Source organism: Thamnophis sirtalis, unplaced genomic scaffold, assembly GCF_051295495.1.
Source record: "Thamnophis sirtalis isolate CommonGarterSnake01/CBP01778 unplaced genomic scaffold, rThaSir2_p1.2 scaffold_5, whole genome shotgun sequence".
NCBI lineage: Eukaryota > Metazoa > Chordata > Lepidosauria > Squamata > Natricidae > Thamnophis > Thamnophis sirtalis.
The window spans coordinates 51,725,081-51,789,539 of record NW_028261385.1 but is presented as its reverse complement, the minus strand read 5'-3'; the positions used below and the strand labels follow the sequence as shown (position 1 = coordinate 51,789,539).

Below are 64,459 nucleotides of genomic sequence, written 5' to 3'. Positions count from 1 at the left end.
CCATAGACAATGTTTTCCTAGATCAGTTGATCTCAAAATATGGTCTGGGGATCCTTGAGATTAGGTTTAGGGAGAACCCTTCAGGGGGTCCATGAAGTAACTTTTTTTTTTTTAATTTCTGAGTTAAAATTTCTGATATTGACAATGACCTACACAGACAGTGACCTACTGGCACATAATGTCCATAAAACAAACATCTCTGAGGATTCTTGCTCATTTTTTAAGAATGCAAAGAGGACTTCAGAGAAAAATGTTTGAGAATTATTGCCCTAGATAAAGGTTGTTACTGTCATTTTTTGTCCTTTCTGGTATACTTTAGAAAAATGGCTTCAAATGCCCATGGCTGCATTCGGTTGAACTTTTTTAAAAATATTTTTATTATTTGTCCCAAATCTCTCATGGAACTCCAAATTGTCATGCTATATGGAAATAACTTTTGAAGGCAGGAGGAAGAACTGCAGTTTAGGCAGCCATCATGCAAAATGATAACTAAACTCACAGAAGGAAAAGAGTCTTGGAATTCTCTCATTTTCTGAGAAGTAAAAGTAAAGGAGGGGAGAAATGCTTTCAGAATCATAAAACTGATGGCAGCCCTTTTCTTATGGTCCAAAGAAGAAGAAGCCACAAATACTAACATTAAGTTTCTTCTAAGGATATAGTGAAAACATCTGAGGACTATGCCCAGTTCTTGGCGGACAAAGTTGCTCGGTTTCGGTCAGACTTGGACTCTACCGCTGTAGATCCAGCCGAGACACAGGAGGGTTACTTGGCAAACCATCTCTGGGTTGAGTTTCAGGATGTTGCCTCTGGGGATGTGGACAAGGCCATTCGAGCTGTGAGTGCCTCCACCTGTATTTTGGACCCGTGTCCCTCCTGGCTGGTTGCCAACAGCAGTGAGGTGACATGTGGCTGGATCCAGGCGGTCGTGACCGCCTCTCTTCGGGAGGGGCACTTCCCCGCCGCACTTAAAACAGCGGTGGTGAGACCCCTCCTGAAGAAACCATCCTTGGATCCAGCTATCTTAAACAACTATCGTCCTGTCTCCAACCTCCCCTTTGTTGGGAAGGTTGTTGAGAAGGTGGTGGCCTTCCAGCTTCAACGGGCCTTGGAGGAAGCTAGTTATCTTGACCCCTTCCAGTCCGGCTTCAGACCTGGTTACAGCACAGAAACCGCTTTGGTCGCATTGACCGATGATCTCTGGAGGGCCAGAGATGGAGGCCATGCGTCCATCCTGGTTCTCCTTGACCTCTCAGCGGCTTTCGATACCATCGACCATGGTATCCTTCTGCGACTGCGGGAGGTGGGGGTGGGAGGCACTGTCTTACAGTGGTTCTCCTCCTACCTCTCGGACAGGTCGCAGTCGGTGTTGGTCGGGAGGCAGAGATCGTCCCTGAGGCCCCTAACATATGGGGTGCCACAGGGTTCGGTCTTATCCCCCCTACTATTTAACATATACATGAAACCGCTGGGCGAGATCATTCGGAGGCACGGGATAAAATACCATCAATATGCGGACGATACGCAATTGTATCTGTCCGCCCCGTGCCAACTCAATGAAGCGGTGGACGTGATGAACCGGGGTCTTGAGGCCGTTAAGAACTGGATGAGTGCTAACAAACTGGTACTCAACCCAGACAAGACCGAGTGGCTGCTGTGTTTCCCTCCCAACAATTTGGCTAATATTCCATCTCTCAGGCTGGGGGGTCAAATTCTATACCCCTCAGATAGGGTTCGTAACTTAGGAGTCCTCCTGGACCCACAGCTGACTTTTGACCATCATTTGTCGGCTGTGACCAGGGGGGCTTTTGCCCAGGTTCGCCTGGTCCGCCAGTTGCGACCCTACCTGGAACGGGAGGCTCTCGCAGCAGTCACTCGAGCCCTTGTGATCTCTAGGCTGGAATACTGCAATGTGCTCTACATGGGGCTGCCCCTGAAGGGCATCCGGCGACTGCAGTTAGTTCAGAATGTGGCCGCGCGAGTGATAGTGGGCGCACCGCGGTTCGCCCACATAACACCCATCCTCCGCGAGCTGCACTGGCTACCTGTTGATCTCCGGGTGCGCTTCAGGGTGTTGATGACCACCTTCAAAGCACTCCATGGTAGTGGGTCTGAGTACTTGAGAGACCGCCTCCTATCTGCGAGACCATCTTCTGCCGCATACCTCCCTCCGACCGATTAGATCGCACAGACTGGGCCTCCTCCGAATCCCATCCGCCAGTCAATGCCGACTGGCGACTACACGGAGGAGAGCCTTTTCTGTTGCAGCTCCGACCCTGTGGAATGACCTCCCCGTCGAGATACGCACCCTCACCACCGTCCAGACCTTCCGCACAGCCCTCAAGACCTGGCTATCCCAACAGGCCTGGGGATAGGTTTTGAATTTCACCCCGCCCGAGTGTTGAGTGTTGAATGCATGTTGTGTTTTTTATCAATTTATTTTGTTCACATATTGTTTATTTTTGCATTGCACCCCCTTCCCTATGATTGTAAGCCGCCCTGAGTCCCCTCAGGGAAAAGGGCGGCCTATAAATTCACCTGTTGACTGCCATACCTTCTTCCCCAGTCTCCACCTCGCAAGCATCCAAGTCGCTCCCTCAGCCTTGCTTTACCTCACCTTTAAAGAGATCAAATGTCAGCCTTCGGTTCCAATGCAGTCAATTGTTGCTCACCTGTCAAGCCATGCTGTCAGCTGATTCGGTGTGCAGCCACACGGAGGCAGGAAAGAAGGTAGGGATACAACTCTATTTTCCCTTGCGCCACCCAACCCTCAGGTTTCTGGAAGTGTAAGACCCCAACTTTCCCAAAATTCATTTCCATGGGAGTCATGTGTCCCAGCATTCTGTAGGTTAACCTTTTTAATTGATGTTACTTCAGTAACTGTTTCCCTGTATCTTTTGCTCAACTGAAGATCACAAACACAAGCTGAACTAGCTAACTCCTTCCCCTCTGCTGCCACATTTCCTCACACTAAACAACACTTATTTGAGATCTCAAGGAAAGAATGTACTGCCCCAATTTCAACTCTACACCTCACCCCTAAAAAATAGATTGGAAGCAGCAGAGGGGCCCAAATCTACCTTAGTCAGTTTCTATAACTGATTCTGGATTGGAATCTCAGATTCCCCAGGACTGATTTAATACTGGAACATTGCACAATGCTGGTTTCACAGAAACAATAATAGTTTCTAAATATATAAACTAAATGCATTCAGCGATATTCATTATTTAAAACCGATTACACCGATTCCTCATTGATGCTTATTCCTGGTGTAGTTAAGTGATACAAGAGTAAAAATAAAAATATGTCATTCTAAAGTGTAGCCTTGGGGATGGACGCTTCAATGGAAAATGATGCCTAATATTTATACATGCCACCAAATATTTAATATACATTGCTCAATAACATTGAACTAGACCATTTTCTGGTACTGAGAAGAATGCCTATATTTCATAAGGAGCATGAAAAGGAAAAGGAAAGTTATTCTGAGGCTGCATTATGCAGAAAATTTCAGCAAGGAATCTTTATTTGAAACAGATTCTGGCTATTAAATTGAAGAAATTTAAGACATATTTCCTGTTTAGTACATAGAAAATTCCAGCTGCTAGAAAAACTATTCAGTACCTTGTATACTTTTCTTTTCCTTCAAGATTATGATAGTTTCAAAAAAGCCATTTTTTCAGCCTTTAAAAGGCAGTTGAAAATGTTATATGAACCTTTTAATCTGAAACTGAGATTGTGCATTATCAGTGTTTCACAGGACAATCAATTACTGAATAGTAGATATGAAAATATTTTAAAACAATTGTTACTGAAAAGTAGCATGTGCCAAATCCAGTGTCCTCTTCTATACACCACATGAGTAATGCAGAAGGAATTTGTATATTACAAAATATGCATTACTAAGGATATTTTTTTTTCTTTTTGCCTCATGAGTTTTACAAAAAATAGACAGGAATCTCTTGGAGGAGGCATGATTAAATCCTTCCAGATGGTTTAAACTTCAACCCCCTTGCATAGATACGCTTCTTTTCATAATGTTTCCCTTTATCTTTTAGTAACCAATAAAAAGTTATGGTCTAACATCCCTACTTTTCATCACCTGATCCTATCAGATTACAATGGCACTTCAGCATGTGACTGCTTCAAAACTCATTAAATTTGGTATTCAGTGCATTTTGTTTGTTTGGTACTCAACACACTGCAATAGGAAAAGGGGGATAGCTGTGGAGAATGGACAGGAAGTTGACCATGCTGGGAAGGTTGCTGACAGTTGCCTTTCAAAAAGCACCTTTGGGACAACCATGACCTGGATGATTGAGAATCTTCATAGACAATCAGAGAATCAGGGCCAATTGCAAAATGACTTGGTATTCACAAGAAGTAACCAGAGCCCAACACCACCAAGGATTTGGTCACCTGATACCAGTGGTAAGTATTGATGGCTGGATATTGAGATCACTCTCAAACAGTATTCCCACCATTTCTGAGAGTGGCCTACCTTCTGTTTCTCACCATAACTACCCCTACCCATCACAACCTGCCTGTTCTCTTACCAATTCCCACCCCCAGGTCCTGCATTCAGGTCAGAACACTGATATCCTTTCTTAATCACCATCTGCCACACAAACGCAAAACATTTATATACCAAAACTGTAGCTTCCCAGCCTCTTCCAAGGCTCTAGCCATACCCAATGGCCTTCCTCCTTTCTAGGTGATAAGGCAATTTACATATCCAGACAAAGTGTAATCTGGGAAGATCTCCAAGCAGAGATCCCAACAGAGACATTCAGATCCCACTCCACTGAATGATAAGAGGTTTTTTTAGAGGTCTCTGAAATACAATACAGTGGCCTCCAACAGAAATGGTTGCTCACCAGCTTGGGAGACAATTTTTAAGAAATATTTGGTTGGGCAAATTAAGTACTCATTAGAACAGAAAGGTAGAATACAAATCAAATCAATAATTAAAGTTACATTTTTGATGGGACATGAGGGAAAGAATTGAGTCTCATTATCCGCTGCAGCTTCTCCTGGATATTATGAGAATCTACAGGAGGAAAAAAAACCTACCTTGAAGGATGTTCTATTTTTCAGATTTGTAGTTGCAGATTTTTTATCACACTGTAACTGGCTAAAATTAATCCTGATCTGGTCTTTAATTTATTGGAATAGACATAATGATGGCTTCATCACCAAGGATATTCAACTTTTTAAAACTCTTTAGCAAATATAAAGACTGGTAAACAACATGTTGAGATTCAATCATAAAAGAAGCCAAGAATACAACTGAAATGTCTACCAGTAAGATAAGTATGAATACAAAGGGCAGCATAACACATAGTCATGCTCAAAAGGAGTATGTTTCTGGATGAATCCTGACAAAAGCAAAGAGAGAGCATATGAAGCCAGAGAGCGTATGAAGAATCTGAAGAGACAGAGTAAAAGAGAAAAATCATTTTGGAGAGAATATGGATGTTGAAAAGAAAAACAGATATTTGAAAGTTAATCTAGATTTCTTCAACTTCTTATTCAGAAAACATTAGATCATGGAGCAGGAAGAGAATTAAGCTACACGTGGAAAAAGAAAACAGTGAAGCCACAGGCATAATAACTACCAAGATCTAGTTCTTTACTGCTCTCCATATCTAAAGCAAAATGTTATATGAAATACACACATTTATGTTGAAAGAGCTGCAATTCTGCCTGTCCCCAATGGAGAATGCTGGTGAATCTTATATAAAACTTGTACTTAGCAAAAAATATAATTTCATTTTGGTTAAGACAAAATCACACCTATTAATAATTGTTAGATTTTAAAGAAGTATTTCCAATACAGTTCATGATAATTTATTCAAAAAGCAAGAGAAAATACAACAGTTGAATGTTTTCATGCAACACATCAGACAAAGAAATATGATTAGGATTGTTGTACTAGTTACAGTAGAGATTTTAGTCTATACAAAAAGAGGTTATACAAAGAAAATAAATATTTTGAATTCTTTTCCAGAAAATTATATATTTTAGATTTGATATGCTTTAAAGGGACATTGAAGTATTATTTAGAATTCACAAAAAAACCACTTCTTTTAAATTTATTAAGCAAAACACAATTTCACAGTTTTACTACAGAAGATTTCTATGGAGTATGCTGATCTTTTATTCAATTAACAAAACATTGGTTTGGTAAACATTTGTGAGCAGCTAGTAATTTTTCATTTTTTACCTGGAGTGCACAAATTATTTAAAAGAGGGCAAGTTTGGCACTTTTATACTGATGTCACCAATATTAATATTTCTTGGGATCTCAGGAAGATTCATATTCTTTACAGCTGACACAGCCCGGGCTGGGGCTCCTGCTAAACCAGCCTGTATACAGAAGAAAAAAATACCACTAAGATGGCAATCATTACAATTTACAGTGAAGCATTACAAAAAATCATAAAGACACAAATATTAAATATTAGAAAAACCAGGTGATATTTTGGATTGGAATGAAATGGAAAATTCTGAAATATTCATCTGGAAAGGGGAAGTGGAAGCAGTTCACACAAAATCTAAAATATGGTTAATATGTGCAATGGCAACAATGAAAAATTAACATGTTGTCTGTAAAATAATCAGTTTGTGGTTAATTAACATTAAAGCTCATGCTAGCTTTGATTTTTACTGTTTCTAGGTATTGCACCATATACAGTAAACAGCTTGGGCCAGTTTTCCGATCCTTGCAAATGGTAAAGTTGGCAATTACTACAATATTGACACTTAACATTTACTATACAATAGTAAATTGACAATTACTTAATTCTTACAGGATCTGTTTCATTTCAAATAGAAAAGAGTTTTCTTATAACATTAGATTTTAATCAAATACTCAACATTATACAAAAATAAACTTTTCACAGGATTTTAACCTGTTAGGTGTTTAGCTTCAGGGTTCAAAAAACCACTAGTTTGATCTAAATCTGTTCTAATTATATGTTTAGAAATATGAATGCTAAACCATGATATAATAAATTCCCTTCCCCTCACACTTGGTGCTTTGGTTTCCAAACTGCAGATATATACATCAAATTATTCCTGAACAAAAACTTGCTAGAACACAATCAAAATTCAGCTCATTTTTTCCCATGCAGGAAAAAATTTAAAAATATTCTGTACATAAGAGTACAATTAAGTTTGAAGGATGTTATTTCAATTCAAATTTATTTCATTATTTCACCTAATACTTAAGCTTTAAGCCATTGTTTTACTGTAAGTGATAATATAAAAATAATAGTGGGTGAACAATGTATAAAGCTGTCTTGTATACTGTTATCAGAGTTCCTCAAATGTTTTGTATTTGCATGAGAACATTTCAAAATTGAATACCTACTAAAACAAAATAATAAATAAAGCTTTCCAAATATGTTTCCAAATAGCTTTCCAATATCGTATTTTTACGATATTGAAATAATTAGAAAGCATTTTTAATATTGAGACATTACATTCCCTGTAGTAAAGTACTCACAATTCGTGTCTTCTATGACATTAAGCCTTTCTATATTTGCCTGGAACTTTGACATTGGGACACAGAAAATCTTTCTTAGACCCCCAAAAGCAGCTTTGGTTAGGGCTTTCTAAAAGAAAGCACTACTGTTTTTTTGTTGGGGATTAACACTTGCTATTATATTTCAGTACCATTTTTAAAAAGTGCTCCCTGACAAAACATTTAATTTACAATGTCTGTATATCACACTTGCATGTGACTTCAATGTATGTATCTGATTATTTTATTTCATAGCATTCACTTACTTTAAATATAAGTAATCTAAATTTATTTTAGATCCTATTCATCTTTTCATAAAGAAAAAAAATGGAATGTTAACTGATCATAACGTTAACCATGTTTGGGTGAACATAAGAGATACCAAGTTCACATAAATATTCCTAGGATTTAGGGCATTAATTCAGAATTTTTCATTAGCTGCCATTAATTTTCACCCCCAAAAGTTCAATTTGGTCAAGAACATTTAATCATAACATTATTCGCAAAATTCATAAAAGGATTATTGAGTAATACATTTAAATAGAGGTTAACACATTCTTGTGTAGAAAACATAATTGCCTTTTTTCCCCAAGAAAATGCAATCTCTGCTTTTTCAGCAGCTGGAACTTCCAAGTCCCAATCTTGTATTTTTGCAAGCAAGAGAAAAGCTCACCAGTATCAACACCATACAAATATTTCCCTTTAATATCCATCCCATTTTTTATAGTGTTGGTAGACAATTTGATATTCCTTGACAGTGCAAAATAACATTGTTTTATAATGATTCTTCAAACATTTTGTTTCTCTTGGTGGGTTTCCAAATACCAGAGAACTGTTTTTATTTTTTTTTAAGGAAAATAGTTTACACTCATTCTGGCACATACTTTCTTTAAGAAAGGAAAATAGTTTACGTGTACATCTACATCTACTTAAATAAAGCATATTTAGAAATACTTCGTATGAACTAGGATTCATGTCAGCTATTTAAAGATGTTGATAAACAATGTTTAATAGGATTTCCATGGCAAGAATTCAGTATATGTATCTATGTATTACTATAAATGGGGCAAACCACTTCAATTGTAATTCACTGAACTGACAGCTGCCTTTTATCCACCACCACAATTTAAAGTACGAACTAAAAATCACACCATACTTCTAAGACATAGTGAACTGTTCTGGAGTTATAATTACAGTAAGCAAAAAATCTACCAGTAATGCATAGCTATAGGCAATTGTGCCACATATGCATTTCTTTTCATGGACCCAACCAATTAATATGGAAAGAAGTAAAAGAGATGAGGAATCTAACATCCAATCTTAATAAAAATAAAAATCCAATAAAAATCCAATCTTCTACCATCACCCAGTTTATGATTACGGACTCCCTTTCTAGCTAACTTCTATTTTGAGAGCTAAAAAGAAAGACAAAAAATTACAGCAATTGACAAAGGGATTCAGCATTCCTCATCTTAGCAGTTGTTCTTGAATGCATCAATTAGTCATTTTCTTACATGTATTAGAAAAGTTATAAAATATCCCATGGAGTTTCAAAAATTATATCATAAACAAGTTGCTGATGGCACATTTGTATGATTCTAATTACCCAATAAGTAAAAACCAATCTGAATCTTAGTAAGGTATTGCTCATGATCTCATAATGAGCACAAATGTTTCAGCATGCTCACATGGTATTAGAAATACAGTGTGAATTAATATACAGCTAAAATTACAACTAATCAAACGACATTTGCCCAGCTGCTTTGTAATCTCAATTTAAATAACCAAATAAGTTTGATATGTACTTCAAAATTCAATGGTCACTGAAAGATACAGGGTTGATTCCATAACAATATCCCCAGTAAGGGCATGGACACGGGGTGACTGATTTCCTTTCCTGTTCTTTGAAAACATTCACAGATAGTAGCCTCTTACTTTTGGCAAGATCCTTCCATTTTTTAAGCTAATCAATCATCAGCATGATCGCTAACCCAATCAAACAGCAAGATTCCCCCAGCCTTCAAAAGAGTGTCTTTTCAGAGCTTAAAGGGTTGCTTGTTAAAGGATGGCTGAGAAAGTCACCTCTTGTCTCTCCAACTTTCACTGACATTTGTCTGAATCAAACCTATACCAGATTGCCTTCAGTGATACTTGTAATCACAAATTACAGACTGAGCACTCTAACATGTTAAAAAGGCAAAGATGATAATAATACATTTAACCCAGCTAACACAAGTGGGAAAGTCATAGTCTTTCTAATTACAAAAATTGACATCTAGCAATGCAAAGCATATTTTAGATTCTTTTCAGGACACTATTTAGTAATATGGAAGTTGTATATTGTATTTTTTATACAGCACATTACATTGACACATAAGTGCTTAGCTTTATTGTTTGCTTAAATCATAATTATCCTCCAAATGACATTGTAACAACTCTATTTCAAGCTTTTTTTACAAGATAAATGGATAGATCCACCTCTCCTGTGTTTGTGCTTGTTATAAAAGGTAGATCCTTTTATATGCACTTTTTAAATTCATTCCTCCAACATATTTTATAGAAGATATTACAACTGTTTGTGTTTTCTATCAACCCTTCTTCCCAGAACAAGTATGATTCAAAGCAGCAGGGTTATGAATAAGATGGAAGGATGCAGTACAGAATATAAAAGTATGATCATGTTCTCTTCTCATGAGGTTAAATAAATGAACAGAATTAGAGGAAAAAACAAAATGAAGTCTGCAAGTATATCAAAATGCCAAACAGATAGAAGACTTACACATACTCTTAGAAATTTCAAGCACTTGGATCACAGCGATAGTAATGGATGGACATGAATTTTTTTAAAAATTTGATTTATCTCCTTTTAAATTGCCAGACCCAAAAATAAAAACAGAATGCATATAAGCAGAAAATAAAAGAGCAATATTGCATAAAAATAAAGAAAGAGCCCTTATCTTGAATAATATATTTATATAATTAAAAATGGACTGTTTGGAATGCTCTTAACTAGACTTTATTTATCGGGAGGATCTAAAACTGTATTTTAATTTTGGACACTTTTAGCATGAACATGGGTTATTGTAAAGCATACAAACTTTAACTGGAAATAGATACGTTACGTGATTTTTTATGATTATAGGAGAAAATTATATAGAAATGTTTAGCTATTAAATGATGTATAACAATTATCTACAAAGAATGATACAAACAAATATACTCTTTTAGGATTTTAAATGCTATTGATTAAAATTATATCTGACATGTAGCATAGACTGAGCTTTAAATGCTTTCTTATTTCAGTATTCTCTCATTTGCTAGCAGATGTCATAAAACTTCCTCAGAACATTAACTAACCATAGTAAATCTTAAACCAATCACAACATTGCCAATAATTTCTCAAAGCCCTAAAATGTTTTTCTCTTTTAATTATTTTTGTATTTAATTTCTCCAGATTTTGATTTTCAAAATGGATGTCTAATTTAAAATATTCATTATTAAATAGTATTTATATTTGTATAACTAACAAAAGTTCTCTGATAACTTTTAGATACATATAATTAGTACTGGAGTTATCTAATTGTGTACACTTGTAACGCAGCATTGAAGCATTACATAAGAGCAGACAGTGAGATTGGCTTGGAGGATGCTAATTGCATTTTGTCACGCTATTGGTAATGGCTTAAAAATACAAAATTCACTTCAAAGCCTTTACCTGCTATAAACTCCCTAGCATTACTGTGTAGTTTTAAAACTTGGGAGAAAAAAATATCAACAACCTTAACTGTGAAAACTGAGAATTTTAGCTTTAGAAAAATATGATTCTCCACATTTTGTTTTATTACAATCCAATGCAAAACCCTACAAATTTTTCCTATTAAGGGGAGTCCCTGGAAAAGGGGGGATGGTGGTAGGGATAGGGAAAATGGAAAAAAAAGATGTTCATTCATAGAATGAATTTAGGTGTCTTTCATTTGAACAAGGGGTCTATTACAGAAGTAGGTTGCTGCCAGTTTGGCTGAACTAGTAGCGGCGACGGAGGCTCTGCCCACCTGGCTAGACGCTTCTGCGCACTTGGGCTGGTAGTAAAAAAATTAGCAACCCACCTCTGATCTATTATATTCAACTCTTCAAAAATTTATGTCTAACAACTGATTAATTTTACAATATAAAAACTAACGTGCAGAGTTTGTACTACTGCATTCTCAGTAAGGATTAGAAATGGCAACAGTTTTGAATAAATATTAAAGAATTGATGGTGACTAACATTGAATAAATATTAAAGAATTGATGGTGACTAACAATTTCTCCCTTCTAGCGCATCAGTTTTTAATGGCTGGCCTTGGTTTTAAGTGTTAGATCAAAGGTATTAATTACAGTCTAGTAAAGGGTAGCAAAAACTTCTTTTCATCCAGGATTTGAAATCAGCTTAAAATCTTATTTTCACATCTTCATTTTTTTTAAAAACAACATATATTGTCTAACAGATATTAATCCAATTATAGACAAAATATATAATTATGGTTAAGACAGATGCTTGGATACGCTAGAAAGAAACAAAAGGCATGGGATAATAGAGTGGACATGATAGTATTCTGATTTCTGACTAGCTGATTATAACCAAACAATTGGGAACACCATATCTATATCAAATAAATTAAATTTGTTATTGATGTGGGCGTACAAATAATAAAATTACATTTTAAAGATAGAAAATCCAAAGCTAAACACTAATGAAAGAAGAAAACAAAAGTAAAAATATATGAATATATTAATGACAATCTATTAAATACACTACAGCAATAAAAGATGAAGGAAACCAGCACAAAAAGTGGGCTACGAAGACTAATATGGGTTTATCAACACATAATTTTTGAGTCTGGCCTAATTTATCAATTGCCTTTGACATCATTTTGCTTTCCCTTATTTTAAAGCAGCACATTTTTTCTGAAAATTAGCAATACCTGTATCTACCTGTCCTGTCTGGGAGACTGAAAGATAAAGGTCTGTAAAGAGAAGAATGGAAAGAACTAGAAAAGATCAGGTGGTTTGAAAAAATGAGGACTGACTTAAAACGACCAAATTCACACCCAGCTGAAGACTACAGGAAAAACACAAGAATACCAATTCTTCCAGGGAACACCTTCCATGTCACTGATAGTGCCTGACACTCAACCCAAATTTTCCCTTTTACCAAGCCTAAAGCTTTATTAATTTGGCTTATTTAAAAGGATATCAAAAATGGACAAGTAAATTTGCTCTTGTCTTGTTAAGAGAAGCAAAAGGTACTTCTGCTTTACCACTTCAGTTCATATATGTTGGGGAAGCAGGACCTTCATTTCTTTGTAAACAGTTGTCTACCTGTTTATTTTAAAACAAGGCCACTCCTTTTGAACAAAATTATCCAGGATTATTAGCTAGATTATGAAGTGAAGCCCAGCTGCCTAAAAGTGCAGCAAAACTGACACTGCTACTGAATGTATTTGAAAAAAATGGTATTTGAGTATCAACTGGAAATAATAGGGTCATGACTTAGTTTCAAAGACCCACATGCGGTATTTTGTGCATGCATCAGGGCCCAACACGATCCCCAAAAGTCATTCCACTTACACTTCAGGATAGTATACAGTGCAGTTGTGGGATGGGGAAGGAATCAGTAACATGCACACATGGTGTGCAAGCAGAAGGGGTAACGCCAAAGATTAGGATTAAGAGATGGCATGAAAACAACAATATCTTCTCCAAAGTAAATACAAAGGAGGTTTTAAAGGCTTTCGTTAATTCATTCAACGATTATATTGCCTTTTTTCATTGATTATTGATTTATTTTGCTCTGTAATAAGCACTGATAGAAAGTAGTGAAGTACTATTCCATTAGTACTTTGTTAAATACCTGTCAAATTTAATTTGCATACACAGAAAACAATCATTCAGTGAAGCAACAGAAATTATGATTAACCTGACCACTACACTGAAATACTTCATTATTTAAAATTCAGGAACAGGTTAATCCCTTAAAACATAATTTAATAAATAGGAACATATTTAGTTTACTAAAACTGTACTTCAAAAAAGACTAAGGAGTTCATTTATCTCTTGAACCACTCAAAGAAATTACCATATATTTAGACAATCTGTTTCCAATTTTATTATGCCTTTATTAGTTTTTTGCCCCAGCATATAACCTCATAACATAGGTATGCAAATTTCTGTGCTTCTCAGTCAGTGCTACAAAGCTCTTTAGCTAGAAAATAGCTTAAATAAAAATAATGATAAAAATGCAACCAAATGTTGAATAGAGATTTTATGAATTTTCAAAATAATTTACTTGAAAATAGTTTTATCAGTTGGAATACCTTTTTTATATGTAGCATGTATGATATATATTTTAATTATAGAGGAATAAAAATACTGTACATACAGTATACCTATTTATATATCACAATATTTATGTACCTGTTTCCATTTACCCAAAAGGAAGACAATCCTTGGTCAATCTAATTGAAATTAATCCTGGAGATTGTCTACCTCCCTACTGTCCCATTAAATATTTACATATAATATATATTTGCATGTGCTTTTTTTCTCTCTCTCCCCCTTCACTATATAAAATTGATAATTACCTGCATATGCACACATATGCATATGCCTTCTGTCTAACATACAACACAACCTCTTCTTTCTTTCTAGCAAAAATAGCAAATAAAGTAGCAGAAACGCAAATGGAAGAAAGTGCAAAGACAAAACAGAATGTAGAGGAAGCATTGGAAAGTAGCTGAATCAAGGAAAGAAAGAAAAACACAACTGACAGAAAACTCAACTGATATTTTGCATTGTGCTCAGCAAGCACAAAGCTTGGGTGTGCTTGTTCTGTAAGGAGTGAAACTCTAACCAATAACATTTACTCTCAAATAGGAAAACTTAGGAATCTTTTTAATTGGTATGAAATCCAGTAGCGTTCTATTTCTTTTTAGTAGCCTCCACAGCAAACTGTGATAATGCCACAATCATGATTTACACGCGGTGACATCAGATAAATGGTACAATCATCGATGTCAGGGCATGTACATAAGTTGCAACATTTGCATGATAATGCCATCATGTTCATTTTGTCATTTATCTCCTCCTCCCCACCACCCACATTTTTGTACAAGATATGGGAAAGTGTGCTAGCTGTCCAATCCTCTTGTTGCCCTCCATTGGAGATTAGTTGCTGTAGCAAGATAAAAGGAAGGAAGAATTCAAACCATCCATTATGCCTGCCTTACCAAGACTCAGGAGAGGATAAAAATGTCCCAAGTCCACAATTAGAAAGTAGCTTGCCTAAAGGTGACCTTGACAACAGCAATTAGTTGGCACTACAGATGGAGAACGTTCATGAACTCCAAATTTTTCTGAAGAGAGGCAAAAAGAGTAGATACCAGCTTTTTTCAATCTCCTGCCTCTGTTCTAGCAATTCCCTTGGATTATTTGCAGATCGCTGCCTATAGTTCCTTCCTTTTGGGTAAATATGATATAAAACTAGGTCAAATTAGAAAAAAAAGCCTTAACCAAAGGTGTTTTTTGTTACTGAAACTAAGATATCTGCAATCTTGACAGATTTTCTTTTGCAGGCAAATAGCCATGAGAGGGCAGGGAGAGGAACATAGTTCTGGGGCAGGTGGAAAGCTTCTCTCCACAAGGCTGCTAAAGAGTAAATAAAGTTACTAAGAGGCAAAAGAATAGAAAATGTATTTAATGTTTCATTTAATTTGGTATAAGAAATGTATGATGTTATTTATAGTTTTGATATCCTCATTTTGTGGAAAGAAAATCAGTAGTTTTGTTGATTATTTAACAAACATTTTTACTTAACTCCAGATATATTACACTACTCTTTTTAAAAAAAAGAAAAAGTAATGCCATGATAACATGAACTTATCATATTTTAGGATTAGCAAAAGTTCTTAATTGTGTGTTCAATTTTTTTAGGGCCACATGCTCATCTTATTAACATCTCTAAATTTTTATTTGCTACCAATATACTATTTAATGAAGTTTCCTCAATTATTTTTTTCTCTGAAGGCTTATCTGGTATGCAGGGAACACATTATGGGCACTTTCAAAAGTGACCTGTCAAAGCTTTTTCAGACTTGGCTTTAAGATTTAGGCTTCAACTCCCAGAATTCCCCAATTAGTGCTAGCTGGGGAATTGTGGAAATTGAAGTCCACAGATCTTAAAATTGGCAAATTTGAAAAGCACTGGTCTGAACTACTCTAAGATAAAATTTAGCAGAAGTTTAAATATTTTAGGCTGGTCTTTGCCACACTTTCTATCATCTGAGGATTAAATAAAACATACTTCCAAACAAAGAAAATGGTTGGGGTTTTATAACATGCAAGCTTCTCATTTATTCTTTTAATTAAATGTATCTAAAAACATTAATATTCAATTGTGTACAGCACAACAAAAATGTGGTACACTACAAAAAATATATCCACAAGTACACTAATACGTTAATTATGGTTATCGCCATTTTAAACAAGCTTTAAGAGCAAGAAGCCTTGACTGAAGGAAGCTCAGAAATATTTCTATAGATAAATAAATGCAAATGGGAATCTGATATAAGAAAAATGAAAAGTTCAACTATTTAAGCACTCAACAAAGGCTTTATCATGCCACATTCTAAATGCTAATTTGTAGCAATCAAAATAGCCAAGTATTTACAAGTAGATAACTGCTTTGGATCATGCAACTGTATGATCATGCTCCAACTGGCTTTACCACCTTTTATTCTTACCTCAGATTTTTCCAGTTTATTTTGAGCATCAATTTGGGTGACTATTTCATTCATGTTGGTCTCCAAAACCATTCCGCCCATCACCATTTCAGCCAGGATATTATGAACCTAAAAAGAACAATGGTTGCGCAGATTATATCAATCCATCACTAATGCAGTTGTATTTTATTATGCTTTTCTAAAGTATACTTATCTTAACATAAATCAACTTTTCTAATATAACATTTGTAATAAATAAAATATGTTCCTTTCATCTGAAGTACAAATGCTGTGTATCACCAAGAATATTCAGATTCATGTCCAAACTCTGCTATGAAAAATCATTGGATGACTTTGGTACACCTGTTTGAAATCAACCTAATCTACCTCATTGATTACTCATGTGAGTGGTAGGGAGAACAGGGAAGTAGTATACATACCTCTTTGAATTCCTAGAAGAAAAATGGAATATAAATCTAATGAAAAGAATTTTGTTGAAATCTAAACTTTTGATTGCTATATGAACTAAAATTAAAAATTAAAAAATATATATTCAGGTTTATCAAGTTTTCATACCATGTGTCAAACAGTTGACCATTACAGGCAAAATAAAACCAAGGATACTGAAACAAACATTTTAAAATAATTTGATGCAATTCAAAGAACATTTATATATGGTACATAAAATTATATAGTTTGAAACCACTGTCTTGGTATATTGACCAATTTATCACTTTATTTTGACTTGATCTGCTTTTAAAGTTTTCTTTTTATGAATAATGCATTGCCTCAGTTATATCACAGAGTTATTAAGATAATACTGAAAATATGTTTGCCTTGATAAAAGTTATTCATGAAAGAAGGCAGGGATGACACCTAGGAGTATAATGTTAAATGTGTTAGAAATGGCTCTGCCAGCTCCACTGTCACTGCCATGGTGTCACCAAACACCTGATGGATGCACTAGATGTCACAGATCAGCTCTCAAGCAACTCACAAAATTCCTGAAAATTTAACAATCAGCTCTCACAAGCAGATACAAGTTGACACCAGAATACCACTATTTCACCCTGGATGACTAAACCAATCTGTCCCAACCTAGGTGACTTTTTGACATGAGGACTTCCCAGAACTCCCCAACAATCAAAGCACTGCTAAAAATTCTTGGGATTAAAATACACATATTGGAAGAGTACAAAGGTTATGAAAGCCTGTGCTGAATTAACAGAAAAGGTCTGCAGGAAAGCTATGGAGTTTTAGTTATCTAAATGGTATATCCCACTTGGACAGTTAAATTATAGCTGACTGCAGAAATTTCAATATAAAAGGAAAATTAGGTATTCTTCATTCCTGCCTTTACCACAACATTCTAATTAGTTGAAAACAGAGATAGCAGCATACTATTCCAAACATAGTACTGTATGTGGAAGAACAATCATTGTTTTTAGTTTATTTACAGCAAAGTTTTCTGAATCTTTAACTTAGAACACAATATTCAAGAGGCTGATTTCAAATAAAGCATGCAAGGATTCCATTAATAATTAGAATGTACTGCAGGTAATATACTTGTTTATTCTACAGATAAGCTTAGAATGCCACAAATGTTAGTTGTGACATTATTTTTTTAACTAAAAATTACTACCTTACCTATAATTGAAATTTGGGCAAAAAAGGTATCTGACAGAAGCAAAAACATCTGGCAGAAACAAATGTTTCCTGTCAGAATATCATGACTTTACATTACAACATCTCACCACGTACCTTATCCACATGGAAAATTAAATCCAGTTCACAGACATTCTCAAAACACTTGTCTAAAGTTTCTACAAAAACCTGTAAAGGAAAAAAAAACAAAGGGTCAAATATGAATAGCAACTCAATCTCAACATTATGAACAAACGTGGAAACCAAGTACTGTTTACTATAAAGAATTCAGCAAGTCAAATATATCTATAAGCCTTGTCCCTTGGAAGATCTCAGAAACGTTACAGGTAGTCCTTGCTTCCAACTGCAATTCAGACTGGCAGTTTTGTTGCTAAGCTACATGGTTGTAAACTGAAAAAAAATCACGACCACACCAATTTATGACAGTCCTGGTAACGGTTAAGCATGACATCATGTGACCCTCATTTGCAACTCCCTGCTGGCTTCCCCGTTGATTTTGCTTGTCAGAAGCCTGTGGTAAAGCTTGTAAACAGCAATCATGTGACTGTGAGACATTGTAACTGTCATAATTGTATACAAGTTGCCAAGAATTGCGACCGATAGTCGATGCTATGACAGCCACAACTTCAAGGATTGGTCATAAGCCCTCCTATTCAGCACTGTTAGAACAGTTGCTGCATGAATGGTCATTAAGCAAGGATTACCGGTAAAGAGATCAAATTTCATTAACATAATCGTCTAGCACTTACATAGAAACATAAGCTCCTATATTTCATGCTAATTCCTATTTTGACAATGCAGGAGAGCTAAATTACTGTTGAAAAGATCATTTTTAGTCTACTACTTGAACATTGCATTAATCTCAAATGTAGGAATTAGCCTACTAATCTATAGAGGGTAATTTTGTAGTAGATGATTAGCATCCTTATATTGCTGCAATCTAGGACCAATAACTTACTGTTATAAACATCCGACAAAAGCTATGGTTTATTTTTATAAACATAGAAACATAATTTGTACCAAAAGGCCATTGTTAAAAGTATGGCATATATTGAATGTATAGTATCAGAATATATACATATATTCTAAAAAAGAAACCTCCACAGATGTTTGCTCTAAATTTCATTCCCAATTTGACCAAGGATAACACCAGCTGTTCTTTGCTTGCTGGTTTTTCATCTGTGTATTTCTTATCTTATTGTATTAGATTTGTTGCTTTTTCAGTGAGCCTAGAATTATCCTATTTAATTATCAATATGGCTAGAAAATCAGTAACAGCCTATGATAGCAAGTATTTCTAAATATGCTTAGAAACTCTTATAACTGTAAGCATAAAACTGGACTGGAAACTTTCCCAGCAAAATATGGTGGACATTATTTTAGGTATCACATAAATTAGACTCATCTGTTTAGGAGTGGAGTTTGTTTAGAATTGAAATCATATTTTGTTTTGAAGCAAGGCTATTCCCTTTGTTTACATAAAGGGGCTTATGGTTGCCAATGCGCTTAGTGATCCTTCTTCCTTCAGCATTCACCAACCAACAAGACCAATTTTGAATATTCCTCCAAGTTAAAAATGTAGCAGCTAACATGCTGCAAAATGCTAGTTTCAAGCATATTTTTATTTTGAAGAAAGTCTCTGGGTTTCATTCACTTTTAGTGCCACCAACCTAAAAAGAAACTACTTTGTTCTTGTTAGGGAAAAATAGCATTCTGGTTGCAGTACAGATGGGAGTTTGCCATTCAGACATGTACGAAGCAATTATAATTTTAATTCAAGTATTTCTCCATTATAAAGAAATACTATCACTCCATTTCTCCATTCTGTATCATGTAGCAAAGTCAAACACACATTTCTAATCTACAAGATGTACAATATACATTACATTTCTGAATTCCTCTTTATGTATTACATATATATGCTAGACAGTTTGGGCGTGTTTAGTTTAACTATAGTTTGGGAATAGCCATAGTTTTCTTATGCAATCTAAAACAGAAATGAAGGTTTGCAAATTCTGTTTTGTAGTACTAGATGATTGGAAACACGTTAATTTTATCTCAATTTCATGATAAAACAGCTTATTCATCAATCAAAATTTAAAAAAACAGTTTACAATGTTCATTGTCTGTTGTTATGATTTCTTCAGTTAAATCCTTGTCAGAGAATTAGAAGTACAATGTCAAGGGCAGCTTGTTTGTCAAAGACTTCAGACTTGGCCAGGAATTTTGGGTTTGTAACTGACATCTTGACCATGATTGACACTTCTCAATCCCTCAATGAGACAAAAAATTTTTGCCAGAATTTGCCAGGGAAAACAAATTCAGAATTGTGTGTACGGGAAGGGGGGGGGGTTGTTGTCATGTACAAACTTCGTTTATCAAACTGTACAGTCAGGTTTCCACTGTTTGTAAAGACACCTGTTTGTTAAGTACCAGAAAAAAGTATCCTATTGGCAATATGCACAACATATTACAATTTTAATTTGAGTGTATGGTAGCTCTTTAAATTAGAAATCTGAGAAATATAACTATCACACTGGCATAAATCTCTAAATTGATGTAATAATATCCTGCTTTATGTTGCTTGTTAAACTCAAATAGCAGCAACAAAATTGCTGCATGGGTCTGTTTTCCCAAAAATTTAGAACAATAAAAATCATTTGAGGAAATACTTGGCTCTGGATCTACTGCTTGAAGCTATTTCAAGGCAGATATTTGAAGGTTCAATGCAGTTGTTTTGATGTCCTCCTGAGATCTTTTGAGTATCTCTGTGCATTTGCAAAAGACATTTCTGGGAACATGTATTTTGTGATGGTCTTAGAACAGCTGTGCATGTCACGTTTTCTCCAACAGGATTGAATGGAAATGCCACAAAAGACACACAAAAATCCTTCAGCTGCTGTATATTGACAAGTTTTGTATATTGTGGGCTCAGTATCATGTTTGTACCTCTTTCTCCTATCCACCTTATGCAATGAGTTACATGAGCTTTTTGAGGCAGGAGGCATAGACTCCACTTGTCTCTTGTTATAATAACAACCAGATCTAATTTTAAAAAATCCCTCGACCATGTAAGAATTAATTCTTCCAGTGTTGTGGATTTGAGTTGCTGCTTTCTGGTGCAAGGAGCAGATTTGGAATAAAACACATCAAATTATAATGCGTGGGTACATTACAAACATTCTAAGCTAAAGTATTTTAGCTAAAGAGAAAAGTTATACTAAGAGCCATTATGTAACCCTAAAAGTACTATTGAAATAGGATAAAATAAGACTATTCAGGTGTCTACACAACTGTTTTCTGGTAGTGATGTTAACAACTCTAATTCTACAAATCACAATGTAGTATGTAGGCAGCATTTTAAAAACAACAACAGTGCACACAAAAAACTAATGGAAAGCTAAGGCAGCAAGATTAGGGAAATTAAAGCTACACAACTGCAAACTTATGTTTTCAACTGCAAAGATGAATGGAAGCCACTACAAATATACTTTGTTGTTTGTCAGTGAATAAAGGGCCATTCATTTTCAAATCATCACAATCAGAAAAATAAGTAAAATTAGCCTCTAATGGTAAGTTAGCACCTAGCTCCCTCTACTGCTTTATTATGAAACCAACAGTTAACAAGTTTATATAACAAGTTATAAAGAACTGGTTTAGTATGTGGGGTAAGACCTGGAACAATGTTCTAGGTTTTTGAAAACGTTTTGTGTTCTGCTTATGCTGTTTTATATTGTTGTTCTTTAATTTTCATAGTTTTATTTTTTTTCTATTTTTACGTTAACCACCCAAAAATGCACTTAATATGCTTAGTGGCCACACAATAAATCAAAGAATGGGATTATCTCTATATGTAGGCAGCCCAAAAGGGATTTCATCAGTTATGGATAAGCTTGTTCCTAATACCATAACAGAAACCATATTCTACTTATGCTATGCCAAGAAACTCACAATCCTTAAACTTGATCAAAAACAATTTTAAAAAGCAGTACAATTTCCAAATAAGTCTCAATTGCAACATCATATTTCAAAAATTCCAGCTTTGTCATTAATTACCTTCCTCCAGATATTTCTCCTTTATTGAGTAATATATTAATGTGAGAATAGGGAACTTGTAGGCAAATGAAATAAACAAAATGTAAATTTTGTTTTGCAACAGCAAAGGATTACGATTATTTACCACAATATATCTTGAAATAATGAAGAACTACAGATAGTCAACATACAATCATTCGTTTAGTGACCCAAGTTACAATGGCACTGAAAAAAATTACTTATGATCGTTTTTCACACACAGGACTGTTGCAGCATCCCCATAGCCATGTGATCAATCAGAATAGAGCTGGAAGGGGCATTGTAGGTCTTCTAATCCAATCCCCTGCTCAAGCAAGAGACCCTATATCATTTCAGATAGGTGGCTATCCAGACTTTTCTTTAAAACCTCCAGTGATGAAGCACCCACAACTTCTGAAGGCAAGCTATTCCACTAGTTAATTTATTCTCACTATTAGAGAGTTTCTCCTTAATTCTAGTTTGTTATTCTGCTTGATTAGTTTCCATTCATTGTTTCTTATCTTTCCTTCTGGTGCTTGAGAAAATTGACCCCCTCTTCTTTGTAGCAGCCCCTCAAATACTGGAATGCTGCTGTCATGTCACCTCTAGTTCTTCTTTTCTCTAGACTAGCAACATCAAATTCCTGCAACCATTCTTCATATGTTTTTATCTCCAAACCCTTAATCATTTTAGTTGCTTTTCTTTGCACTTTTTTCCAAAGACTCAAATATCTTTTTGTAACAGGGTGACCAAAACTGGATGTAGTATTCCAGGTGTGATCTTACTAAGGATTTATAAAGTGGTACTAATACTTCACATGATTCAGATGCTTGCCAACTGGCATGTAATTTATAAGGGTTGCAATTTCCCAATGTCACATGATCACCTTCTGTGACCATCTGACAAGCAAAGTCAACTGGGAAGTCAGATTCATTTAATTCATGTTATGTTAACAACTGTAGTAATTCACTTAAGAATTGTGGCAAGAAAGATCATAAAATGGGGTAAAATTGACTTAACTGTCTTGCTTGGCAACAAAAAGTTTGGGCTCAGTTGTGGTTGTAAATCGAGGACTACCTGTAATCTTTCACAAACTTAAAATTATCTCCCTTATTCATATTATGTAATTTTCCAATCACAAAGAAGCCTCACCAAGAGGTTTTTTTACCACATTCCAAATAATGTTTTAAAGTTTACATCAACTCCTTAACCTTTGCATTAGGGTGTTGCAACTGTCGTTATTTTCTGATACTTGCACTAATATTTAACACTGAGAAAATATTCAAATAAAAATATTGAGATATTTGAGAATGTAAAATCAATGAGTAAGAGATCAGTTTAATTGTTATCCAATTATATTATTTTAGCAAAATAGTACTTCTCAGAATTTCTAATCTTTATTATCAAGTAAAAAACAAACAAAGAACAAGCAACAGAATACAATATTGTGACCCTCTCGTAGATGACTTACTTGTATTAGATCTAGAATCCCAAGTTCACTTTCAGAAGAATCAACGCAGAAAACAAAGTACAATGTAGCATAATGGCGATATATCAATTTGTTGTCAGATCCACCTATTAATCTAAAGCAGAATACAACGTCAAAGAGCAATTAACAACATTCCAATGGTTTTGGTTGGTAGCTAAACAAAGAAAAACATGACGCATAATTGTGGCAAAAAAAAATAAGAAAGAAGGGTGTCAAAGGCAACACATAAACATTCAAAATATTTACATACCAGTAAATAGATCTTCTAAAGCAGGTTTAACAATGGGATTGACGGTCTTTGCAGCCAGGGATTGCAAGTTTTTTAGAAATACATTATCTTAAACACATGGGAGAAACAGTTACTATACCTGGGGGGGGGGGGTGTTAAGTGAAACAGAAGCAATATGCCTCACTTTAAACTTAACTGCTTAGTTCCTGGTTTTAGGTAGAAAAAAAATTGTGCTGGCACAATTTGATAGTTTGCTGTTAAATGTTAGAGGCCTAAGACTGAGAGCTGGAATAGTAGACCACATGCAGCTTATAGCTTACTATCTCATTGAATAAAAAGATGCAAATATATGTAGAATCGATCAACAATGATATTCAAAAGTTGTTGTGCATAAGGCAGCTATTCAATGACAAGCACTGTTCCCTCTAAGGTGCGCGCGTGCGCGGCCGCGGACATGGAAAGAAATCCCCGCGCAGAAGTTTCTAACTGCCGCGCAGAGATTTTTACCAAAGCAAACGTGAGGAAGTCCTTTGCAGGCGGCTAGAACTGGCCTCCCGCAAAGGACCTCCCCAGTCTTGTTTTGATGAGTTGCCAGTCCTCTTGCTTCTTCTCCTTCATCAGCAAAGCTCCCGCTGGCTTCCCGGCCCATGGCAGTGGTGCCTCTCCTTCCACGCGGAGCACCTGAGCTGGCTCCCGCGTTATCCCTCCCCCTTCCTCCTCTGCCGTGCTTTTGAGGCCGCGGGATCTAGTAGGAAAGCGGCGGAGGTGGCGGCAGGGGTAACCCAGAGCCCAGCTGAGGTGGAGTCAGCTGGGCTCTGGGTTACCCCTGCCGTCGCCTCCACCTCCGCCGCTTTCCTACTAGCTCCCGCGGCCTCAAAAGCACGGCAGAGGAGGAAGGGGGAGGGATAACGCGGGAGCCAGCTCAGGGGCTCCGCGTGGAGGGAGAGGCTCACTGCGGGAGCTTTGCCGGTGAAGGAGAAGAAGCAAGAGGACTGGCGGCTTTGAAATGCAACCCCCTGGTCCCGCCGGCCGCGGATTTGATTCGGCGTAAGTGGGGGCCGAACACATGCTTAGCCGACTTTGCGCAGTGAGGCGGAGTAATTAACCCCCCCCACAAAGAACATGTGTGTGTGTGTGTGTGTGTGTGTGTGTGTGTGTGTGTGTGTGAGAGAGAGAGAGAGAGAGAGAGAGAGAGAGAGAATTGGATCAAAATTGGTGGCCAAAGGAGTGGAGGGAGGGAGGGAGGGAGGGAGGGAGGGAGGGAAGGAAGGAAGGAAGGGAGGGAGGGAGGAAGCCCTGCCCCCTGTGAAAAAAACTGAAGATGGAGCAGTGAATGAATAAACCATAAAAGCAACAAACAGTTAATGCGTAAGTAAGCTGAGGAGCAAGTTCTCAACTAAGGAAGCAATATAAGAAAGAAATATAAAAAGCTCAATATGCCAAAACACTTATTTTAGTCTTCATTTAATTACTTGTATTGTAGTCTGATGTAACATCTTTTTAAAGTTAACGTTAGTTAGAAAATATAGGGTACAAAACTTAAATAATAAAAAAATTGTACATTCATTTTGAAAAATAAATGCAATACTTGATTAATTTCATATCTTTATTTAAAATAGTTTTGGCATGGCATATGATTTTATTGACTCAGTTGGAAATGATGTGGATGTTGTATCTGATTCTGAGGTATATATATTCTTAAGTAACATAATATATAGCATATTGTCCAAACTTGCTAGACTATTTAATTGATCTTACTACTTTAAAGGGGGAGAGTTTCATGATAAATTATTTTATTACATTTATGTTGCATTTATATATTATATTTATTACATTTATATTCCACATTATATATTTGTATTGTTATTTTAGTGTATATTGTCAATTTCGATAGATATTATATTGATATATCAATACTGATTTTAATCATACTAAATAACAATTACTGCTATTATTTATCAGCATTACATATTTACAGTTTTTAATATCGAGTTAGTCGTATTTTAGAATAATAGCGTTATCTTTTAATAGGATAATTGGCAAAATCTAATTCACATGTGATGGGTTGCATTCCAAAGGAATGTGAGAGGACAGGTTGCCTGCAAAATGCCAGGACCCAGGACCCTGTTGGTGCCATGTCTCTCTCTAGCCAGTCTAACAATCTAAAAGCTGAGCAGAGAGCCTTTTTTTCTTTTCAGGGTGAGCGGAAAAGTATAGTCTTTGAGTGGCACTTTTCATGCCTGGCATTCATCAGGCTGAAACCTCGCTAGCAATCGGCGCTTGACGCTTGGTATGTTGCGCAAATGTCCAGCAGACGTGACAGCAGTTCAAACTGTGGCTCTCTTAGGTGCTCAGGCATGAAACTGTGCCGCTCAAACACTATACTTTTCCGCTCACACTGAAAAAAAATTAGAGGGAACATTGATGACAAGGATATTATTTAAAAAGTGATAAAGATTTTCAGTTCAGGACGATTGCATAAATTTTATTTAATAAAAAATTATTGATAATCTCAATTTATATATTTACATTACTGTTATTTTTATATTTAATAAATGTTCCGCAATAGTAGATATAGAAACACGGTGAGGATAAATTTTACCAAAGTCTCCCCTTCATAAATATATTGTGTTCACACAATAAAAAATGAAAAAATTAGAAGGTTCTTAGAGAAGATGTAGATTCTAGAATGACTAAGAGAAACAATCTGCAAACTGAGTGCTAATGAGGATTTAAGATTACACAATAATGGTCTAACAAAAAAATTACATGTTTTTCAATGAAAGAATTCAACTATGTCAATCCCTGTGATTTAAGGTTCAAATTATGATTCCAGCTAGTGGTATCATAAGAGTGTGAAAGAACCCAAATGCCATGTTTCCAGTTATACAGGTTCCATATTTCTCTCTCTCAATCTTTTAATCTCTATATATCTCCAGAACAGGCTTGGTAAAGTATCAGACTTGGTAGAGATTACAGTTTTCTATTTCACTTTAAGTTTTTACTTTAAACCAACACTCAGCACAATGTATACTGCACTGACTCTAGCTTCTAATTTGATCATACTTACAAGCCTCCTTCTAAGAAATTACAAACATTTTCATCACGTTTTGATACTAAATGGAATGTTTCTCTGATAATCTGTTGCTGTATATCTTCACTCTGAAAAGAAAGGAAACATGTTGATGTTTCCAAATACAAGCATTTCTCTGTCACATGTATAGCACAACTTTTATACCAAAACCACGTTATTTATTAAAAATGTAAGTCATCCTATTCCCAGTGACTCTAGGTATTCAAAAATAAAAATATTTTCTTTAAAAAGGAAAAAGACAAAAATAAAAGATGACAAGAATCAGACAGGAATAAAAAAGAATCAAGCACACTCAATCCAGGCGTTATTCACACTTGAAAAAGGCCTTTGGAAAAGCTTAAATAGCAACTGAAAAGCTGTTGTGTTATCACAGTTTATGTCAGACCAGACCCAAACAGACTTATGTTAAACCCCTCAAAAAGTTCACTGACTCATTGTGGGACTTTAAATAGCTTAGAATGCTGCTCCAGATGAAAATGTATGATGTATTGAGCATTTGGAGGAAAGTTCAAATGTAATATTTTATTTTTACATTATATAAAATTATATGTTATAAATCTAGTGAATCAGATTTTCCCTTGAATATCCAAATTTGTTCCAATGTTAGGTAAATCCTTTGAAATAGATCTAAGCTAATAAGGCAAGTTCCTGATCAATCTATTTAATATTCCCTATCAAACCCCTATAACAAATATTTTTCATATCTTTTACATTCTGGCCACATAGCCACTTTTTGTAGCATATCTACTTTAACCAGGATAAGTAAAGATGTTATAATAAAAATGTTTTCCGTAAACAGTCCAGATTTTATTTGGATAAAATCAAGAGTGTGTAAGTTTAGCATATAAAATAAAGATCTACTATGCAAAACTTTGCTGTTACCATGCTAGTGCTTAATTCCCCCAAAAAACATATTTTCAAATATAGCCACTCCTTTAGGAAGTAGCATACAGACATTCATGATTTATTGCATATCCATGCTGCTAATCAGAACTGTCATATTTACATAATAAGACATTCATACATATCATCCTACACAGTTGGTTACATATAGAAAAATATCACATTTTTCCATATATCGGCAAAGCCTCATTTTAACAGAAAATAAGCAACTCTTAAGTTTTGCATTTCTCTTTGGTAAACATATATTTGCTGTTATTTTCTCTCTCCCATCAGGTACTAATAGCAGAAAGCTAAACACTCGACTTTTTAATTTATAACAGTGCACAGGATCAACTTATATTATTCCAATGCTGGGATAATATAAGTTAAGCATCGTATATCATCAACTTGAAAAAACCTTTAGTTTTCAGGCAACATGAGAAGTTCATTGCATCCAACCAGGCTCTCCTGTTTCCTACCTTACACTAAAAAAAAAACCCTTCAAAGTTGTTGCAATCAGATTACAACCTGTATCATTCCCAGCCCATTTGGCCAATGGTGAGACGCTGGAAGCTGCATGTGGGCAAAGTTGCTTAGCAATCCAGCTGGAAACAACAGGAGCTGCAATCCAATGTTTAGAAAACACCAGATTGCTACAGCAGTCATATATTTATTTCATAAAAAAATAGATTTCTTTTATTTTTGACTTTGCTTTTTGAATTTTCCTTTGTAAAGCAAAGTTATAAGCATGAACAAATGGTTTTTACCTTTCTTGAACCTCCTTCAGATTTGCCCCTATTCAGGTGTGTCCTTTATCTTTCCTATGAGAATATGGGCACTTGTACACTGCTCTAAGCAGCTGGTCAGAAACAACCGCTCTAATTTAGCAGATTGCAGTCTGTGCAAACTGAGATCCACCATTATCTTCTCCGCCTCTCACGCAAGAGCCCATAAGAAGACGCGTAGTACATACAATTATCTGCTACAATGTCCTACCTGTCAATGAATACTCCAGCTTCAACCACAACAACAGGAGCACACAACAGATACAAACCTATAGTAAACTGTTCCAAACTCGATTGCAGAAAATACGACTTCAGTAACAGAGTGGTCAATGCCTGGAATGCACTATCTGACACTGTGGTTTCCTCCCCAAACCCTAAACTTAACTGTCTATTGTCGACCTCAACCCATTCCTAAGAGCTCTGTAAAGGGCGTGCATAAGCGTGCCTACTGTCCCTGTCCTGATGATATTCCCTTGTATTCGTATTCATTTCATGTATTCATAATCATGTTTATACTTATATCTGTTATCTAATTCATGCTTGACGAAATAAATAAATAAATAAATAAATAAATAAATAAATAAATAAATAAATAAATAAATAAATAAAATAAAATAAAATAAAATAAAATAAAATAAAATAAAATAAAATAAAATAAAATAAAATAAAGAAGCCACTAGATAAGAAACCATGAAGGATCCGACTCGGGGGCGGGGAGACACTATTGCACACGTAAACATTTTAGCCAATAGCCTCCTTTCCATCCTTTCTTCCTAGAGCCGAATCGGGTTCCTCAATCTGGCGCTCGCCGCAAGACGAAGGCTTTTGAGGGGATACTTTTCAGCCCGCCCCGCATTGACTTCCTCGTCGCGGCGTCGAATCATTCCCAGCCCAACCAGGGCCTTCAGGCGATGTGGGCGGCGCCCATTCAACCCGTTTCTTGGGCTCGTCCCGAATGATAAACCCACCGCCTAAGTAGGCTCGCTCGCCCGCCCGCCGCGGAGACAAAAGCTGGCTAATGTATGGTTTTCTGTGTGTCGTCGTGCCAACGCAGCCCCCTTCCCCTCAGCCATCCAACGGCGGCCTCCCCCCTCCCGACACTCACATAGCGCTGATAGAATTTGGAAAGGCGCGGCTTCCCATGGTTGTTGAAAATGAGGATCGCTTTAATCATGGTGAGGGCGGCGGTTGACGACCCCCCCACTGAGGCGCGAGGAGGGGGGCTCGCGTAACCGAGTCTGCGGCGCGCGACACGGCAGAAGCTCCTCCTCTGCTCCGCTCCGTCCCCTCCTTCTCTAAGCCTGAAGCGAGCGAAGGCGGAGTCAGAGACAGAACCGTTCTACGGGCTGCAGGCCGAAGGAGAACGTCACTTGACTAACTCGGGTTAACGGCGGCCGGGAGGGACCAAAAAAAAAAAAAACACCGTAGAAGGATGAACTCACCGTCACGTGCTCCTAATGTCAGATGTTGAGAAAGGGACGGGGGAGGGGCACCACTTCCGCTTTGCCATCACTATGTCGGAGACCAGCGAGAAGCCGGAGACGCTGCCGGTTGCTGCGGCTCCCGGCTGTTCTCCCGAGGAAGGGGGCCGAGGGGAAGGTGGGGAGGAAGAAACCTCTGAAAATGGAGGAGGAGGCGTCGCGGTGGGAGCGCTCGACGCGACTCCCCCCTCGGCTCTTTCCCCGGTGGCCGAAGAACCTACGGGAGACACGAAGAAGAAAAGTAAACCGTCGGGAGGAGGAAAGATCACCTTTTGGGCAGGGCGGGAGTAGGGGGGGAACTGGCCGCCGTAGATATAGCAGCTCTTTTTCACCTTTCCAGTTTCCTGTTGATTGTTCCCCTCTCCTTGTGATTCCCAGAGTCTGCATGAAAGTGCTGCCCCCTCCCCCGATCTAGGCCTCCTTACAATAAATTCACATTTTGCTTATTCAGGAACTAAGAAAATTAATAGTAGAACTTTACGGGTTTGACTGAAACTATTCATAGATTCCAGGTTCCCCTGAAATTCTTTTCTAGCTGCTGTTTAAGTCAGTTAATTTAAATTTATATTGTTTCATTTGTTTCCTAGTATAATTTGATTGCTTACTAGTAACCTATGACTATCACTAAGTGTTGATGAATGTAGTCTATTTTATTTTTCTTTATGTACAATGAGAGCATATGCACCAAAGACATATTTCACTAATAAAGAATTCTATTCTATTTTTTAAAAAAGTATATAGTTAAAAGCACAATGTACAAGCTTAGGACCATATGCAAAGCACCTTTAGCCATAATCATGGAGTAGAAGCCAGAGCCCTTTGAAAAGTTGCTAATTTGCATCTTTCAAATGAAGAGAAGCTGTTAGATGCATGGCAATATGTTACATTTTTATTACATTTTAGAACTACCTATATCTTGGAACGTGCAAGGTCATTTTTAAAATCTTAAAGAAAGCCATATTGTGACCTTAATCCCATTTCAGATCATCTGTATTTTAAATCGGTGAAAGGCACCATCTGCGTTTTCTTGCAGTTGAATGATAAACTGGGCAAAAATAAGAAAGGCGATGGTGGGGACGGGGTTGTATTGCTCTCTTGCGCTTGGAATTTATCACTATAACAAATCCATTAGTCAAACTCAATTCCATTGTGGGCCGCATCAGGATTGTGTTTGACCTGGGGGAGGCATGACTAGGGAGCATAGCCAGCTTGACATCACTCATGTCAGGGGTGCCTATGCTGGCCCGAACACGGTGCCAGCAAAAATGGAGCTGTTTTCAGGACGGCCTCATGGGCCAGATCTAAGCATCCCGTGGACCGGATCTGGCCCATGGCTTTTGAGTTTGACACTCCTGCATTAGGCTTTATTATTACAGGTTGTCAGTAAACATTTTAGTGTCTGCAACTGCATTTTATTTCACAATTTTTAGTAGCAATTCTGTATGTAGGTCAGCTGGATATTTCTTTTATTAATATTTTATTAATCATTTCCTGTTTATTGTGATCATGATATTTATCTTGGTTTTATCTTCTAAATATATATTTTAAATAGAGTAATACAAATTGGTATAATAAGCCAATGGGAACCAATTTGGTGTAGTGGTTCAGATATCAGCCTAAAAACCAGGAGACTAGGATTTCTAAATTCTGCCTCAATCAGTTAGACGATCTTGGGCTTGTCATTTTTTTCTGTCCTAGGAAGGAGACAATGGCAAATTACTTTTAAAAAACCTTACTGAGAAAACTACAGGGGCTTATCGGACATGATTGAGTGGAAGAAAAAAAAAATATAGATTAGGATGTTTGCTTTTATCTCTAAAGCAAACACCCTGTATTTTTTAGACTTCATTCAGTATACTTTAGCATATATCATGTTTGATTTTTCAGTTTTTCTATTTACAATGTGTTCTGTTTTCTAGTTGATGTGTTGCTCAAAGCTGTTGGAGATACTCCTATAATGAAGACCAAGAAATGGACTGTAGAAAGAACTCGAACAATACAAAGCCTAATTGACTTCATCAAAAAATTTCTCAAACTTTTGGCATCTGAACAGCTGGTATGTAATTATGGTCTCATGCTTAAATAAGAAACTGAAGGAAAGCATTTACACTGAGGGATTCCTCCATTGAGAAAGTGGTAACTTTATATCGTAGTGTTTGTATATGGTCTGAGCATGCTATTATATGTACTTTTAAGTCTTAGTCTTGAAAGTAATTATAGGAAAATCAGATTAAATTTTTTTAACTTTTATTATTTTTACTATTATTTATATTCCAACTCTAAGTATGCCATGGGTTAGAATGCCATTTAGAATGCCAGGGGCCATGGTGGCACAGTGGTTGGAATGCAATATTACAGGCTAACTCTGTCCACAGTCTGGAGTTTGATCTTGACCGGCTCAAGGTTGACTCAGCCTTCCATCTCTCTGAGGTTGGTAAAAAGAGGACCCAAATTGTTGGGGGGAACATGCTCCCTGTAAACTGCTCAGAGAGGGCTGTGAAGTGAATATATACCACATATATATATATAAGTCTAACTACCATTGCTATTGCTATTGCATGGACCTGGTTAGAGAATCATTGTGTTGAAACAAGGATATGTTTTTATCTTGCTTATAGTTAACTTACACATTAATGTTTCACTTACCTAAGCTTGCTTAATGGCCTACCCCACGCCTTCCCTTTGCTAGTAATAGGGCCATACTTTTGGGAACGGAAGTGGGATTGAAAAAAGCCTTACGTTCATTTGTCCAGTGTTGTGAAGTAGAACGTTTACAAATTAACCTCAGTAAACCCAAGGCAATGATATTTGCCAAGAAGGTCAAGGAACTTCCACACATGGTACAACCTGAAATTAAATGAAGCAAAATATATATTACAATTTACCTGATTTGGGTTTCTACACAGCTATAAACTGTTCAGAAATAATGCAGTCTAAATTTCAAAGCTACCCAGAAGTATTTTCACAACAGCCTTAAGTACTGGAGGTTGGAGTTCTAAAAGTGGAGAGTTGGGTATGGATCCCAATCCAAATTATAATCTTAAAATATTTTCCCCTGAAAAATCTAATGTTGATTCTACCAGAGCCCATAAAATTTCAGTAGAGCACATGGATTATAGCACATAGGTGATGTACAGTGGAAGCAGCAGCTGAGTATAGCTCTACAAAATACTACCACCTGAAATTTTTCACAAATTCATTAGATTATTGCTGTTTCCTATGAAGATCTAAACATTAAAGGTAATTTACTCTAGCCTATAGAACACATCTTCAAAAAAATTCCATGTGAAGGATGACATCATTATCCCTGTGACATAAAAACAGACGATATTATTCTTGTATATAGTAACGTTTACAAAAATCCGAGGACAGGATTAAATTTCTACTGTTTTGGAAAATTTGAGGGTGAAGAAGATGATATTTACCCATTTATTATTTGATTCTTGTTCAATGCTATGTGCAATGTAAATAAATTTTATTCAATTCCTACATTAGTAGAATTTTCTGAAGATGCCGTAACATATTTTGTGAGAACAGTAGTTTTTATTCTTTTATGTAGTTGTTTATATTGCTATGTATTGGTCAGTGCTCATAAATTTAAATGAGTTGAATTCTTCACAATGACTTCTATAAAGAGTTCAAAATATTTCTTCTGTGTTTTTAATTATTAACAAAAATTATAACTGTAGTAACACAAGCCCAAAAAGGAGGGTTAAAAGAAAACTCTATTCCAAATATTAGAATAGGTTCAAAATTCCTATTTGTTAGAGGTTACAAATTTTCCACTGATCCCAAGTTATTCTTTTCAATCACCTAAGGTTTAATGATGCCTCATATGATGTGAATGCCAGGAAATGCCAGTTTCTTGGGTCAGCGGTAGGATGTTTTTCTCATTTCAATAATTGCAACACTTTTTGGGGGTGGAGAAAGGAGTTCAGTAGCAGTATAGCCTCTGTCTTGTATTTGGAGATGTTGTTCTTCCCTTTAACCTGATAATCGCAATACAAAATTATCATCAGTGTGTCTATGCTGAATTACTCTTTCTGAATAAGTATAAAATACTTGGATTGTTACGCAACATTTTGAAGATAAAAAAGTAGGAGCATGATGTTGGGCAATGAAACGTCTGCAAACAAACAACCAAGCCCAGGGGGCGTAAGGACTCCACAGAGAGAAAACATGTTAAACATTAAAGGGCATAAAGGACATAATATTGTTGAGCAGCATTCTTGTGTTTGTGTTTAAGTTTGTGTTTGATAAAAAGTTACCAATGTGGTATTTCTTTCTCATGCAGTTTATTTACGTGAATCAGTCCTTTGCTCCTTCACCAGATCAGGAGGTTGGAACATTATATGAGGTGATTACTGGTTTACAAAATCATTTCTGCTTCTTATAGTAGGAATTAAAAGGTCATTTGATGCTAGAAAGTTTAGTATTTGGGGGGTAGATACCAACTTTTAATCAAATTAACCAACAGACTTAATTCTAAAAACTTGCAATACCTCATTTAAAGGCATTAAATGTTCAGGAAATTTAGTAAAGACTTCTACAAAATGTTTTTTTTTTATTTGAATGCACCATATTTAAGGATATAGTTTAAAAGTACCAGAGCTCTCACATGTTTTTAAGATGTATCACACCGAAACAAATAACAGTGTAATCAAAACTTTTTAAAATTGATTGTCCATAGATGGCAGCATTTCTCAAGAAAATCTTTGTATAACTAACTGAACTAACTATTATAAAATTTGCTAATATAAATTTTAATTAAGTATTAACATTTGTTGCTTCACTTCTTGTTAAACTTTTTTTTCTTGTTTTCTTACAGTGTTTTGGAAGCGATGGCAAACTTATATTGCATTATTGTAAAACCCAGGCCTGGGGATGAATTAATAGCTACAGTTGCTTAAGACTATTAGATAGTGGATTGTCTAAAATAATCTTCAGAGACATTCCCCATGGACAAATGAAAGAAATGTCTGCACTACTTCTTTTTCTTCTTCTTCTCTTTTCTCTGTGACAGCATAGGAGAAAAGTACAGAAACACATACTGAGGAATGTTTATAGTACAATTTCTTTGATGATTTTCTTGCAGAAATTAATCTGCCATCTTTACAGCTGAATTTAGCATTTATTGTTCCAAGATTTGGCATGTCTGTTCCTGGGAAACAGGTTCATGCCTGACATGGAGAGTACATTTCAGCAAGCTGCGTGGAGTTTACAGTCTCGCTCTTTGAAGGCGCTTTATTGTATATGGAAAGCTTAAAAGCATCTACATCTGAGATAAATGGACACATTTTCTATTTGGTCTTGTCTGTGATTCTTTATTTTAAATGCAATTTATCACACTCTCTAAATCAAACATGCAGTAAATGTTCTCACCATGTATATCTCAATAGGTGCTGATGAGCAAAACTCTGGTCTGCACACCTTCTATTATAAACTTCATTTCAACTTACTTTTTTTTTCTTTTTTGGTTTTAAACAGAACTTTGCCAAACATTACTTCTCCATGCACACAGAAAACAAATTTCCCTGTAATTTTTGCATTCTTTTTGAAGTCTATAAGTGGAAAATAATCACATTCTTCTAATTAAGCTCAGATACAATCTTCATACATTAAATTTGAGAACCACTTCAGAAGCAAACCACATTCAGCATTCTTTCTCATCCATGGTATAAATATTTTTTCTATTGTGTGGCCTTTACTTCTTTCCATTTATATGTTAATCCAAATGTTATGTGCAAAGCCACCTTCCTCATTGAAGTCATATCAACCTTTATATTTCATGTTTATATCTTTCAACAGGTTCCTTCAAGTTATTGAATCTTGTTACATTACTTAAAGAAATAACTATCAAATAATGATCTTTAAGAGTGATCATTGATCAGATTATTTTCTCTATTTTAATGTGAAAAAAGAACTATTTTAATATTTAATCATAATCTTATTCAGTCAAAAGTGAAATTAAGAAATATTTTGCTTTTTAGCTATGGTCTACACTAACTTGTTCCTCTTTTAAACTGTCTAAGCTATTCTTTAATCAAAATTGATAAAGCACGGTTTACCAAACAAGGATTGAATATGGGGAGAAGGGAACCATCTTATATAATTTAAAAGCAGGAAAATTGTTTCAAGCGTAATTGCTGTGAAGGTCAGTCGTTCTCTTTTTGTTTTAGTAAGGATTTTTTGTTTTAGTATTCTTTAAATCCAAGATTGCAGAAATTATTTATTTATGTGTTAAATTTATTTGCCACCTGTCTTGCTGTGGCTACTACAGACAGCTTCTGAGAATTTTCTATAATATGTTGCAGTTATTTCATGGTTTTCCTTACTCCCTCTCTCTTATATTCTCATGTATTTATTATAAACAGTTCTTTGCTGCCTCACTGTTTGGAATCAGTTATGAGCAGTTCAGATTCAAAAGCAGAGTAATACTAATATAAAATCATAACAACATGAATCAGACAGATCCATCTCATCCTCACCTCAATTTCCAAATACACATTAAAGCATTATGTTTTTAAAAGTTTCTTGCATGTGCTAGACTCTTTCTATATGGCTCTTTTATTTGGTGGAGAGTTATTCCACAGAAAGAGCTTTACTTCTTTAATTTAGGTTCAACATGGATGACCTAAGATCTTCCATTTCAAAAGCTCTTAATATTTTTCCTTGGCTTTGCAGACTTGCATGTTAGAATCGGGCAGTTTCTGACAGGCTATAAATTTCTCAATTACCAAACTGAATGCTAACCACCTGGAATAGAATCATGACCTCAATACAGGTCAAAATGTCAAAATACGCAACCATGCATAAGTCAGCTTTTCTTGATTGTGTCCACAGAGGAACCTGTACAAATTGCTTCATTTAATGGCTCGTATGGAAAGAATGCTATTAATAATAAGGAAATCAAACATTAATATGTATGTTTAATTCAGACAAAAATGCAAATAGATGTACTGATCCATTGGAAAATAAATTCCAAAGAAATTAATACTGCTTTTGAATCACCACAATTTTTTTTGTTGTTAGTTGCGAAGTCGTGTCCAACCCATCGTGACCCCATGGACAATGTTTCTCCAGGCCTTCCTGTTATCTACCATCTTCTAGTGTCCATTTAAGGTCATGCTTACTGCTTCGGTGACTCAATCCAGCCACTTCATTCCCTGCCATCACCTTCTTCTTTTGCCCTCAATCTTTCCCAGCATTAGGGTCTTCTCCATGGACTCCTTCCTTCTCATAAGATGGCCAAAGTATTTGAACATTTTTACAAGCTGAATTTTAAGTTCTTGAAAGACTAACAATATTTCTTCTTGCATCTTTAATATTTAGTATCAATTTTGTTGATCTTTTTAGCATTTCACATATAAAACAATATGTACTGACATTATTGAGTTAATTTGTGCAACCTTTTTGAAAGCCACATGTATGTTTCCACCAAAAATTTATATCATTTCTAGGTAGTTCACATAAAATTGGATTTTAATTGGATTTGCTTTAGTACTAGAAATCATAAAATTTAAATATAAATATTTAAAATATTCAAAATGTTAATTCAAAATGTTGCCTAGCAGTCTGATTTTTGAAATAAATTCAGTTGGACCATTCCTATTCAGAAATCCCATCTGTTTTTGGATTCCAGCCTTTCCTCTTTCGGTCCTCTATTCTGCACCAAATAACAATTTATTTCAGAACAGGCAGCATGATGCACTATGGCAAAATCAGCATGCTCAGTTGTTAAATAGGAGCATTAAAAAGTTATGCCTGACTAACTCTCCAGTTGTGAAAATAACTAAATATATAAACTCAGCATGTTTAAATTCAGAAAAAAAACATTAAACAAGGTGAATAGTACTGACGGATTTCACTTAAAAAAATATGTGTATTTTATTGAGGTGTTCTAAATGGAAGGATTATTTTGTGTTTTCAATACCCCAGCTGCAAATAATAACTGCAATGTTGGTTTTTTAGATGGGTTTTTAATATAGCTTAACACAACAAAGAATTTAGATAACATTACCCTATAAATGTAAAAATTAGGAGTAATTGTTACATTTAATGCACCACAGAAGGATTTAATAGTTGTGCAAAGAGTATTATGTGCATATGTGCACGTATGCGTGTTGATATAATCTGTTGTACCAATGGGTCAGAATTTGTTCATTCCAGTTCAGAATAGATGATACACAACTTTACTAAATGGACTTTATGCTGAAATTTCAGCTGATGATGCTACTGCCCTCTCTAGGTTGCCATGCCAGAAGTATGAATGATGTAAGTGGGAGTTTATCTTTGAGCTAATGATTGACTTAACTGCGTTTTGACAGAAGAACTTCAAACAGTTTTTTATGTTTGCTTTGGGATTTTGCACCTGTTATCTCCTGCTGCAATATTATTTTTAGCCAAGTTTAGAAATCTTTGGATGTAGCTGACCCCTAACTGCATCATTTCACCTTGGGTCACATATCCGGATGCTTGCCCAAAGCCGTGCTAAATCTTAATTTCATTTTCAAAACGGCGTTACTGTGCCTACTGTAATAGGAAGAAATCCCCCCCCCCCCCAATTATTATTCACTTTTAAGCAAGCCAGTTGAAGGGTATGGAAGAGAACGAGCAAGCAACCTGCAGTATCGAGCGCATTTCTATTCAAGCATAATCGTTTTGGGTTCTCCGGATCTCATGACTATTGCCTCACGAAAAGTGGGAATTTAAAGCTCCGCTGTCGCACAAAACGAAATGGGGGTGGGGGGTGGTTGGGTATGAAGAGAACGAACGGACGTGGCATCTCTTAAGATTTGCGAGGCTTGCTGGATAATCCGATCGAATCGGAAGGCTTCGCCCTCTATTGCAGTTGTCAAGATTAGCAATAATTGGTTACATGTGAGGGATCTTTGGGGGCTGGGACCTCCTCCCTTCTTCCATTGATGGGGCCTCTCGCTGTGCATTTCGCCCCACAATTCCGTTTGCGCTGCAGAGTTTAAGCACCGTATCGCTTCGGACCTTATCTTGTATGATAAGACAGTAAGAGAGCCGGGAAAAGCGGAGGGCTCTCAAAGAGCAGCTCCTTGAAGCCTTTGGCGGCGACGCTGGGGGTGTCTTTTATTTTAGCCTGCCCAGGGACCTATAGCTGACTGAAAGGACCGAGTTGGTACCTCCCTCTGCTCTCCTTAGATATTTGGTACGTTCCTCCTCTGAGCGCCAGAAGAGAGAGAGGGGAGAGAGAGAGAGAGAGAGAGGCTAGCGAAACCTGCAGCTTGAGTGCGAGCGTCTCTTTGGCGTTGCGGTACGGGGAGGAGAGTCGAGCTTTCATTGTCCATCTAGCGGGAAGACTTTCTTGCAGCGGAGCGGCGGTCGAGAGTTATGGAGTACTCGATGCAGGGAGAAGTATGGAAAGCGCAGACCTTGAAGGAGCTGATCGAGATCCTGCATCACTTGTTTGCCAGCGATAAAGTCAATGTGGCAGAAGTGCAAACTTTAATGGAATCTTATGAGAGCAACCCAGAGGAGTGGACCAAATATGCCAAGTTTGACCAATTCAGGTAATTGGGGGGGGCGGGGGGAGGACCACTGGGAGAGAGGAAATGAATGTCTGCTATGCCGAATTATAGCCTCGGAGGCTTCAGTTGTTACTGAAGGCAGAGAAAGAAATGCATCTGGTGCTCAGCCCTTATATACAAACCCGCTCCCTTCCGTTGCCCCCTCCCGATGTAAGGTGTGCCAGACTTTGTTAACGCGGATCGCGTTACATGTATCTAATTTGCAGCTTTCATTTTTTTTTTAAAATCATGCAAAACGAAATAATGTTTTGTTACCAACCTGGTTCCCATGGCTGCAACTGAGATTAAGTGCGATTTTATAAAAAAGAAAAATAACTTGGATCGAGGGGTGGGCCACGCAATCCAGCGCTGGTTGCCAATTTAGAAATGAATGGGGTACCTTAGAAACAGCTGGGGAGAGATGCATTGGCAAAACTCCCAGGCTGTCTTGCCCAGACCTACTTGCAATGTGACACTTTTTATGCTGCAGAACCTCCTTGGTTCCCATTCGAAGTGCCCCGTTTCCGGGAACCAACCTTCGTGTCAAAGGAGGTCTTACTAGTTTTGTCCTGCCTTTGCAGCCCATATGTTAGGATCTGCGTTATCTACTCCAATTTTTCTACCATTTTTGCACATTTGATTATTAGGTGTGACATTATGTTGGTCACCTGGTTTTCATTTTTTGTGATTTTCCAAAAATTTCTGCATTTATGCATACTACATCTTGAGGAATGCATCTGAAGGGGAATTAGGAGCAATATAACCATGTCTATTGCAGAAGTGTGAATGTAATTTAAAAGAATCTTTGGCTGTCTAGTAGAGATGTAGAGTGATGGCTGCCAAATACAATTGAAAATCAAATCACATAGAATGGCAAACTACAATACGACCTTGTATTTCCCATGTAATATTGCAAAGTTGTCATACTTGATTCTGATGCTAGTTTGATTTATAATCCATAGGGTGTACTACTTATAAATTGCACTCACAAACTCCCTAACAAAATTGCATGTTATACGAGCCCAGCCTGTATGGTTAGTTTCTAGCTGTATGTCTTTTAAATCCAGGAACTTTATAAGAACACAGTTGTCCGGTTGGAATTGACCCAATTTGTGTGTTCTGTCAGTAGTTACTGTCATGTTGATGGGGTTCTGTATGACTGCAGCAGATATTGGATTCTTTTTCCATGTGGGAATGAGATCAAAGGATAAACATCCTTACTCCGTAGAGCTATTTTGACATGTGCAGGTTGATTTTAAACAAAAAAGAACTTTGTCCCTCTGACCTCAAGGAACTGAAATCTAAGTAGTGCAGCTGAAATATCTGAATGATCATGCACATTTGTGAATAGCCACTATAATAAAATAGTTATTACTACCCAACATTTATGCAATTCATTGCCCTTCAACCTTATGGTTATCACCTACCATCTTCCACATCCACAATCATATCTACAAACATATTTCTGCCTCAATAGAAACTTCATGTGTATGATTAATTAAGTTTTAGTCTAGGAGATGTTGTTATTCTTTAGGCATTATGAGACTCTTTGTGGTCTATGTCACAACAGTCCAACAGGCATATTTCTCTGAAAGATAAGAAATATTAAAGAAAAAATAACCTGCATCCAGTGACATTGAGTATAGCAACATACTGTATATCACGTATATTGGTTTCTGCAATACAGAAAGGAGGTAAGTACGTGCAGATTCAACTCACCTAGCTTGTAGGGATTTGTTAAGTAATTCTCTAAAGCATAAAGCTGCATCTTTCAAGTAGTAGCAAACTCCCACTACCGATTTGAGTTAATTGCTGTTTATCCTTCCATATAGCCTTCTTATATCTGGTATTGGTCATAGTGCTTGGAAATGCTGGCAAGCACAGCCAAGAGAAAGCACCGGGTCAGAAATGCTGCCCTAACCATTAAATTATTCTTCCCATATATATAATAAACAGAGAAAGGTCAAAATGTGAATTCTTAAGGTACATCCAAATCAATATGGTTGTTACATAAGTTAAGGATTGGCACAAGTTGATTGTTATTCTATGACCTATGACCTGCCAAAATACCAAAGACACTTCCCAAAGTTTGGAGAGCGACGACTGCTATTCAGAATATAGATGACCTCAGTGACTGATATAGCTGGCATGACTCTTCGTGGTACATTACATTTCATATATATGAGGTCACAAAGCTTTAGCTGACTCCTTATCAGTTTTCACGTTCCAAGGTAAACAATGGCATTGATTACTTTTCTCTGGAAGCTGTTAAAAAGCGTATGTGATCTTCACTCATTGGTTAGTAAATGCACAACTGTCATTCAAGGCCATCTTAGTAGCACATGGTATCTTACAAAATTATCTTTCTCCTGTCCTTCCAGTTTTTCTGTGAAGAATGTTCCAAATACCACTGAACAAAGAATCCTAAATACATCTGTAAAGTAACTTATCTTGATCTACAGAAATCAGAATCTCTGTTAACTTTCACATCTTTCTGGGCATCCTCACTACTTTTGGTAGTAATGTACTAATTGGATTATTCGGATGTACATATTTTAATTTGGAAATGGAATTGAATGTTACTATCACTCCCCACACTCTCTGTCATAGATGGTTAAATGCTATATATTTCTGTTTGCAACAAAGCCTGTGGTTTTAACAACGTCTGGAGGATAGTAACACCCAGAAGCCTACATCCCTGTTCAGACTAACTAGGGTTGAAGCCAGATGGATACATCCGGAAGACCAGGAGTTCCCTACTACAGATATATAGGGAAAGAAGATGAAACCATGAGCTAATGGTTGCTTGGCATTTCATTGGTTGTCTCCTTTCCCTAAAGTAAATATATTCCATAAATTTAAAGGAAACTGCTTATTTGAGGCTCAGGTGATTGGAATGGCAAGACTGGAGTGACCAAAAAAACTAAGGCACTTGCTAGTGATCAACTCTGCAAATTGAGTATTAGATTATTTACATCACCCATCATACTGACAATTAAAAAGAAATGATAGCAAGCCCTCTGAGATGCAAACTCTATATTTTCTGATTCATAAGCACTAGTTTTGGATGGCAATGGAAAGTTAGGTTTAAAGCCATTTGTGGACACAAGCATTTTGGTTGGCTTCATACACTCCCTTAATGGCATTATTACCATACTAAGAGGAGTGATAAAATTGTCTGATATTGTATTATATCAATGCATACATGAATATTATCAAGTTTACAAGTAATAAAGCAAGCCACAATAAAGTTATTAAATGCAGGCAGTCTTTAAAAATTACGCAATATATCTTGGTATATATAAAGAGATATGATTAGCTCCCCATAATAGATGACTTAGTTACGTATATAGAAATAACTCTCAGGAATTATCTTTAAAACACTACAAGGTCCTGCTAACAAAAGTCACAGTTTTGGTGGTTTATATACTTTCCTCTCTAAGTTCCTATGAAGAAACTTTGAAAGAGATATGTTTAGCCTTGAGAAAACATCTTAAGGGGAAAGATAAAATGATAACACACTTCAAATACCTGAAAGAAGGTCACATAAAATGGGGCAGGACCTGTTTTTTTTCATTCCAGAATACAAGATTTTGGATACTGGACTTAAGTTACAAAAGGCAGATTATGAAGTGAGGGGAAAACTTTTCTAACTGTGCACTTTGACAGTGGAACCAATTATCAAGGGAGATTCTCCTTCATAGGTTATGTTTATTCAGATACTCTAATCTTTCTGAATAATTGGTTGGTCATGACTCATCTTGAGCACCATTTGTTTTCCTAAAGCATTCCTTGAAGTAAATAACAATCCTTGTTTTCCTCTTCTTGAACATTTTTGTTGCCTCTACTCCAGCTGATGGTCCTCAAGACTCTGATAAAATTCAAAGTAGATACCACAATCCTAAGTCTGATTCCTCTTGTTTAGGTTAGGTTTAGGTTTATTGGATTTATATGTTCATAAACTGTCCTGCAGAGAGCTTTACAAAAAGGGTCTCTGCTCACAAAAATGCTGTTACCCACATAACACACCAGAGCTTTGTATAAACCAATAAGGAATATAGTTTTATCAGTGATCAGATTGGAATGGAATAGTTTCCAACCCATCTGTGTCATTTTCAATGGTATCAGCGGTGTGTGTGTGTGTGTGTGTGTGTGTGTGTGTGTGTGTTCAAAACTGGCAAGATGGCAGTTACAGAACTGCTAAGAGATTGTTGCTACATACACACACACACACACACACACACACACACACACACAGACAGTGGGCAAGGCTTTAATCATGAGGGATGGCCTTTGACACATATACACTCTGAAGATGCCACTGGTCACTTTGGGTAAATGAAAATCTGTTTTTGAGTCATAGTGTATCATAGTATCAGGAAATATACATATATAGTACATATATCTCTGCTTCATATTTACATTGTGAACTGGGCCTATCAGTTAAAAAAACTGACTTAAGGTACTTGATGTTCATCTCCCAAAATATTTTTTAATTTTAATAGAAAAAAATAATTTTACTAAGAAGTAGAATATGCAGGGATGTGGTGGCTCAGTGGCTAAGACGCTGAGCTTGCCAATCAGAAAGCCGGCAATTCAGTGGTTTGAATCACTAGTGCTGTGTAACGGAGTGAGCTCCCGTTACTTGTCCCAGCTTCTGTCAACCTAGGAGTTCAAAAAATAAGAACCACCTTTGGTGGGAAAGTAACAGCTTTCCATGCACCTTTGATGTTTAGTTATGCCAGCCACATAACCATGGAGACAATCTTCGGACAGTGCTGGCTCTTTGGCTTTGAAATGGAATGAGCACCGCCCCCTAGAGTCAGGAACAACTAGCATATAGGTGTGAGGGAACCTTTACCTCTACTTACAATATACAAGTAAAGGTAATGCAAACTATAAAATAGTAAAAAAAAACCAGAAAAAAAAAAGAAAAAGAAAAAATATTTAAAAAGAAAAAAGAAGATAAAAAGGAATTTTCCCCCTACTTCCCAGCAAGTATCAAACAACTTTAACAACTTACTATCAGCTTTTCAAATACAATAATCTCTAACCCAGTGATGGGTAACCTTTTCCAGACTGAGTGCCCAAAGTGCATGTGTGTCGAAACTCCCATTAATGCTAGAAATCTTTAAGTATATGTTTTGAATCACTTTTTACATATACTTCTGGATCAGTGACATACGGTGAGGTTTATGGCTGGTGAGGCACTGACACAGGGGTTTCAATTTTTTTTAGATTTGTGGACTTCAACTTCCAGAATTCCACAGCCAGGCATGCTCAGTTCCGGTTTAAAGCAACAGTATTTGTTTTTCTCCTTTGCAAAAAAGTTTTCCTTCATTCTTTTTCTTCTTCCTCCCCCTCCTTCCTCCCTCTCTCCCTCCCTCCCCCTCTCTCAAACAGACACACACACAGAGAGAAGTTGGATCCCTCTCTCACTCACTCACTCTCAAACAAACACAAACACAGAAGTTGGATTGGATATATTTTCCAGTGGCTTGAAAGCAGCTCCTCTGCCATACCCTGCCCCACACACTCCTGCTGCCTTCCGATCCAAGCCTTTGATTGCAGGTGGAGCCACGTTGCCTTTTCAAACTTGTAATCAGTGAAGCTGGGCTTATATACTTTTATCCGTGTGTGTGTGTGTGTGTGTGTGTGTGTGTACATGCATGTGTGCATGCATGTGTGTGTGTGTTTGAAAAGGCAACGTGGCTCTGCATGCAATCAAACTTTTTGAATTCCTCCCCCTCCCTCCGACCCACACATGTACCTTTTCCAGCTGTTTCAGAGAGGATTTAAACTCTGCTGTTGCCTGTCAACATGAAAAGACAAAAAAGGAAAAGGAAAAAAGCATGAAGTCAGGCTGAGCTAGTTGCTGCCAGAGCCTCTAAAAAGCCTCTAAAAAACGCCCTCTACAGGAGGCAGGAGAAGGATGTGCCTCATCTACGTCAGGAATTTTTCGGCTTTTAACCCTTGCTTAGCTCTGCTCGAGTGATCATAAAGTCAGATTAGATGAGGCACCTTGTTCTCCTGCCGCCTCCTGTAGAGGGCACTTTTTAAGAGGCTTTTTTAAACAGTTAAGCACTAAGCAGAGTCATCCATGGTGATTCTGGTAGCAACTAGCTCAGCCTGACCTCAGCTCTTGCCTTTTTCCTTTTACTTTTTTTTTTCTTTTCATGATGACAGTGGTGAGGCTCTGCCTCCCCTGCCTCCCCTGACTGCACATCCCTGTTCTGGATGCATCCATTATATTATTTGCTTCTAATGCCTTCTAGGATCCAGACTTCAAAAACCCAACTTTTTTTCCTCTCAAAGAATGTAAACATCTAGTTTCCCACAGAAAGGATTTTATAATTTATTTCCAATTTTTATTACAAATTCTTAAACTTTCTAAAAACACTCAAAACATTATGTTTTCCAAAAAATAATATTTTTCCAAGTGCTTAGAATTGTATTTAAAACTACTTTTACCAAGGGGAAGGAACCTTACCCAGTGAGTACAGTAAAAACATGCTGATTTAAATAGTCTTAATATTTCCCAAAAGAATAAAAAGGTTAAAAAATGAAGTTCGGCCAAATTTTGTCCTTAAAAGACCATGTTACGATGGATATGTCTAGTCTAACATAGAGAAGGACTAGGGTTAACTTGATTCCAATCTTTCAAGGTTTGAGGTACTGCCCTAAAAAGAAGGGGTTGAGCCTATTTTCAAAAGCACTGGAGAGTAGGACAATATGCAACGGATGGAAATTTATCAAAGAAAGATCTGACCTGGAACTAAGGAAAAAATTCCTGACAATGAGAACAGTTAACCAGTGCAACAGCTTCCCTCCAGAAGTTCTGGAGATTTTAAAGAAGAGATTGGACATCCATTTGTCCAGAATGGTGTAGGATCTCTTGCTTAAGCAGCGGGTTGGATTAGAAAACCTCCAAGGTCCCTTCAAACTCTGTTACACTGTTACTGTTACTTTGACTCCCAACCGCTCAACAACTCATAAACCGTCTACAAAACCATGGTTCCTGCAGTCTACTCAACAAGACCACCTGTCTGGAGTGCATATGAGTTATCTCACAATCTTTCCTTTCTCTGAAGAGATTTTGTAAATTCAGATATAGCATCCAATCACTATCTCGGTCATAAATGCCATTTTCTGTCTAGCTCACCATAGCACTCATAAAAAATCCACCTCATTACCCAAGTATTGACTTATGCTTTATAATGTTATTATTAATTACGTAAGAGAAATACAATGTCATGTAATAACAGTGCTCTGCCAGATTTTATTTTCTAGGGCTGGATACTCTTATTATGTTGTATATCATATATTGGTTGCATCATTTTCAATAACACATTGCCTGTATATAAGTGAGCTACCTGCATTTCAATTCTTTCAGTTTTTTCATTTTGAAAAAAGTCTCTGTCCAGATGTTTTCTAAAGTGCTCCATGTTTGGATAGTGCTCTGATCTAAAACCATGTCCATTCTGCTGGTAATATTTAAAATGGATAAATGTGAATTGTTAATACTTGAGAGGTGTTTTCTAGTGAAAATGCATTAGGAAACTCCTGATTTGCAGCTTTTAAAAAATCGGCCTTAATTCAAAAGTTTTAGAGAATTTCTGTTCAGTTTTTTCTTCTGTTCTGCAAGCTCTAGTCTGTTATCTTGAATCTTACTAAAGAACTTCCTAATCAGAGATTCTTGAGTAACACCTGCCCTTGACGCTCTTTATCTAATTTGTCATAATCTCTTGTTATGTATAAAATTAATATTTTATCAAGAAGATTTTGTCCTTTTCCTTTGGTTGCCTTCATGAATACGTGTCCAGGCATGTATGTATACATTATATATTATTACATAACTTTTCCTTTCAGGTGTATACCTCACACAGAAAAATAATTTTCCTTAATATGACTACAAATATTTAGAAATTATCTAATCTGAGAAGCATTTGAGTTACATTATTAATTGGATTGTGAATTTGTTTTTAAGTTTCTTTTGAATTCTAGCACTATATAAATGCGGTTTTTTAAATGATTGATGCTGTTTAGTCCTTCCAAACTTCCTTTTAGATGAGAGAGGGATCTTGGAAAATATTAGTATAGTAGTATAAAGAGGTGAAGAAAAATGCATGTAATATAATGCTGCTGGTGGAAAATAATTATCTTTGTTCCTCCACTGTTCCAGAAGTATCCATCTGCATAGGGTGAAGTGTCAGGCATGGGAAACCGAAGAGGAAAATCCACCCCCCCCCACACACACACATACAAACCATAGAGAAAAATTCCACAAGTAGATTCACATACTCATTGGAGCTCACTAACTCTTAAGGTAGTGTTTTCAAAAGAGGGCGGGGGAATCTTGAAAGCTGGTGTCCACTATTAATCACTGCAGTGGCGCAGTGGTTAGAGTCCAGTACTGCAGGCTACTTCTGTTAATCACTAGCTGCCAACAGTTTGGCAAATCGAGTCTCACCAGCCGCAAGCTTGACTCAGCCTTCCATCCATCTGAGGTGGGTAAAATGAGGACCCAGATTGTTGGGGGCAATATGCTGACTCTGTAAATCGCTTAGAGAGAGCTGTAAAGCACTGTGAAGCAGTATATAAGTCTAAGTCTGGGATGGCGAACCTATGGCATGCATGCCACAGGTGGCACACAAAGCCACATTTGCCAGCATGGCAGCCCTCAGCTCTGGCTCCGGCATGAATGAATTGCTGGTTGACCAGTTGGGCCGTTTTTCGTCCTCCACAGGCTTCAAGAAAGCCTCCGGAGTCTAGAGAGGGTGAAAATCACCCCCTCACATGGGTATTTGCACATGCACAAGTGGGGGCACACATGTGTGATACTGCTCGTGCACACAGTTTTGGCACACCTTTAGAAAAAGATTAGCCATCACTGGTCTAAGTGCTATTGCTATAGACTAATAGTGAAGAGACCAGACTAGAAATCAGGAAACTATGAGTTCTAGTCCTGCCTTAGGCACGAAAGCTGGCTCACAGGGTTGTTGTCAAGAACATAGGAAGAGAAAGGAGTATGAGGTACATTCACCACCTTGAGTTATTATTTATAAAAAATAATAAACATAGGATTTTAAAAACCCCTAAATAAATAAATGTATGCTTTAGTTTATGTCCTACTGTTTAAATCATTTGACATGTGATTCTTGTCCAGCAAGAATCTGCCTGTAAGGTAAGTCACACAATGCAAAACCAGTGAATAAAATGATTTAATGTCTCAATAATCTTTAACATGAAGGTTTTTTGGAACAGAATGGCAGCCTGCCTATGCCATTTCATGTCTTTTAAAAATTGTTTCTGCTTCTCGAGGGTAAAACTTACAAGGACTCCCTGTTTTATCATTTCAGATACACAAGAAATCTTATAGATAAAGGAAATGGAAAATTCAATCTGATGATCTTATGCTGGGGAGAAGGCCATGGCAGGTTTGTAATTGAGAAGATACTTAATTTTCAAAAGTCTGTGGACGCAATTTTACAATGTGAATACACTTGAATGTACCCTGAAGAGAATGCTGTTTATGTTGTAACTTAGTAATAGATGGTTGAAGTCCACCTTTCCAACATATTGATAACTCTTAAATTCATAGATCAAAACCAAACGTGTAACAATTGTCAATGGCCACATTTTTGTATACTGGATTACTACTCATGGTCACTGGTTATCTGGTGAGGCTTCATTAGTGCTTGCTGATTTCTCTTGAAGAAGATTTTGTCTTTCCGTAAGAGTATAATGTGTGAGGATCCTGTCTTGACTGCAAAAGCTAGCCAGAAAAGACAGCTTGCTATAATTTCAGAAAGCAAATGAAGATGCACTTTATTCTCAGCCTGCATTCAACAACCACGGGATTAGTTCAAAAGAAAACCATGTTTTATAATTGCTGCTACTTTAAGTCCGCATCTTCAGAACTGAGACTCTTAATGCAACTTCTCATAAGAGAATGATTACCAAAATGGTAGCTCCAAAATGCAATTTCCCCATACACACCAAACACTTTTTTTTTGCAATTTTGCATACTCATTCATGAGTTTTCTTGGCACCGGTAGATAAAGTTTTCCATTGCACTTTCTGCAGGTTTTTCGACTTCCAGCTCTCAATCTCTTATGCTTTCCCATTTAAAGATCAATCACACCTGATCCTGAGATCAGACCAGTGATGAAATTTAAAAAAATTAACTATTGGTTCTGTGAGCATGGCCTGATGGGCGTGGCAGGGGAAGGATACTGCAAAATCCCCATTTCCTCCCCACTCTGAGGTTAGCCAGAGGTGGTATTTGCCAGTTCTCTGAACTACTCAAAATTTCTGCTACCGGTTCTCTAGAACATGTCAGAACCTGCTGAATTTCACCCCTGGATCAGACAGAACTATTTAAAAAATAAATAAGGATCAATTACAGAAGCTCTGATCCTAGAAGGGCAAATCCCTACCCTGCATGCTTGAATCTTCACATATTTTTAATTTTTAAGCATTTTTATTCAGCTTTAATATTATTTTAGTATAACTTCACATTGACCCAAGAACTAGTCTATCAGTCCTGTCCATACATATCATGTTAAAGACTGGAGAGTAATTCATTTATAATATTCACACCATTTTTATTCTAACCATAACAGTCCCAAATTGTGGGTATTAAAGGAGTTTAAATTCACCCAATTCTGGCATTTTAAGAGCAGAGCAATAAGAACAATTAGAGGTCCAGCATCACATTTGATGCTGACAGAGTACCGTATGGTAAAAATAAGATACATGGTTATTTCCAGAGACATTGTGTAAGGAATGGATTATTAACAGCATGGGAACAAGTAAAAGGAAAACACTACTTAGAAATACCAATGTGGCTTTAAACAATCGAAGCGTTGACACACCCAAATATTAGTAGTACGAAGAATATTATTAGATACAAATATATTTTAACAGAAAGGGGGGAATTAAAACAAAAACAAGAGTTAGAAGAACAAGGGATTGATATAGGTTGGTTTTCGCAATTGCAAATACAATCAAGATATGAAAAAGATAAGAGAGAGTATGGCTTCAATTTGGGAAGTTCAGAGCTGGATAAGATACTCATGAGGACAGAAGAAAGAATGATTAAGAAACTATATAGCTATCTACTAAGAATCAGATTAGAAGAAGTGGTTAAGGGTACAATGATAGCATGGGCAAAGAATTTTGGCTATACAATTGAGTTAGCAAAATGACAGCAACTATGGCAAAGGAACTATAGCAATAGCAATAGCAGTAGACTTATATACCGCTTCATAGGCCTTTCAGGCCTCTCTAAGCGGTTTACAGAGAGTCAGCATATTGCCCCCAACAATCTGGGTCCTCATTTTACCCACCTCGGAAGGATGGAAGGCTGAGTCAACCCTGAGCTGGTGAGATTTGAACCGCTGACCTGCTGATCTAGCAGTAGCCTGCAGTGCTGCATTTAACCACTGCGCCACCTTGGACTACAAATTAACTATGTCAATAGCATATATAAAATGTTTTATAGATGCCACATGCCATCCAAAAAATTAGCAAAGATGTTTAAATGTTGATGTTCTCTTGTACTTGAGAGACCGCCTCCTGCCAATTACCTCCTTGCGACCTATTAGATCACACAGATTAGGCCTCCTCCGAGTCCCATCCGCCAGTCAGTGTCGACTGGCAACTACGCGGAGGAGAGCCTTTTTAGTAGTAGCTCCGACCCTTTGGAACGATCTCCCCGTGGAGATTCGTACCCTCACCACCCTCCAGACCTTCCGCACAGCCCTCAAGATCTGGCTATCCCGTCAGGCCTGGGGTTAAAGATTATAATCCGTTCCCTCCCGAATGATGAATGAATGTTGCTTCTAGTTTTAATTACGTACTGTCTTTATATGTCATTGTGTGTACTCCCTTCCCTATACGTTGTAAGCCGCCCTGAGTCCCCTCAGGGAAAAGGGCGGCCTATAAATAAATTTATCTAAATTATCTATCTATCTAAAGATAAATCAGCGGAATGCTGGAAATGTCAACAATTTACAGGTTCATATTGTCATATGTGGTGGACGTGTGCAGAAACAAGGAACGATTGGACTAAAATAAGAACATGGTTAGAGAAAATGTTGCAGAGAAATATAAAGTTTAGACCCAATATATTTTATTGCTATGCTTCCATAGAAATATAATAAAGAAGACACTTATTTGATTATACATGGAACAACTGCAGTGAGAATTGTATTTGCACAAATTTGGAAATTAGATAAGATACCAACGGAAGAAGAGATAATAAAAAAGATTTTGGACTGTGCAGAAATGAATAGGTTAACTTTGAGAATAAAAAATAAAGAGGAATTGGTGTATCTCAAGGCATGGGGAAGATTCTATGACTGGTTAGAAAATGAAATCTAGAAAACAAAGTAAGAGAGAGATATAGAACCCAGATGATACACTATTAAATGAAAAAGGGGGGAAGAGGGGGAAAACAGAAAATAAAGTATTAATATATAAGTATATGTTCAAGAGTGAGACACAGATGAAAAATAATTGGGATATGATAGTGAAGAAAAGGGAATGGGAAATGATAAGTATAAAGCTATAACCGGGTTTGTGGGAATACCATCCCGAAAATACACCAGGTGAGAGAGGGGAAGAGATAACCACAATAACAGAAAATGGAAGGAAGAGAGAAGGAAAAGAGAGGAAAGGAGAGGGAAGTAAGAAAGAGGAAAGGAGAGGAAGGTTGGAAGGGATAGAAAGAGAAGGCGAGGGCAGGAAGGGGAAGAGGAAGAGAAGAATAGGGGAGAGGTAAGGGAAGAAGGAAAGGGAAAGGAGAGGACGGAGGAAGTAGAGGAAGGGAGAAAAGAAAGGAAAAGTAGGGTGGTGACAATACAAAATAGGTGTATGGGATGGTAAGCAAAGCAACCCTGAATGTATATTTTAACTTTTTATATGGAAAAATAAATGTGTAAAAGTGATAAATATAAATAAGAATAATAATTATGTGAATATATACCTGTAATTGTATGAAGGAGACTAAAAAAAGAAAAAAACTTTTTTCACATTTGACACTGACACAGCCAGTGAGCTGTGTACAAGGAGTCTATGACAATTTGCCACAGCCAACTTCCTATAGGACAAGAATGACACTAATATCAAAGAAATAGTGGAATAGAAACATTAAAGAAATGATTTGATTTAATATTTGATTTGATTTAATAAATTTATAAGCCGCCCAATCCCGAAGGACTCCGGGCGGCTTACAGAAAATAATTTTTAAAAAGTAAAGAGTTAAAAACAAACGGAGGAAAACAGATTAAAAGAAGCACATCATGCACCCAGTCTAATCGGGGCTGGACCTCGGTCAAGAGGTCAACAGCCCCAGGCCTGCCAGAATAGCCAGGTTTTAATAGCCTTTCGGAAGGCCATGAGAGTGGGTAGGGTTCGGATCTCTGGAGGTAGTTCATTCCTTAGGGTCGGAGCGGCTACAGAGAAGGCCTTCCCCTGGGGAGCCGCCAGCCGACATTGCCTGGCTGACGGCACCTGGAGAAGACCCGCCCTGTGCGATCTTATCGGCTGTTGGGAGGTATGCGGCAGAAGATGGTCTCGTAGATATCCGGGTCCTAGGCCATGTAGGGATTTAAAGGTAATGACCAGCACCTTGAATCGCGCTCAGAGACCGATAGGGAGCCAGTGCAGCTCGCGGAGGATAGGTGTAATGTGGGTGTATCTTGGTACACCCAGTATTGCTCGCGCGGCTGCATTCTGGACTAATTGTAGTCTCCGAACACTTTTCAGGGGCAGCCCCATGTAGAGCGCATTACAGTAGTCAAGTCTTGAGGGACAGAATAAAATATGATTTGCAAAAATTAAAATATGTTTTAATTATTTAAATAATTAAATAGAATTGTTAAATTGTCCTGCAGAGAGTTGTCCCATAGTGAGTTGGCCACAATGAGTTGGCTGTGGCATGTTCTCCCATTTCGATGTACAAGACCCTCTGAGAACTGGAAGAATCCGCTTCTCCAGAACTCAGTCCATAGAATGTGGTTTCATGATTGCCTAAAGTGCAGTGATTTCCACATAGGTTCACCACTAAAAATCATACACATCAGAATGTGAACAAACAAATTATGGTACATAACAAATATTGGTAGACATCTGGATTCCTTCATAAACGTTCATGCAATCCTTTCAGTCAGCGACAGGTTTCCAGTGCCAGCTACAGATGAAAACAAACTGGATGAGCATTGTCCTTTTGGCATACAAACATATGGTATAAGTGGGTTTTATAGCTTAGCCAGAAATAGTTCTTGAAAACAGTCTGTCATTTTGTTTTTGGTTTTTGCAGGACTGCTATCTTGATTGCTTTTGTCAGAACCAGCTGCTTTAGCGCCACTTGGTGACTTCCTTCTTTGTGCTTTATTACAATGGTAGCAGGGTTTTCATTGCTCTGATCAGCCTCTGTAAGATGGCTCCAGGGTTTGACTGAAAGAGCATTGTGCTGTGATGGCTGCTTAAAACCAGAAGTAGAATGCTCCTCTTGGTCCCCACCCCATCCCAGCCTTTTCAATCTGGTCAAGAGAATCTCTCTAAAATGTCTTTGGAAATGTGGCAAAGGATAACGTATCCCTTTTATATGCAAGAATGGCTTGGAACCCTGAGGTCTGAAACAACCATTGTCCTCAGCCCTCAAGTGGCTTTTAAGGCAAAGGTGGGCAGCTATGCTGGCTTAGGAATTCTGGGAGTTGAAGTCCACAGGTTGTAAAGTTGCCATAGATGCCCATCTCTGCTCTAGAGCAAAACCAGTTTCCATAACATGGAAGGATATGAGCTTTGTAAGACAGAAAATAACCTGCTCCCTTTTGTAGCTCATTCTTTAGTTAATAGGGAACAGAATAATATTGCTTCGGTTTTCTTTTGTTTTATTTTGTTTGCTTTGTTTTTCTGGAATGTGTGCTATTAATATTGGAAAATTATTGTGGCTCATTTCCAGTTTAGTTTGTACCCAGCACATTCCTGTTAATTCCTATACTAGATCAGATCAGAGCAAGCACCCACACCACTCAGTTCAGCAAACATTGAAACAGTAAACTAGCAAGACTGTAATAAAGGCTGGCAAAATAGGGAGGGAGACACGAACCACAAGCAAAATTTACATTGTCTCAACAGTTTATCAAAAGGCACAGAACTTTCTACTGCAAACAGTATTGTGGGGAATTAGCATGGACAGTGTCAACCTAAGTGGCCTTAGGCTATTGTAGCTTTATTTCCATTCCAGAGATGGAAAGTAGGACACCAGGTGATCCCGCTTCGATTCTGCATGTGAAGGAAACAATTTCGTGGATATGGATGGTATACATAGCAAGTACAACCATATTCACAATTTTACCTATCACATTCATGGATAAAATTGAAGGATTACAAGTATTTGGGCACTTAGAACAATTAATTAGCATGAAACTCTTGTCGGGGAGGCAGCAGTAGTGTCTAGTAAATTTTCAGTTCTGCTTGTAGTCAAAAGCATTTAAGGTGCCAATATCGCTTAATACATTCCAGTCCCTTATAACAAAAGTAGGACTCTGAGAACAAGGCTACTGCTTTCCCACTATTATTGGTAATGCCGTATGGCAACAAGGTCTGTAACAGTAAATCTATGGTTAAGAGTTGTTTCTACATAGTTTAACACTGTTTCCAAACCTAAATATTGCCTGTCTTAGGTCTATTTCTTTCTTAATTAACATTCCCAGTCCCTTTGAAATATGTGTTCTTTATAACCTAGATACTTTACTTTTCTCTCTCTAAAATTGTTGCACAATATAACAACGTGGCATTTATTTTCTATTACAAAACAGAGACAGAAAAAACAAATAGTGCCAAATTGGTTTTTAATAAAAAAAAGATATGCAAATGTATTTTATAACTACTATTTTCCCTATTGAACATCTGCAATAAACTTGGTTGCTATGTTTGTTAGCAACTTGAATCCTGAAGCCAAAGACTCAGAAATATGGCATTAATAATGGTGGATCTTAAAGCATGTTAGGAGTGTGTGTGTGTGTGTGTGCGTGTGTGTGTGTGTGTACGTACGTACATGTGTACAGCTTCAAGTAAAAAGAAGAAGTAAAGATGGTGGTCCTTTTGGCTAGCCTGAATAATATTTCCTTTAATAATGATCTTTTCTAATCTTTAATAATCTTTTCTTTATTAATTTAATAATTAATCCTCCTTAATGCATGGGTAGAATTACTTGCTGCAATACTTACTTAGATTCAGTCCAGGTAAATGTTTGTACAAAAAAATGTAAAATATGTGTACCTGAACAATTCCCAACACCTTCACCCTGGATCATTTAACTAAAATGCTGGGATTAAGTTTAGCAACACTTGGATATTTACAGTTGGCTCCTTTAGAGCATTGTAAAGAGTAAACTCTTTCACACAGAACTCAACCCCTAGTTACTTCAGGGATATGTCTGTGTAGTTATCTTGACAACAATGTAGAACTGATTTACCATTTGCCTTCCTCCAGGCTACTCCCCCACCCCAAATGTCTCAATCAAACCTAGAATTGTGGACTTTCCTGGCAATCTGCAATCCAAATACTAAGCAGGTCCAACCCTTATTTACCTTTTCAGATCAGCCAAAGATGGTGGTTTATTGCTGTTACCTAATTGGAATAGAACATTATATTCATGATAATTGAATTTGTAGGGCATGTTGTGCCGTGCAAAACAGCAATTAATCATTTTTGTTTATTGCCAATATGCTGTCTGGGAATTCTGGAAATTGCATTTTAACTCTTTGGAAGTTAGAGAAAGCTGATCTAGGACATATGTATTTTATATACCTTACAGGCATCAACCTTTCTGACTTTATGCATTTTTTGAATTTGTTTTTGTAGCAGTATCCATGATCACACAGATTCGCATTGTTTTATGAAGCTACTTCAAGGAAACCTAAAAGAAACTTTGTTTGAGTGGCCTGGCAAAAAAGGGGTTGGAGAGATGCTTAAAAAATCAGAAAGAGTGTTAAAAAGAAATCAGTGTGCCTACATTAATGGTAAGTCATTTTGCTCTAGTGTCTTTAAATGTAACATTCTTTCCCCAGTAATGATAGAGGCGTCCCTGTCAATTCCTACTCTGTCCTTAAAAAAAACCCTTCATTTTGCAATATTTGCTATCATAGTTTTTACCTGGGGAAAAGAAACCTCAAAAATTATGGTTTTTATCCTGGATAGCATGTTACTGGGTATAAGGAATAAGGTGACTTCATTGGAGACAAAATTGAATTGATTTTTAGAAAATAACTTTATTGATAACAAAACAGAGAAGAAAATATGTTCAGATCATGTTAATACACCAATCCTTGAATATTTTTCTAACCTTGGAGGCAAGATAGAGTGAATAGATAAAGAGCAGAGGTTGAACATACACCAGTCAGTCCTTAATTTAAAATACTGGCTCAATTTCCTTTCCTAACACAATGGAATTTTTCCATCAAATTTCTCTTTCTAATCTGTATTATTTTGATTTACTGTACATATAATAACTACTGTATAATTTTGATAGCAGGGATTTCATCTAGAAAGCAGAAGACCATAAGTTCTCATTTGACCTTAGACATGAAAAACAGGCTGGGTGACTTTGGGCCAGTCACTCTCTCTCAGCCCAACTCACCTCATGGGATTGTTGTTGTGGCAAAAATAGGCAGAGGAAGAAGTATTAGATACATTTGCCACCTTGAATTATTTCTAAACATAATGAATGTGGGATAAAAATACTTTTAAAAAACCAGTAGTCTGATCCCAGAGATTATCTTCCTGTCTCATAATAGCTACCCAATTTTTTTTAACAATCTTTCACTTACCTTGCTGCTGCTAAGATTTTCCTTATCTTCAAACCACATAATTTTCCATTACATTCCTGAGAGTTGTCTTCAGTTTATTTATTCTGCTTGTCACAGTGTTTTTCCTTTCTCCCAAGTTGTCATCTTATCTATGCCTGGCCATCCATAAACTTCCTCAGCTGCTGCCCCCATTTTTAAAAAGGTTTTTTCTCTTCATACCATCTTTCAGCTATATGGTCACACAAATTACAAGCTTAGATGTTGAAACATGCTTTTAAACTTGGAAAAGATTGTTCTGTATATGGCTATGCCCTTGAATAATAAAGAAACTCAAACTATCCCTGACTAAACTAGAAGCTACTTTTGGTATTAGGTAACGTTGTGGCTAATGCCTTCTGGGTACCTGTCCCCCCATTTGTTTGAAATAACAAAAAAATAAAATTGTGTGATTCCACATCTATATAATGGCAGGTTTAGTATCTTCTTTTTCTCCAAGTGGAGGAAAAATGGGTGCCTAACCTAATCTAGCTGTTTTTCCTGGCCATTTTACCTTCTTTCCTTTATCTTTTAGTTATAAAAAGATGCTAAATATTTATTGGCTATTTATTGCGCTTTATTTTATGTATATGTATGCTCACTCTGGATATTCACTTTATCATGTTTGCACTGTGACAGTAAGTAGCTAATCGATATGTATGTTTGAATACAAGTTGAATATAACAGGTTCCTTCCTAATCTGAATATCTTGATTCATACAGCCAGCTGGGATTGCTGTTGACCTGATTAAACATTGCATGTGAGCGCTATCAAAGACTTTAATTCATCGTTTTTCTTTTCTGGGATTTCTTCCCATTCAAATTGCAGTTTTATATAATGAGAGTAACTTCTGTTTCTACAATTCTCCCTTAGTGCAAATCTCCAGCTCCTGAAACAAATGAACCTACCAAACAATCTAGTAACAGACAACAAGTAAAAATGGCAACTGCCCAATAAAATGCAGAGGAGACATGTTGGCTTGTAATCCAATCATGCCTCCCGGTGCTTTGTGTGGTTCTTTGTCTGTCTATCTGTTGTTGTTTTGGAAAAATCTTTAAAACCCATAATAGCCTTTTTAAGATTGAAATCATTGGAAACAGGCTTAGGAAGCCATTCATTGCTCTTTCACCATTTTGCCTTCAATTTTAACAAGCCAAGATGGAGTCTTAAAGTACCCTTTTGTGGAGCTGGTCTACATCCTATGGCCAAAAAGGAGCACTGTCTTTCTAGATTTGCATGACATAGCATGATTCAGAAGTATAAACTTCAGTTACTCCAGAATGCCTTACTGGGAGTCCAAAGCTGATTAAGAAATAAACTAGATTCCTGGATATGCATGCTAGACCCTTTGAAAGACCCTTTTAAATATAGCCTATTAATAAAGCAGCTGGTGACTCACCTAGTGCAGGGGTCCCCAACCACTGGTCTGTGAACTGGCACTAGGCCGCAGCATGCCATAAACCAGACTGCGCAAACAAGCGAAGCCCACCCGTGGCATGCAGGTGGCAGGTGAAACCACGCGTCCTCTGATCTATGGTAAAACCTCTCTCCACAGAACCAGTCCCTGGTACCCAAAAGGTTGGGGACCGCTGACCTAGTGGACTTCATGGAGGGGTTGAAAACTTGGATCTGCCAAATCTAACTATGAACTGCATTGATTTGTTATTCTTTGTAGATTCCATTGGTTTGCATCGTGTGGAGAACCCAAGCCATACCGAAACAGCTGTTAGTCTCCACTTGTACAGTCCACCTTTTGAAATCTGCCAGACCTTTGATCAAAGAACTGGACACAAGCAAAAAGTTAAAATGACATTCTATAGTCAGTTTGGAGAAAGGACTCCATATGTAAGTATAACTACTTGTGTCTTGACATTTGTGGTCATGCTGATAGAAGCAATGAGGAAGTAGCCAGGAAACAAGCTTGACTCTTACATAACCATGCTTAGACAAGGATATTAAAAACATGATAAGTTTATGCCTGAACAGAGCTTCAGGATTATGGAAAAGAAAAACAATACACACTAGGTTTATTGTAAACTTTTCTGTCCTGACATTTTTATTATTAAAAAATAACTTCCAAATAAAAGATGATGTATATTTTCAGGATGGCATATCTTCATTTTAATATTTCATATTGCGACTCTATGTTTTTTTTAGAACATACAGAGTAAAACTAAAGTTTTACTACAGAATAAGACTAAAAAGAAGTGGGGTTCTCTTTGAAAAATATTGGAACTTGGGTAACCAGATCAAGCTAAAGTCTTTATTCTGACGATGTGGTTTTCTCAGGGCAGACATTTGAAGAAAATTGCAGTTTTCTGTCTTCAGTGTTGAAAACACTGGTCTGCATGATAGCCTTTGAAAAGTGTCTCAGCTAAAAAAGAATAAAATTAATTATTGATTATTAACCATTACTACTGATAGTAGTTTAACACTAATAAATGATGATAATTATAAAACTACTTTAGGTATTTTACAAATCAATTCCATTATTTCCCCTTATATGAAACGAATAAAAGTGAATCTGTTTTATACCTCAGAAAAATTATTGGAAAACATAATAGTACCTGATGTTACATTTTTCAGTCATGCGGTTATTTAAAATTTCTTGCCACGGTGACATCTGCTTTCTTTAAAATAACTGAAAACTCTCCATTTTTTTCTTTCTTTCTCTAGACTTCAGCAGTTTCTCAAGAGAACAACTGAAAAGCACAAAATTTACTGAATTATATATTCTTTTATTTTGTTAGAAATTGTTTCAGCAAGAGCAGAAGAATTATGTGGCTAATGCCAGTAACAAGCTGTATCTTTATGCAGGACTACATAGCTGTCCTATATGAAAAACAGCTTTTTAGCTATGATTTCTTTCTCTCTTTCTTTCTCTCTGTCATACATAAACACTAAAGTGCAGAATATAGAAGATTCTTGCAGACAACCAACAAATAAGAACATTGGGGGAGGGGCAGAATGCCTCTGATTAATTCTACTTCTGAGACTGTGTACACAGACATTGTACTTAGCAGGCCTTCAGAATGAATATGTACTACTTAAATTACTTGTATATAACTTGTCAAACTCCACTCCGTGTTAACATTAATTCCTATCTACCTATGATGCAAACAATTCTTTTTATCATGCATATAATAATTTGTTGGAATTTTAATTGTGCATTTTAAAAACTAACATGTGCTAGTACTATTTTTTTTAGTAGGAGCAATAAGGAATATCCTGTACAATGTTTTATTCAGAAAAAAAGGTCTGTGATTAAGTTAAGAGTGATGAAAGGGCTCAACTGTTAATGTTTCAGTTGGATGTAGTGTTAAAACCTCTCCAATTACCTTAATAAAACTGCTTTTTAGACACATTTGTACTATTGATTTTTTTTCTACATAGCATTAATAAATTTGGTCCACAGAAATTGCCTGATCAATAGTTTTGTTAGTCCGAAACATTACTAAGGACAAGAGGAGAAAGAACACTGATTTTTATTTTTATTTTATTTTTTTCTGAACCTGGGACGCGTATAAACACTGTATCTAGCACTAGAAATTAAAAGGCACCAAGGAAGTATTCCATTTTTTTCTTAAACAGGGTTCTTTGTTGTAAAAAAAAAGGGGACAAAAAGATTTGGCTGATTTACTAATTAAAATTGGAACTCTTTTTCACACAACAAAGACTTTGTACTTGTGCAGAATCTGACAGCAATTACTTGGGAGTGTGCTTCAGTGAACTAGTAGAGCTTATATTATGTAAAGCTGCAAAAAGAGGGTTGGAGACATTTTCTTCCCAAATATGTTCAATGCAGTGACATTTGTATAGTTCTACTAAAATTCAAAGCCAGAATTACTGAATTTTACAATGATTGTTATTTTACCAGCTCGTCGTTATAGCTGTACTAAATGTCATGGAAGCTACCTTGAAATGTAATTATATAACACCCAGCTTTCAAGGCTCCATCCCAGAAGTTTCAATATGAGAGGGTATGTATACATGTGTGTATGGCAGCTCAAGCACCGTGTAATCATAAAATAATATTGTAAAAGTCAATCAAGAACCAGTTTGGTATAGCGGTTAAGACACAAGGTTACAAATCAGAAGTCTGTGATTTCTGCCTTAGGCACAAAGGCTCTTTCTCTCTCAGATTTAGGAAGAAGGAAAAGATAATCTTCTTTCCAAAATGCTGCCAAGAAAACTGAGTAGTCCAACTGACTCAAAAGGCAAACACAGACACACAAAAACCATATACCTACATGAAACAAATCATTTTATGGAAAACAATGTGAAAGCCTAATACCCATTTTGGAGTTAAAGTCTTCTATAACAAGGAGGCCAGTATAGAGAAGGATTGTATAGGAGTCTACATCCCTTGGATCTTTCCTAAATGGAGCTCGTAAGTATGGGATCCTACTTGCACAAAAAGAGAGTGCAGATACCACCTACAGGAGACCATACACAATTTAATGCATTGGTTCCAGGTTGCCTCTAGTAGAGGCAACCCAACCTTATTGTAGCTTTGTCCAGGATCAGGATTTCCGTACCATCTTTAATTTGGGCAGGAGGTCATTGTAAATTTGAGAAAAATCAGCATATTGATGATACCTTACTCAAGCCAATTGGTGACCTGTACTAGTGACTTAATATAGATTTTTTTTTAACAAAGGGGAAAGTGTTGTATGAAACAAGACTATATTAGAGTATGTATAGGTTTGACTTCATTTCCCATTGCTTCAGCCAAGTGAAAACAGTCAGAACAGACGAGGAAGCTATTTAAAGGGCAAGTTGGGTAGCCTAGGGTCAGCTGCTGAAGGTTTTTGCTTTTCTACCAAGCAAAACAATGTAAATGTAATTAAAATTGAGTTAAATTATACCTTTATCCAATATTCCAAAAGATTGTGTAGCTGTGCTGTAAATTTATCTACTGTAAATTTACAAGTAGATGCAAGTTCTAACTCTTATCACGTACGGCTGGCTGCCTCATTCTTAGGTGAGAAGGAGATGTTCCCGAGAGGGATGACTGAAGAAAAATCAGGACTCTGTGCCAAGAGTGTATAATCCCTCCAGGGTCATATAAGGCATGACGCTTATCCCAACTGCCCAATTAAAACAAACAGGCATCTATAGTGAGCAGCAGCTATATAGGAAGATGATCAGTGTAGTGTAATGGAATGTGTGCATGACCTTACGGAACAAGAGGAAGAGATACTGCCTAGTAAACAACAGACAAGAGAGGCAGGAGCTCCCATTGGCTCAACACTCACTGGAAAGGACCCACCCTAATGGATCAAGCAGCTAAAACTGGTGGTGGCAAGTTTATACTTTCAGATTTGCACTAATCTGTTCACATAATCTTACAATAAAATAGAATTCGTTCATCTAGTTATGGTTTGTGTCTGGTTTACCTGGCAGCCTGACAGTAGTGACACCATAGAAGCACAATTTCTTACTTTGTAGGACAAGATAAATGACTCATGTATTTTACCAAGAAAAAAAATAAGGATTGATAATATAAAGTGGTTAACGTACTGTATAATGCTGAATGATGGATCCTTCAAATCAAAAGTCATTCAACATGCTACTGAAGAAGAGTTACAGAACTTTCAGAATCCTTCTAGTGTTTATGATCTGGTCAGATTAAAACCTTTAGGCTGTCTATTACTGAAGTTGCCCTGCAAATATAGACAATCCGAAACTGCAAAGAGAAGAATGAGAAGGGCAAAAGCAGTATTTGCATTGCCCCAAGGAGCCAGCGGGCTGAAGCTACAGCCTGACAGGTCCCACCCACCTGTGCCTCCATTTGTGCTGGCCATGCCCATCCCACAGGCTTATTTTTGGGGTAGGGGTAATATTAGGCCCACCCCGCAAAAATTAGGGTTGGGCTTATTATTGGGGTGGGTTGTGTTTTCGGAGAAAGAATAGTAATAGTAGTAAGAATAGTATAATGGGTCAGTGTGAGTAACATTAATGAAACTACAGACAACCTTTCAATGTGACAATTATTCAATTTTATGGTGCAATCACTGATGCAGAAGAATGGGAGGTTGACAAGTTTTATGGTCACCTTCAAACTGAAATTGTCAGAATGTGTAAGCAAGATATGTGCTTATGGCTGGAGACTGGAATGCCAGTGTTGGAAATATTGAGGAGGAAAATGTAATTGGGAATGTGTGGCTTAGGAAATAGAAATGAAGTAGGAGCATAACTAATCCATTTCTACCAATTTAATGGTTTCTTAATTGCTAACACAGTCTTAAACAACCAAAAACAACACCAGCAGTATATAGCAACAGCACTAGCACTTAGACTTATATACCGTTTCATAGCAGTGGTGATATTCACAAATTTTTACTACCAGTTCTGTAGGTGTGGCTTGGTGGGTGTGGCAGAGGAAGGATAATGCAAAATCTCCATTCCTCTCCCACTCCAGGGGAAGGATGTTGCAACATCTCCATTCCCACTCCACTCTGGGGCCAGCCAGAGGTGGTATTTGCCAGTTCTCCGAACTACTCAAAATTTCTGCTGCTGGTTCTCCAGAACCTGTCAGAACCTGCTGACTTTCACTCCTGCTTCATTGTGCTTTTACAGCCCTCTCTAAGCAGTTTACAGAGTCAGCATATTGCCCCCGACAATCTAGCTCCTCATTTTACCCACCTCGGAAGGATTGAAGGCTGAGTCAAGCTTGAGGCTGGTGAGATTTCAACTGCTCAACTGTAGCTAGCAGTCAGCTGAAGTAGCCTCTAGTGCTCCACATTAATCACTGCACTACCTCACATATACATAGACATTGCCAGACAGAGTAAACAAAAATCAAATTAACTACCTTATATCTTGTATATTAAAAGGTACAAGGTGGTAGAAGAGCTCTGATAATAGCAAAGACATGGGCAGGGCCTAACTGGGGAACATATTATGAACTGCTCCTGTGCAAGTTTCAAATTAAGCTGAAGCAGAGGGAAAAAATCGACCACTATATATTACTATTTTCAAGAACATCAAGAATCACTTTGAAGTCCTGAACCTCATTGATAGGTAATGAGAGGAATTCTGGAATGAGATCAAAGAAGCTGTTAAGGCTGAATGTGAAAAGAGGTTGCTAAAAATTAAG

The 64,459-nt window shown here is 36.9% G+C and overlaps 3 protein-coding genes across 4 annotated transcripts; 2 read left to right on the top strand and 1 right to left on the bottom strand.

The window, feature by feature from the left end:
- Positions 1–5,832: 5,832 nt before the first annotated feature.
- On the bottom strand, positions 5,833–29,801 carry AP3S1 (adaptor related protein complex 3 subunit sigma 1). Of its 2 annotated transcripts, XM_014061434.2 has the most exons (7): positions 29,588–29,801; positions 26,792–26,883; positions 23,475–23,586; positions 18,047–18,118; positions 16,307–16,414; positions 12,491–12,532; positions 6,232–6,367 (listed from the first exon to the last, which is right to left on the bottom strand). In XM_014061434.2, exons 1-6 carry the CDS (start codon positions 29,654–29,656, stop codon positions 12,497–12,499), a joined length of 489 nt encoding a protein of 162 aa, XP_013916909.1. In that variant the 5' UTR covers positions 29,657–29,801; the 3' UTR covers positions 6,232–6,367; positions 12,491–12,496. The 2 variants fall into 2 exon arrangements, with proteins under 2 accessions (XP_013916910.1, XP_013916909.1); XM_014061435.2 differs by lacking the exon at positions 12,491–12,532 and having other exon boundaries at positions 5,833–6,367; positions 29,588–29,784.
- A 138-nt stretch (positions 29,802–29,939) lies between these two features.
- Positions 29,940–35,266, top strand: ATG12 (autophagy related 12). The gene is made up of 4 exons (XM_014061440.2): positions 29,940–30,204; positions 31,883–32,019; positions 34,258–34,320; positions 34,792–35,266. The coding sequence occupies exons 1-4, from the start codon at positions 29,940–29,942 to the stop codon at positions 34,849–34,851; spliced, it is 525 nt and encodes a 174-aa protein (XP_013916915.2). The 3' UTR covers positions 34,852–35,266.
- A 3,895-nt stretch (positions 35,267–39,161) lies between these two features.
- CDO1 (cysteine dioxygenase type 1) lies at positions 39,162–60,717 on the top strand. Its single transcript, XM_014061437.2, has 5 exons — positions 39,162–39,502; positions 48,859–48,936; positions 56,378–56,535; positions 59,033–59,202; positions 60,034–60,717. Exons 1-5 carry the CDS (start codon positions 39,324–39,326, stop codon positions 60,061–60,063), a joined length of 615 nt encoding a protein of 204 aa, XP_013916912.1. The 5' UTR covers positions 39,162–39,323; the 3' UTR covers positions 60,064–60,717.
- The last annotated feature ends 3,742 nt before the right edge of the window (positions 60,718–64,459 follow it).

Bases quoted from the DNA above. Each gene is read 5' to 3' on its own strand.
- CDO1 (XM_014061437.2), top strand. From the start codon at position 39,324: ATGGAGTACTCGATGCAGGGAGAAGTATGGAAAGCGCAGACCTTGAAG. The intron at 56,536-59,032 runs GTAAGTCATTTT...TATTCTTTGTAG, and splicing joins TCAGTGTGCCTACATTAATG to ATTCCATTGGTTTGCATCGT. The intron at 59,203-60,033 runs GTAAGTATAACT...TTCTTTCTCTAG, and splicing joins TTGGAGAAAGGACTCCATAT to ACTTCAGCAGTTTCTCAAGA.
- ATG12 (XM_014061440.2), top strand. From the start codon at position 29,940: ATGTCAGATGTTGAGAAAGGGACGGGGGAGGGGCACCACTTCCGCTTT. The intron at 32,020-34,257 runs GTATGTAATTAT...TTTCTCATGCAG, and splicing joins TTTTGGCATCTGAACAGCTG to TTTATTTACGTGAATCAGTC. The intron at 34,321-34,791 runs GTGATTACTGGT...GTTTTCTTACAG, and splicing joins AGGTTGGAACATTATATGAG to TGTTTTGGAAGCGATGGCAA.
- AP3S1 (XM_014061435.2), bottom strand. From the start codon at position 29,656: ATGATTAAAGCGATCCTCATTTTCAACAACCATGGGAAGCCGCGCCTT. The intron at 23,587-26,791 runs GTAAGTATGATC...ATTCTGCTTTAG, and splicing joins AATTTCTTAGAAGGAGGCTT to ATTAATAGGTGGATCTGACA. The intron at 18,119-23,474 runs GTAAGTCATCTA...TTTCCTTTACAG, and splicing joins GGATTCTAGATCTAATACAA to GTTTTTGTAGAAACTTTAGA.